This window comes from Silene latifolia, chromosome 8 (assembly GCF_048544455.1).
Source record: "Silene latifolia isolate original U9 population chromosome 8, ASM4854445v1, whole genome shotgun sequence".
NCBI classification, from domain to species: domain Eukaryota; kingdom Viridiplantae; phylum Streptophyta; class Magnoliopsida; order Caryophyllales; family Caryophyllaceae; genus Silene; species Silene latifolia.
Window position 1 is genome coordinate 108,133,447 of NC_133533.1, and position 72,089 is coordinate 108,205,535.

The following is a 72,089-nucleotide window of genomic DNA, read 5'->3' on the forward strand; positions in this document are numbered from 1 at the left end:
GGAGTTGAACATGAGACAGAGGAGGTGGATGGAGCTGATTGGGGATTATGACATGGATATTATATACCATGAAGGGAAAGCTAATGTGGTTGCAGATGCCTTGAGCAGGAAGAGTGTGCATTCTCTTTGCACAGCTATGTCTTTGATGAGGCTGAGAGATGAGTTGGGGATACACATGATACAGAAAGGGGATGCTATAGGGGATTTGACAGTGGAGCCAGACCTTTATGATGATATTCGCAGGAAATAGGTGTTGGATCCCAAGATTGAGGAGTAGAGAGTTGGAGTAGAGAAAGGGACAGTGTCTAGATTCTCTATTCATACAGATGGCAGTGTGAGATTCGATGGGAGATTGTGTGTTCCTAGTGATGAGGAGTTGAAGAAGATAATCATGACAGAGGCTCATTGCACACCATATTCGGTACATCCAGGCGGTGACAAGCTATATAAAGATTTGAAGAAGACTTTCTGGTGGCTTGGGATGAAGAAGGAAACAGCTGAGTTTGTGGCTCGTTGTTTGACATGTCAGAGAGTTAAAGGGGAGCAGCGACGACCACAAGGTAAGATTCAGTCTCTTGAGGTACCTAAGTGGAAATGGGAGTCCATTTCTATGGATTTTATAATGGGTTTGTCGAGGAGTCAACAGGGTAACACCATGATATGGGTTATAGTAGATCGTCTGACCAAGTCAGCTCACTTTGTGCCGATGAAAGATAATTAGACCAAGGCACAGTTAGCTTTGGCTTATAGGAAGCATGTGGTTCGTTTACATGGGGTGCCTAAGGATATAGTGTCCGATAGAGATGCGAGGTTCATATCACGGTTTTGGAAAGAGTTACAGGAGTTGATGAGAACTACCTTAAAGATGAGTACTGCATTTCATCCTGCGACAGATGGCCAGACATAGAGGACCATCAAGACTTTAGAGGACATGTTGCGAGCTTGTGTTATGGATTTTGGTGGTAGCTGAGAACAGAGGTTGGACTTAATTGAGTTTTCTTATAACAACATTTATCACACCAGTATAGGTATGACACCGTTTTGAGGCTTTATATAGGAGGAGATGTAGGAGTCCGATTTATTGGGATGATAGAGCTGAGGCAGTAGTTTTAGGGCCAGAGATGGTACAGGAGATGGTGGAACAGGTTAAGCTGATCAGACAAAAGATGAAAGCGGCCCAGGATCGATAGAAGAGTTATGCAGATTTACATCGTCGTGACATAGAGTTTCAGGTTGGGGACAAGGTTCTTTTGAAAGTGTCTCATATGCGTGGGGTCATGAGATTTGGGAAGAAAGGGAAGCTGAGCCAGAAGTTTATAGGACCATATGAGATTTTAAATCGTGTGGGTGAGGTTGCTTATCGGTTAGCTTTACCAGCTGCTTTGGATAGAGTGCATAATGTGTTTCATGTGTCTCAGTTGCGGAAGTATATGAGTGATCCTTCACATGTGCTAGATGTAGAAAACATCGAGTTGGATGAGTCCTTGTCTTATCTTGAGGTGCCGAAACAGATTCTTGATCGCAAGGTTAGGAAAACTAGACATAGGGAAACGGTCTTACTTAAGGTTCTTTGGTCTAACCATGAGGTTGAGGAGGCTACTTGGGAGGCGGAGGAGGCTATGAGGGAGCGGTATCCGTCTCTTTTTGATCAGGTATGTGTGGTTACGGGGACGTAACCATGTTTCTTTTAGGGGGGTAGGAGATGGTTGCATAGATGTAATACCTGCCCTTTTAGAGACCCATTGACCAGCTTTGACCGACCTTGGGAGCAGTGATGGTCCTTAGAAGTGCGTACCAGAGTTATCTTGTGTTGTGAGTTAGGGGTGGTACTCGATAGAGTAGAGGCTACTCGATCGAGTAGCTTGGATACTCGATCGAGTAGGGGCCACTCGATCGAGTAGGTGGGCCACTCGATCGAGTAGCGTCTTTTTCAAATGAGGGTTTATAATCGCGTTTTGTTAAATCCGCAAATCATTTCCGCCTCTTTCTCCTAAACCTAAATGTCGCCCTTTCCTCTTCCTTTCACCATATGTCCTCCATGGAAGCCCTTGAAGGTCCTTATGCCTTAGGAGTGCGTAGCTTGAGTCGGGTAGCGATCCTTTGCCAAGTTCTCCTCTTGTAGGTATGTCGTCATCATCATTTGTGTCTTGTGTTTTCAGTTAGGATTAGAACGGTAGTAATAGATGATTGTATTGTGTATATAGGTGTTGCTTGATTGCTGGTGTAATACTCCGTATTTATAAGTCTCTGGGTACTCTATCGAGTAGACCTTACTCTGTCGAGTAAGGGTGAGTTGCGTTTTAAAATAGTTTCTGACCTGTTGGGTACTCGATCGAGTAACTATGATACTCGATCGAGTAAGGGGTCACTCGATCGAGTACCTTAGCTACTCGATCGAGTAGCCGGTTTACGGGGAGTTATTTCTCGGGTTTTGTTAATTATGCGATTAAGGTATATAATCTTTTCCGTCATCATTCTAAACACTTTTCAAAACCTAAATTACTGTCAAGAGAGAAAGCAAAGTACGTTCATCACTTTAATCACATTGTTAGCAAATCCCGGAGTTTGGAAGGTCGGATTTCATCTTTTGTTATACCGTTGAGATCCTTGCGTCGAGGGTAAGATCTATGTACCGTTTTTACTGTTTTTCCTTTAAATTGGTTAAACCCTAATATGGGGATTTGGGGGTTTTGTGTAGATTGTGATTTGGTAGTGTCTATGTGTTTGTATGATAGGAGGAGGTTTTGTAGAAGAGGCTTTTTGATTCAGCTGTTGATACCGTCTGACTGTTGTGCTTTCCAGGTAGGATTTCCTACTCAGTATTAGTCCCATAATGGGATGATTGTTGATGTGTTGTGGTTGATTTAATAATATAGTAATTGTATTATGACGGTTTGTTGATTGTGATTGTTTGTCTCTGGTTCTCGAGGCGTGTCCTCGGCTGAGTGGGGTCACTTGCGGGAGTGGCTTCACGCCCTAGTTTCACCCTTCGTGGAACCCGCCACGGAAGGGGATGTGCACATTAATGGACAGGGTTATCGCTCATTATGAGGAGCGGGGATTTGGTGGGTACGGCTGCGGTCCCCCACTGGCAGGGCTGGTCCAGTGGACATCGGTGATTGAGATTGTTGGGATTGGTGTGGTTGTGTGTGTGTGACGGTTAAGGCATGCTTTATCTTATTGTTGATATATTGAGTTGTGTGATTAGTATGACCCGGTTGTTGTTTTGTAAAACTGCGGTGATCCATTCGGGGATGGTGAGCGATAATTGAGCGAGTTTTGAGTTGAGTCTTTGGGATAGTGGGATGTGCCACCGTCGACGATAGAAGTCTTCCGCCGTAGCTTTACTAGTTTTATGACATTTCGATTAATTCGATGAGACAGTTGGTTTTGAGAACATGTATCGTATTTTGGTATTTGGTTTCAGTTGTAACCTTTCACTAAACTCATATTATTTAAAGTTGTTTCGTTATTGTCTTATGAATATCATGCCTCGGGTAACCGAGATGGTAGCATCCTTATACCTGAGTGGTCCTGGTAAGGCACTTGGAGTATGGGGGTGTTATAAATGGTATCAGAGCGACGATCCTGAAACCTGTAACCAAAGAATCTAATGAACATAGGGAGTCAATTAAAATGAACCCGGGGTAAAGGTTGTAGGAGCTAATTCAAAGGCTTGGGAGACGTCCTAAAGTCGCGAACTTGCCCTACAATTTTGAACCGGTCACATGGGGGGTGTATGTCAAGGTCGTATGCGTTGTTTGATAGCTTGTGTGTGGATGTGATGAAGTATGTGTAATTGTTGGATGTTTGGAGTAGAAAGTTGAGAATGTGAAAGAAAGATTGATGAGATATATAGAACTGTGGTTGTAATGAGAAACATGATGGATGATTCATAATGTGACATAATAATAACATGTGAATAGAAATGTTGTGTTGTATACGTATATTTTGTTTGCATAGAGTTGTATGATAAGTTTATGTACTTGTCCACGATTGTTCATGTGTATATGTTGTAAGAAGTGTGTAGCTGTAATGGATGAATTAGTTGGAAGAGATTGTTCATGTGCGAAGCATGTTTATGTGGGTAATGGATTGTATAATGTTGCAATGTTAGTAACATGTGAATAGGGGATTTCATGTCGTATATTATGTTATTGTGTACGTAAAGTTATAAAATAAAAGCATGTGGGTAAATCGTGATTGACGAGTTACATAATCTATGTGTATGATGAATGTTGTTGATTGACTTTTGAAAATAGTAACATATGATTAGGAATACTGGTGTTATGAGTTTTGGATTGGTTTTGTTTACTTGGTTGTTGTTTAAGTTGTTTGGAAGTAAAAATCAAATAGTTATGTCGTCTGATTACAACAAAGTTGTCTTTAAACTGTTATAACTTGAGATGCATAAATGATTTTAATGTGATTCCAATTGAAGGTGATAGCTTGTTCTTTTACAATTCTAACGATAGGTCACACGCCCAAAACGACCAAGAAATGAGTGAGTTATGACTGTTTCTGAAAACTGGGACATCTTGAGAAATGCGTAGGTACTCGATCGAGTAGCCTTGGCACTCGATCGAGTAGGGGGGGACTCGATCGAGTACGTCAGTTACTCGATCGAGTGGCCCTGGTAATTTGTTTTACGTGCTTCCGATCTTCACCTACTCGATCGAGTAAGTCACTTACTCGATCGAGTGGCTCAGACTCGATCTAGTGACCCTGTTTTGGGTCATATGCTTATCTTTTGACTTCGTTGCATATTATGTTTAATTCAAAGATGTTATTTTACTTCTTTATGCATTGTTTTACATGTATGTTGGTCTTGATACGTAAGTTACCCAATCTTATGGTGAAGTGAGTGGCACCTGTGGTGAGTAGGAGGTCGATGGGAGGACATAAGTTATATGTGTTGTGATAGATAGTGGAAAAAGAAAAGGAAGATTGGTATGGTTGATTGAGACATAGAGCATGTTTTGTGAGATGAGATGAGCGATATGTTTGAATGTTGAGTAATGTAAAAGTAAATGAATGTGGGCAAGGGATGATGTGAGTTATGGAACGTGAGAATGAAAAGATTGAAATGAGGGACGCAATTGGTGGCAGCTTGAAATGTGTAAAGAATCATGGAGGGGGATGGTTAGGAGTCGTGTGGGTTAAGAATATACATAGTGAAAGTTCGTTTTAAAGGGGTTGAGAAGAGTGGTATATAGTGAACTTTGTGGAGACATGTCGCGAGGTGGATTTGTAGACAGTGAGTGAGTTTGGGGAGATTTGGTTTATTAAGAGGTGAAACCACACTGTGGGATTTCCTTGGGCAATTAACGGTATGAAAGGAATTTTGATTTTTAGAGATGTACAAAGGAGATGCAATTGTCAAACAGTAAACGTTGATTCTATAGATGGATTAGTGACAAGGGTGATTAATGGCATAATAAGAGAATATTTTATGGTAAGAAAGAGTGAGATGAAATCGATATGAAATAATGAGATGTGGGTGTTGGAGCAATGAGAAAGTAACCAGAACACTAAAGAGTTAGGTAGAAGGGATAAGGAGTTGAATGGTTAATTGATTTTGTCGAGTGTAAAAGAAAAGAATGAGGGGAGTAAAACTAGGAAAATGTTGACCGGAGTTATGTGACATAAAAGTAAGGAATCATCGAGATGTATGATACTATCAAGAGTAAGTAAGTTAATGATTATACAGAAGTTTCAGGACAACATGATTAATCATGAGTTTCGAGGAATTAAGGGAGTAAGAAGTTGGTAGAATATCTGCATGATATGAGATTTTGAGTAGAGAGTTAGATGATGACACAATTAAGGATAGTATTGGGAAGAATGTTGAGGTAGTGTTGTTGATGGATTTGATGTTCGTTATTTGGGATGCTAACCACAGATAGGAAAGAAATCGTGATGTTTAGAGATGAGTGTAAGAAGTTTGATGCCCGGACAGTGGTAGTGTTATGGTTTGTGACTAGTGGTTAAGACTGACGGTATATTAGAAAAGCAGCAAATCTAAAGAGGTTGATGTTGTAGGGACCAGATTGATAAGTACGGTTATGAAAGAGTATAAGATGTGGTTATAGGAGGCGGTTGTTAGTAGTTGAGTATTAATGGAGTGGCTACATTTGGCAGAGGGTGATGGATATGCGAATGGGAGAATATGTTATGAGATGTGTACGAGTTAAGCTCGGGTGAGAGGTAACTTTTAACTGGTGGTAACTTACGTGATCAGGATTGACTGGTTGGATGTGATTACGGGTCTGTGATATATAAATGTTTGTGTGAGGTTTTGACCTCACAAGACGTGGTATGGTGTGATTATCATTAAGTTGTTATTTGAATGTTCTGTAATGCATGTTGGGTACGCTAATTTAATTGAATGATATTCAAAAGGGTAATAATTTGATTGATCTGGCATGACTGGTTATACTTGTATGTATTCATTATATATGTTGATTCCGTGATGTGGTAAGGGGATGATATTCATGAGGTTATTATCTGTTTAATTCATATAATATATATATTGCTTTGTGATTTAGTAAAGTGGGTTTGAGTAAGTTTTTCTTGTCCGAGAAGTTATGTTGAGTCAGTGCTTATGGGATTGTGTAAATTATGATGACTATCGATGTGGTTGTGGTGCCTCGGGTGGTGATCCGGGCACGGTATTTAGTGTTGTGATGCGGGTATTTTTCGCACTGCGGTGTGGCTGTTGGTGGCGGTGTTGTGATGCCGTCACCGGTTGTGGTGGAGTAGGCGGGATGATTATGATTCGAGTTTCGAAAGTACATACCAGTCATACATAGATTGTTGTTTTGTTTGATGTTGCTTCTGTGAGTTTCGGTTTGTACGGATAGACGATTGTTTTGTTATCGATGTTTCTTACCAATTAAGTTTTGGAATGAGGGTAGAGTATGATATGAAAGAGAGTTGTACATGTTTTCGTTGTTGTCATGGTATAGTGACATTCTTGATGGGACACGGTTGTGAGAAGTTATTCTGATAATTTTGATCTTGCTTTAAGATGAGGCATCGGTAATCATAGTCATGGCAAGTGATTCGTAGAACATGTGTGGTAATGATCTGATATATGCAGGTGGTTCATAATCCTTTGTTGAGACAGTGAGTGTAGGGTGTTGAATAATAAGTGTCGTGTTAAGTTATGTATGAGTCTTGCGGTAATGAAAGAAAGGAATTTGAGGATCTAGTGTGAGTGTACGTAACAAGTGTGGATCGTGAGTTATGCTTTTGGCGATAAGCGTTTTATATAGTTTATATAGAGAGGTGTGTCATGTTGCGGTAATAGGGAACAAGTGAAGTTTTGGGTTAAACTAAGAATTTTGTGGTATAGGTTAGGTGGTGTGACGAGTGAAGTGAAGTATGAGAGTTGTTTAAGTAAGAGAGCCTTGGATATGTGCATGGCGAGTGTTTAGATTATAGGTGGTTATCTTTGACATGCGGTGGTGATGAGGATAATGAAAAGATATATCTAGGATTTAGTATTAGCGAGTTACGAGGACGTAACATTTATCTTAAGAGGAGTAGGATGCGATAAAAGAGATTTTGATGGGTGTGCATATGGTAATATATTTGGAAGTTTGAGTCTTGATGTCGAATAAAAGGTTGATTCGTGTTGTGGTTAATTTTGTTAAAGGTCATGACCGTGCTTGTAGTAGTTCGATGTTTAGGAGTGTGATAATATTTCACCAGTGTTGACAGTTGGATGATGATGTTTATGAGTGTTAGTAAACTTCGAGGACGAAGTTCCTTTTAAGGGTGGTAGAATGTAACATTCCGTTTGATGTCTATGAGTATCTTGATTTTGGATTTGATAGTGGATGATACTATGGAGCTAGCAGCGTTAGAGGATGGCAGTTGGTTATGTATGGAGTTGGTGTCGTGAGAGATATATATGTGGTGGATACGATATCGTGAGTCATGTTAAGGAAGTAAACATAGTTGGTGGAGTGGGTGTTAAAAGTTCATGTTTTATGTTTGGTCGAGTTCTTGAGTTCTTAGTTATGTTGTTGTGTCTTGGTCGAGTTAGCATGGTTGTTTCATGTATGGGTTGAACTTCGGAGACGAAGTTCTTTTTAAGGAGGGAAGACTGTAATACTCCGTATTTATAAGTCTCTGGGTACTCTATCAAGTAGGCCTTACTCTGTCGAGTAAGGGTGAGTTGCGTTTTAAAATAGTTTTTGACCTGTTGGGTACTCGATCGAGTAACTATGATACTCGATCGAGTAAGGGGTCACTCGATCGAGTACCTTAGCTACTCGATCGAGTAGCCGGTTTACGGGGAGTTATTTCTCGGGTTTTGTTAATTATGCGATTAAGGTATATAATCTTTTCCGTCATCATTCTAAACACTTTTCAAAACCTAAATTACTGTCAAGAGAGAAAGCAAAGTACGTTCATCACTTTAATCGCATTGTTAGCAAATCCCGTAGTTTGGAAGGTCGGATTTCATCTTTTGTTATACCGTTGAGATCCTTGCGTCGAGGGTAAGATCTATGTACCGTTTTTACTGTTTTTCCTTTAAATTGGTTAAACCCTAATATGGGGATTTGGGGGTTTTGTGTAGATTGTGATTTGGTAGTGTCTATGTGTTTGTATGATAGGAGGAGGTTTTGTAGAAGAGGCTTTTTGATTCAAATTTGTTGATACCGTCATTCGTTGTGCTTTCCAGGTAGGATTTCCTACTCAGTATTAGTCCCATAATGGGATGATTGTTGATGTGTTGTGGTTGATTGAATAATATAGTAATTGTATTATGTCGGTTTGTTGATTGTGATTGTTTGTCTCTGGTTCTCGAGGCGTGTCCTCGGCTGAGTGGGGTCACTTGCGGGAGTGGCTTCACGCCCTAGTTTCGCCCTTCGTGGAACCCGCAGCGGAAGGGGATGTGCACATTAATGGACAAGGTTATCGCTCATTATGAGGAGCGGGGATTTGGTGGGTACGGCTGCGGTCCCCCATCGCTGGCGAGGCTGGTCCAAAGTGGACGATCGGTGATTGAGATTGTTGGGATTGGTGTGGTTGTGTGTGTATGACGGTTAAGGTCGTCTTTTATCTTATTGTTGATATATTGAGTTGTGTGATTAGTACGACCCGGTTGTTGTTTTGTAAAACTGCGGTGATCCATTCGGGGATGGTGAGCGATAATTGAGCGAGTTTTGAGTTGAGTCTTGGGATAGGCGGATGTGCCACCGTCGACGATAGAAGTCTTCCGCCGTAGCTTTACTAGTTTTATGACATTTCGATTAATTCATGAGATGATTGGTTTTGAGAACATGTATCGTATTTTGGTATTTGGTTTCAGTTGTAACCTTTCACTAAACTCATATTATTTAAAGTTGTTTCGTTATTGTCTTATGAATATCATGCCTCGGGTAACCGAGATGGTAACATCCTTATACCTGAGTGGTCCTGGTAAGGCACTTGGAGTATGGGGGTGTTACAGCTGGATATTGCGTGTGTGGGCATGGAACGGTTGCAGTTGCTTAAAGGTAGGTTCGCCTACTCAGTTCCTGTGGATGGTCTAGTGTGTCGGTTGTTGAGTCGTGATTGTTGTGTTGTTGTAGTGTTTGTGTGGCAGCGTATATGCGGTAATTGGTTGGTGTATACAGTTTGTTGGTTGTTGTTGTATTGCAGCTGTGTGTGATTGTTTGTCTCTGGTTCTCGAGGTGCGTCCTCGGCTGAGTGGAGTCACTTGCGGGAGTGGCTTCGCGCCCTAGTTTCGCCCTCCGTGGAACCCACCACGGGAGGGGATGTGCACATTAATGGGACAGAGTTATCGCTCGGTATGATGAGCGGGGATTTGGTGGGTACGGCTGCGGTCCCCCACTGACAGGGTTGGTCCAGTGGACAGTCGGTGACGGAGATTGATTGGAGTGGGTGTGATTGTGTGTGACTGGTTGTGTTGTGTTGTGTTGATAATTGTTGTTGGTTCATGTTGAGTCTTGCCTCGGTTACTGACCTTGTGTGGTTATCTTGTTTGGTTATGTGTCTGCCGTGATACCTTATGGTGAGCAGTCAGTCTTAGCAGGTGCTGATGTGGTTGCTAGCTGGAGTCCTGGCGGGAATGAGTCGTGACGAGTTCTGGTAGAGATAGTGTGTAGTTGATGAGTTGTATCTTTATTTTGTTAGTTGGTTGTAACGTTTGTAAATGTAACCATAATTGTTCTTTTATCGACTTTTGATGATTACTTACCTCGGGCAACCGAGATGGTAACGCCCTTATATGCTAAGGAAGGTCTAGTTAAGGCTCCTCAGAATATGGGGGTGTTACAAAGTGGTATCAGAGCGACGATTTTGGAACCTGTAACAAATGAACCTAATGAACATAGTAAGTCTAATAAAATGAACCTGGTGTATATGTAATGGGAGCCCCAGTTGATGCTAGATCTTGGGTGAGTAGGCGCCCTCATTTCAAAATCTTGGCCCCATTGTACTTAAGCCAGTCACTGGGTATGGGAATGTGGAGTCCGTGAGTACGTGCTTAACGTGTATGTTGATTACGTTGGAACTATCTGTGGTCGAGTCTCTGTTGAAGTTGATATAGGCATGATAGTTACATCTGGTTCGTGTGTGGTGAAGGTTGGTAGGATTAGTGAGTATATGTGATGATAATGAGAAATGTAAAAGGTTTTATTTAATAGAAATGCGCGAAAAGTGTTGAAGTGTATGTTGTAGTATGAAAAGTGATCATGTTGGTGTTTGCTTCAAGTTGTTGGTAATGGTGATCCTATATGAGTTTATAAGTCCTACCGTAGCTATAATGATGATAGTTAAAGAAGTGTTGAGTTGTAATATGAGAAATAGCCAATGGTGATGCGTTATACAATGTTTAATGGCTGAAAATTTCCGCTTGCGTGGTGATTAATTTGTGTAGAATAATCTGTTTATGTTGAAACTGGAACATAATAATAATATACGTGGATGACAGGTGGAAATTTATTGTTAATTATATGTTGTAATTCACGTGAGCATAAGTTTGCTAGCAATGTGGTAAGGCGAGTTTAGACATGATATGGTGACGTAATTGTGTATATGAATGACTCAGTAGCAGGTAAACCGTGTTGTGTGCAGTTGTTGTAGCGTAATATGATATGAATCTTATCTGATGAGACGGTATGATATGTGGGAGTAGTAATGGTGATATAGAAGTGAGCACGATAACCAGTGACGAGTTCCGAACTTGGTTTGGAATCGACACGTGATATTGTTTTGCAGGAATCCTCAATTAATTTTGTATTTCTGACCGAGTACTCAACCTTATTTGACCGAGTGCGAGTGCTTACTAGACCGAGTAAACCTCACTCGATCTAGTTAGGAAGCTATGACGTCGGGATGTAGGAATTTTCTGCAGATACTCGACGAAATAGCACCTACTCGATCGAGTAGAGGGCACTCGATCGAGTACCCTAGGCACTCGATCGAGTAGGCTACAGTACAGTGGCCTTTACGGGTTTCATAAAACCCTTGTTTTTCCTCATTCTTCTCATTCTTTCTTCCTTATTCGAAACCCTAAGCTCTAAAATCTCTCAAAAGCTCTCATATTCTTGTGGTTGTGGTGACTAATTTGGGTGATTCTCTTTGTTTGATTTCGTCCTTTTACTTTCCATCTAATCAAGGTATGAATTTCTTCTCTATTTACATGTTTTTATCACTTTGAATCTATTGGAATGATAGAATAAACTGAAATTTCGATTCATATGGACGAAAAATTGCTTGTAATTGTTGTAATGTGATCCACATTCTTCCCTTTCATGATTGTTGATGTTAATTGCTCCAAAAATAGAATAGAAATTGCAAAATTGGGGACGAATTTTTCTAGGGTTTGCAAAATCAAAATTGATTTTGGTTGTTTTCTACATGTTGGATGATGAAATTGAGTACTATATGTTGCATATAACATGTTGGAAGTTGGATTTTGTGATTTTCACCTTAAAACTCCGTCTTAAAAGTGCCCCAAATTGAAATTCGTTTTCTATGACTGAGGTTTTGTGTTGAATATGAATGCATATACAAGAGTTAAACTTTTATTATAGTAATGGTGATGTTAATTGTTGATGAATGTGTCAAAATCATTACAGCTGTAGAGACCGTCTGATTAGTTTAATTGAGAGGTTTGCTCATAATGTTGAATGTTGGTGATGACATGTATTAAGTTGCCTTTCTATGAACATATATGAATGTTTCACATGTTATCAAGTATATATATATAGAGTAGCATTTGAGCCATGCCATGATAGCTGAATTGGTCGAGTAGATCATGTTTATCATGTTAAACTTTTCACAGCTATGGAGATCGTCTGAAATGCTATAAACTGAATTTATATATCAAATTGGGAATTTGTTGGTGAAAGTGTGTACCTAGATGATTATTCAATGTTCAATTTGTGTAAATTACATGTTTTAAGTGCCTATGCAAGTGTGTTTAAATGGTATGCTGAAACAGATGCCGAGACTAAACATAGGGACCCGTCAGAGTAAGAGGGGGAGGGCTTCACAGCCCAAAGTTGGGGAGGGTAGTGGACCCGTGGTACCAGCTGTACCGGAATACCCTTCAGTGGTCTTTGTGGACTTTAAACAGAGAGAGAGATTTGTGGTGTTGCAGAAACGCAAGATGAGACCCACCCGTTGTGTGGATACCACACTTCTTGATGACTTGGGAATTGAGACGGATGTCCGTCATATCTTTGAGACCCTGGGGTTTATGGGGTTGTATCGGTTGAGGAAGCATTCTTATCCTTTTCTGACTTTGGAGTTTATGAGCTCGTTTAATTACGAGCCAGCTGCACAAACTGTTGAGTTCCGTCTTATGAACACGAGTTTCATGTTGACCATGGACCTCTTTGCTTCTCACCTTGGGTTGGCCAAGCCTCCCAAGGATTCCATTAGTGAGATTCCATCTGAGTGCGGTGTCTGTCGCCTTATGCCTTGTCTTTCCGGAAAATCAGCTCCCACCTCCAGCAACATGTTGATTAATGATGTTCAACATGTTACTTTGAGGATCTTCCTTCGTTCTATCTCGAACCTTCTTTATGAGAGACCGGACGATATGAGTAAGCTGAACAATCATGAACTGTTGCTTTTGATGTCTTATCTTAACCCGGAGCGGACCGAGAGGGTGGTCTTCAATGCTCCTGCCATGGTCTGTGCTAGCCTTGCCTTGATGGCTACTTCTACCACTCGGTACTTGAGTTGTGGTGCTATCGCCACTCGGCTAGCTGAAAAGCTAGCCTCCTTTGAGGCTTCTTCTGAGTACGTTCCTCTATCCACACCGGTGCCTACCATTGACAGAGACTACTACCTCGACCTGAAATGGTTGAGAACTTTAGCTGATGGTAGCCTTGCTTGCAGGGTGTGGGGTATGAGCTGGATGAGGATCCCGGCTCCTGAGCATCTCCCACCGACAGAGCCGTTAGACCCAGTGGTGATAGCTGTTGACTCCGATGAGGAGGAGGAGGAGGATGATGCACCTCGGCAGTTGCAGACATACCTCATTGATGACACGATTCTTCAGGTGATGCCCGAGCCGAAGAAGGGGGAGAACGTGGCAGCAGTGGAGGACAGACCCAGGTTGGGGAGAGGACCTCGTCGTGTGAGGGAGAGGACAGCTGAGATCAGATCACGACCAGCAGCACCAGAGCAGCACCCTTTTCCTTGTTACCCCTACCTCGACACCCCAGAGACGCGTTCGAACTACTTGGCAGAGAGAGTGTCATCTACTTTGACACTCCGGAACATGCATGAGATGACGTATGCTCAGGGGATTGGGACCGAGGGACCACACCCAGTGTGGTGGAGCGGAGTTGGAGACTACAGTGGGGTTTTCCACTCTTACGGGGTGGACCAGACGACATGGGGGACACCACAGTCCTTTACTTTTGCTGGCTTGACCCCATGGTATGTGAGTCCTGGAGCTGGGGCAGGGGTTGATGCGGGTATTGGGTCATCGGGAGCAGGCACCTCGGGAGGAAATGGTGGTGGAGATGAGATGATGGATGAGCAGCAGCAGCAGGAGTGATACTCCTTTTCTTTCTCTTTGTTCATGATGGATGATGTTGGATGATAGTAGTCGTTTTTAGTTGGTACTTTTATTTTGGTTTGTATGGATGGCCATAAGGCCGGATTTGCTTAGTTTGAACTTGTTTGCAGGATTTTGGGGGTCGGGTTGTCATCCCGACTCGCGCTTATGCGACGTTTTATATATATATATATGGTGTGATGACGGGAATTTCTAAGATTTTGACCTGTGGCTACTCGACAGAGTACCCCATACTCGGTCGAGTAGCTGCAGGTGTGATAGGAATAGGGTATTCTGATCTCAGGGCTACTCGATCGAGTAGCCAAGATACTCGATCGAGTAGCGGGCACTCGATTGAGTACCCTATATACTCGATCGAGTAGCACTGTTACGGGAACTTTTCGTTAAATAAAATTGTTTAGTGGTTATATAATTACATGTTTTGGTGTTTAACATGGTTATTGATGATTAGTAACATGTTTGAACCGTTAATTTCATATGTTGGAAGTCGTGTTTGGATTTTGTATGCGTATTCATAATGAATAGTGGAGTAGTAGTTGGTTCTTATTGCATTCATTTTACATCCGTAATGTCTACTAATTATATTTCACCGGAGTTGTGTCCTTCCATATACAAATACATATGGTATATACATGCATTCTTGACGGTGGCTAGTTATTCGAATATGGTTGCATATGTTTTTATGGTTTAGTGGTTGTAAGATTAATGAGTAATGTCAATAATGAATAATATGGGTTGGATATGTGTCAAGATGTAAGTAGTATGTAACATGTGTAGTAATTCGGTGGTGAACTTCGGGGACGAAGTTCCCTTTTAGAGGGGAAGAGTAATGTCGCGAAATAAAAAGGCCGATATTGCAATTATTTTGTTGTTTGTTTATAATGTTTTCTATTACTTTGGTTACATTTCTTGTATGAAATTATAATTTTTTGCACTTGTTCGTTGAGTAATTTGTGTGTTGAAGTAAAAGTTGATAGTGTGCTTTAAAAGACGGCCATAAAGAGAAAGTTATGATGTCATGTGTTGGAATAGAATCGTATCGTTGGATAACATAGTTGTGTTAATGTGATGTATTTCGTGTTGATGGTTGTTGCTAGTGAAAGTGTAATCTCGTAATGTGTTGGGTAATCGTTGGTTGTGCCGGTTTGTGTTGTGAGGTTGGTATTTCATGTGGTAGCTTGTAGAGGTCGATCTATATGGAGCGTTAGACAGTTGATGATGATGACACGGGGGGGGGGGGGGGGGGATGGTGTTTTCGAGAATAGTGACCTATGTCAGAGGAGTTATGATGCCGCTTTGTTTCGGTATCGTGTGTTATGGTTAGGTGAGTTGAACTTCGGGGACGAAGTTCTTTTTAAGGGGGGAAGACTGTAATACCCGCCCTTTTTAGAGACCCGTTGACCAGCTTTGACCGACCTTGGGAGCAGTGATGGTCCTTAGAAGTGCGTACCAGAGTTATCTTGTGTTGTGAGTTAGGGGTGGTACTCGATAGAGTAGAGGCTACTCGATCGAGTAGCTTGGATACTCGATCGAGTAGAGGCCACTCGATCGAGTAGGTGGGCCACTCGATCGAGTAGCGTCTTTTCAGCGAGGGTTTATAATCGCGTTTTATTAAATCCGCAAATCATTTCCGCCTCTTTCTCCTAAACCTAAATGTCGCCCTTTCCTCTTCCTTTCAACATATGTCCTCCATGGAAGCCCTTGAAGGTCCTTATGCCTTAGGAGTGCGTAGCTTGAGTCGGGTAGCGATCCTTTGCCAAGTTCTCCTCTTGTAGGTATGTCGTCATCATCATCTGTGTCTTGTGTTTTCAGTTAGGATTAGAACGGTAGTAATAGAAGATTGTATTGTGTATATAGGTGTTGCTTGATTGCTGGATATTGCGTGTGTGGGCATGGAACGGTTGCAGTTGCTTAAAGGTAGGTTCGCCTACTCAGTTCTTGTGGATGGTCTAGTGTGTCGGTTGTTGAGTCGTGATTGTTGTGTTGTTGTAGTGTTTGTGTGGCAGCGTATATGCGGTAATTGGTTGGTGTATACAGTTTGTTGGTTGTTGTTGTATTGCAGTTGTCTGTGATTGTTTGTCTCTGGTTCTCGAGGTGCGTCCTCGGCTGAGTGGAGTCACTTGCGGGAGTGGCTTCACGCCCTAGTTTCGCCCTCCGTGAAACCCGCAACGGGAGGGGATGTGCACATTAATGAGACAAGGTTATCGCTCGGTATGATGAGCGGGGATTTAATAGGTACGGCTGCGGTCCCCCACTGGCAGGGCTGGTCCAGTGGACAGTCGGTGACGGAGATTGATTGGAGTGGGTGTGATTGTGTGTGCCTGGTTGTGCTGTGTTGTGTTGATAATTGTTGTTGGTTCATGTTGAGTCTTACCTCGGTTACTGACCTTGTGTGGTTGTCTTGTTTGGTTATGTGTCTGCCGTGATCCCTTATGGTGAGCAGTCAGTCTTAGCAGGTGCTAATGTGGTTGCTAGTTGGAGTCCTGGCGGGAATGAGTCGTGACGAGTTCTGGTAGAGATAGTGTGTAGTTGATGAGTTGTATCTTTATTTTGTTAGTTGGTTGTAACGTTTGTAAATGTAACCATAATTGTTCTTTTATCGACTTTTGATGATTACTTACCTCGGGCAACCGAGATGGTAACGCTCTTATATGCTAAGGAATACATAGTTAAGGCTCCTCAGAATATGGGGGTGTTACAATAGAGTTTTTGCAAGTTTTTACATGTTTGATGTTGGTTTTAGTACAATTAGTAGTTGTCTTGAGTCGGGTTGAGTGTTGTTTTGGAGATTTGTTTTGAGTTTTGTTTTAAGTTTTGGGTATGTTGTTGTGTCGGAGTGGTGTTAGTGTGTTTTGTTTTTGTTTTTGAGTTGAACTTCGGGGACGAAGTTCTTTTTAAGGAGGGAAGACTGTAATACTACGGTTTTATGTGTCTATGGGTACTCTATCGAGTGGGGCTTACTCTGTCGAGTAAATAGCTTGTCACGCAAAATAGTAGACTGCCTGTAGGGTACTCGATTGAGTAAGTTGGGGACTCGATCGAGTAAGGGCCACTCGATCGAGTAAGTGTGTTTTATGGGTGTTTTGGACGGGTTTTGTTAATAATGCGGGATTAGTATATAAAGCCTCCGTCACTTTTCTTAATCTCTTTTATCATTCTAAAAACCCTTTGGAGAAGAAAAGAAGTTACGTAAGTTGTGTTCTTCGCATTATTAGCAAATTCCCAAGGCTAGGAGTGTCGGATCATCTCGTTCTTTACGCCGTTGTGATCGTTGTGTTGAGGGTAAGCTTTTTATATAATTTTTATAATGTTTCGTTGAGTTTGGTTAAACCCTAATTGGGTAATATTGGGGGTTTTGGGTGATTTATGTGGTTGTGGTAGTAATTGTATGCATGTATGTTATAGGAGGAGGTTTCGTTGAGGAGAGATTCTGAATAGTTGCTAAGACCGTCTGTGGTGTTTGCGTTCCAGGTAGGGTTCCCCTACTCAGTATTGATTACATAAGTGTTGTTGGTAATTATTGTTGTTGATTGTATATCGTATTGGCATTGGATTCTGATTTGGTGATTGTTGGTAGTGTAATGTGATTATCGTTGTATAACTGTCTGTGATCTTCGGGGTGCGTCCCTGGCTGAGTGGAGTCACTTGCGGGAGTGGCTTCACGCCCTTGATTCGCCTTCTGTGGAACCCGCCAGAGAAGGGATGTGCACATTAATGAACATGGGTTTGTCGCTCGATGGACATTAATGAACGGGGCTTAGGTGGGAACGGTTGCGGTCCCCTACTTGCGGCGAGGAGTACTTGTTGCGATGGGTACTCTGGCAGGGCTACACACTTCAGTGTGTAGTCAGATATGTGGAGATAGGGTGAAGTTGTGGAGTTTGAGATGTGTTGATTGAGTTGTTTATGTTGTGGTTTCATTGAAGCTGTTGATTTTGTGTAATTAGTACTGACCCGTTTAAATGTTTTAAAAACCGTGGTGATCCATTCGGGGGGTGGTGAGCAGTTATTGAGCAGGTATGAGACGATGCGCATGGGATAGTTGGGATGAGTCATCACGTTGCAGTTTTAGAAGTCTTCCGCTGTGTCGAACATTTTGTAGTTGTTTAATAGTTAACAGTTTTGAGAACCTTTGTATTTCCTTTTTAACAGTTTTGGAGTTTGGCCCGTATCACTTAAAGTTTATTACTATTTAAGTACGTTTCCTTATTGTCATTTGATTATCATTGCCTCAGGTAACCGAGATGGTAGCACTTTCATGCCTTAAGTGGTCCTGGTAAGGTACTTGGAGTATGGGGGTGTTACACATCTAGCATGATCAGGTTCACTGAGCTACCTCCGTCTACTAATATTCTCCTTACGTTGGCAGTCCCAACTTACATGGAGATCACCAGGCCATCATGATGTACGTCAGGGATGCCCACCGGAGCATAATCACTGAATGTGATAGGTGGTATGATGCCAGGCTTGCAGGGCGATTTAGTTTGAGGAGTCTTGGTTATCTTTTTCGCAGCTGAACTGGTCAGGCCAAAGATCTTTGATCCGCCATTTATGAATTTTACTTCATAGAGTGGAGGTGGTGGAGGGAGATTGCGTTCGTGCTTTTGCTCCGGATTGACTTTGCCACGATCTTCATTCCTGCCTCTTGTTTTGATCAGGTCTTTGAGGTATCTTCTTTTAAAAGGTAGGACACTTATTTCCTGAGAGTAAATCAATCCTCCGTTGTATGCCCTATATCCATGTGAAATTCACACCACTTGGTATGGTCCTTCCCTGGATTAGGGTTATCTGACTTTCTAAGCCACCTGACCACTGGTCCCATGTTATCTAGTCACTGGATCAAGCCTGCAATGTGAACATAGAAGTTATGTTCAGAGATAGATGGATGAAATTTAGCCTTACCTTGTTGTTCTTGTGCTAGGTTGACTTCTGACTGATCAAGTCTGTTATATGGACCACTCCTGTAGTTATTGCCCCTGCTGGCGCTTCTCCTGTTTGGCTTATCGTAGTCTTTTGCATTGCAGGGTGCTCCGAACTTGTAACTCTTGTCTTCCTCTAGCCTGATATAGGCAAACGTATTTGCCTGGACGTCTCTGGAGGAATGACAGGGATACATTGTCAGCTCAGTATAGAGATCATTATTAGGCAGTAATCCCTGCCTGAATGCTTCCACTGCTGTTCCAACGTCACACCTGGTAATTAATACTTTCTCCTTGTTAAATATGGCAAGGAAGACTCTGAGGGTCTCATCTGATTTCTGGGTAATCCTGTACAGGTCACTGGAACGTTTCTCCAACTCCTGCTACTTGCGAACTGCTGATTGAATGTGTTGATCAGGTCAGCAAAGGATTTGATACTTCCATTTGGCAGGTTGATATACCATTGCAGTGCAGGACCGGTTAGGGTTATTCCGAATCCTTTGCACATGCAAACCTGCCTAAACTCGCTGGGAATAGATGCAATCAACATTTTTTGCTTATAGAAGGCCACATGGGTTTGTGGATCTGAGGTCCCATCATAAGTCCTCATGGATGGAATCACAAATTTCTTAGAGAGATCCACTTTAGCTATCTCATCTATAAAAGGCGAGTCAGGATAGCTTTCAGAGGCAGCTTCCTCCATGCTGGCAGGGACTCCATGTATTTTTTTCGAATTTTTCATTGAGCTTCTTGATTTCCTGGACTATTGCCAGCATGACAACTGCTCATGTTTCATTAGCTTTATCATCTTTAGGGGTATCTTCATCAATGTTGATCACATTTTTGGCACCACTTGTATTCCCAAAACTTGAGAAATCAAAGTGCTTAATAATTGTTGAGAATTGAGTTCTTGGCTGGATTTTGGAGCTTGATCCCTTAGATTTCTCTAACTTTTGTTTTAAGGCCGACTCAGATTCTTTTAATTGCAAGATTCAGCCTCTGATTCTGCTACTTTTTGTAATGCATCAGTCAATTATTCTTCTATGGTTGGTTGAGCCATTTTTTGCTAGTTTCTTTGTTTTTTGGATTTTTGTGTGAAAGGAAAAAAATATTAATGAGCTAGATGCCCCACGGTGCGCGCCAATTGTTTTGAGTGGATTCTGCGCAAGGCTGAATCAGGTCAGGGTAGAGTTTGTTGCAGGGTTAACTAGCTCGTTTACCTTGTCTAAGGCCGCATGGCAGGATATAACGTAGGAAAAATAAAGTAAATGTGATAAACAAGTAAAACAACAGATTTTGTACGTGGAAAACCCTTTAATTGGGAAAAAACCACGGGCACCAAGCAGAAGATATTTCACTATGTATTTGGAGAGTAATAATTCAAATGTGAACAATATAGAGTATTTTATCTAAGTATTGTAGTTATATTGCATGTAAGGTTGTAGAATGTGTCTAGAAATGATCTTTGATGCTTCTTATATAGTAGTCTTGTCCAAGCTGCATAATATCTCCTCTTTATAACGTAATATTCCTTCTTAATGACGCTATTGATTGCTCCTTAATTGCTCTTAATCACCCGGATAAATACTTGGCCTTTATGATAGAATCTTCTCCTTAGTTGCTCCATAATTGATATAATAATCCATAGTTATTCTCCATATTTATCCTTGACTTAGTCAAATAATATCTTCTTATTTGATCGTTGCTCTCTCCTGCCTGGTGCCAACCTTGAGCTACCCTGACGTTTTTGTCTTGATCGTCAGGCCAGGGTAGAAATGTATCCTGAACATAGCGTGGAAATATCATGCCCAACATGCATTCACTTATGTTTAAGAGAACTTCATAATGGCATATTAATAAAAAATGCAGGCTGATTTTAAATTTGAAATGGGAGGAATTAAGTTCTTATCTCCTGGTGCTTATCAGTATTTAAGTGATATTGATCCAAAACATTGGTCTATGCATGCATTCACTTACACTGCAAAATCAAACATGTTGACAAACAACATGTGTGAATTTTTTAATCCTGTTTGAGAGAGGTTAGAGATAAACCTATTCTCACCCATATGGAATGGATGAGAAGGTATGTAATGAAAAGAAGCTGTGAGAAAAAGAGTGGAGTGGAGAAAAACTGAAGTTAATGGCATTTGACAAATGATTGCATTAATTAAATAAGACATGCCAACTAAGCTATATAACATTAACAAGAAGACAAATATTATCAGACCTCGTACGATTACTTTCCAGTTGAAGGCGCCTTTGTCATTCATCAATCTCCCTCTTATTTCATCATCTCTACATAGTTTTGTCCTCAATTGATTTATTTCTTTCCTCTAAAAGTTGCCTAATGATGTCCCTCTGCCAACTTATTTCCTCAATGTCATACCATATGAACCACCTACAACCTCGCCTCCCAGTTACATGGTCGTAGTTCTTACAAGCTAGAAACCGTCTTCCGGGATTTTGAGGTGTCCAAGCTTTTTTCAATGCAAGAGGCTCGCCACAATGACAATAAGATGGATATGATGTTTGAGATCGAGAGTTGCTAAAAGACATAATATCTACAAAGCAAACAACAACAATTGCACAATCAATTTGGGCAAAACTTAGCAAAATTATGGTTCATAAATTTTAGTGCCAACAATAGTAAGCAAGATGGATGAGTGAAAATTTGAGTACCAAAAACAATACATGAATTGATTAGCAATACTAGTTATAAAAGACAACATTTGCAACTCACATTTGAGTACCAACTACATGAATTGATGAGCAATACTTACCAACATAAATACAACAATGGAGAGAAGTATGATGAGGAGGTTAATTTTATTTGGGTGGTGACTTGAAATTAAATAGACAAGACATTGAACTAGAAGGGTAGAATTGAAAGTACAAGACATATGGCGGAAATGGTATTTACACCGTAGAATTTAAAAATTAGTCGTTTTCAGGTGAGATGGGAGTGATATGTACATAATCAAGTTTTAAAAGAGAGTTTTCTAAAAAAATGTATAAAAGAGAGTTATTTGTAAAAAATGGGTTATAAAATGGAGTTATTTATAATTTACTCTTGTTCTTAATTGTTTGCAAAATCGTTTTAATTTTTAAAGTCTTCAATTGTTTTCGAAATAGCTGTAAAATATCCTTATATCAGTTCGTTGCACTGTGACATAAAGAGTTTGTTCCATGATTCTCGTGTTTAGGTCTTAATTGTAATCTTCATGTTCTTAAGTAGTGAACCACTGAGATTCTGACTCTGTAAACCTGTGAGATATAACTTATGAACTCTTGAAGCAGAGTATAAGTAGAAGTTTGAGTTGCAACCGACTTGGTTGGCGAGTTATTTTCGTTATAAGGGTTTAGTAGTTTGAGTAAATTTCTAAACAAGCAGTAAAAGAACAGTTGAGCGTAGGCATCGGAGTAGAGGTTAAACCAATTTTTAAACATCGTCTTGTTTGTTTATTTACTTTTACAATTCATTTACCTAGCTTTGCTTATTTAGTGTTAATCTCGCTTTCAGTTCTGTGTCACAGTCAATCATACTGTGACATAGATATGGTGTACCACTTGTGAACTTACAATCCATTAAGTTTCTCAAGTTTTGTAGTTAAGAGTTCTTTCTTGCGTTATCAAATAACCAAGCTAAGTAGAAAATTTTAAAAGATACACCTAATTCATCCCCCCCCCCCCCCCTTTTAGGTGTTAATCGTTCTTAACTCTTCACTTACAAGCGAGTTTTTCATCTGTGGTATGATAAACACATGTACAAAGTAATCGTGACTACACAACAGAGACAGATCGGCGAATTTCGCGAGTAACAAAACTAGTTAAATGAATTATTAGTCAAAAAGAAAAATTGCATTTTTTGCGACTTATAATTATGTACAATTAGCAAATACATTTTGTGCAATTTAAATTTGATTACAAAAGTTCCCAAGCTTTGCCTCCTCTCATATTGAATTTCTTGAGTCTTCCAAAGAACATGACTATGATGAGAACTATCTTTCCTTGATCACTCCATCTCCCAACAAAACCATACCATTTATCTACACATGTTGCATCATGTTTCAATTGTCTAGCACAACTATAGCCTGTTGAGAAGCCAACATTTCCATATGCACTGCAATTAAAATTATTTAAACATTTAATTCATTAGATTATCTTCATTTTATTTTGATAAACTAACATGATGTAATTTCCATTGAATTGACCTAGCCCAGTTCATGAGGAATACACGAACTAACCTGGCATGGCCTTGGCTCATTGGCTGGTTCGTGTTTTCCACATGAACCAGCCTGGACCAATTCGTGTAAATCGAATGGGCTTGGCGTTTTTAATGTGCTCGTCTCATCGAGATAAGCGATTTGATTTTTTTTTTATCAAAATTAAACAGTCGAGCACAAAGTTATGGTCGTTCAAAGTATTTTGTTCTTAATTGTCATTTTTTATTCCTGATTTATATTATTAATTATCGTCGTTATTACTAATTATCGTTTAATCATATTCATATATACAAAAATTAACGTTATCTAAAAACGCAAATAAAACAAAGGTCAAAACGGGAAATTTTATAAAAAAGTAGGAATGTAACGAATAAAATTAGGGGCGTGATATATTAATACTCATAAAATAGCATGCAAGCATGCATAATTTAAATAAGTACTCACCTAATGACTTCAATAACAATGTTCAAGACATTGAAATTGAGAGGATCATTCTTGATCTTTTCCCTCTCAGTAATGCAAATGATGATAATGAAGATGGTGAGATAAGAGAGTTGAGAAAATATAACATTTTCCAAATTAATTTTATTTTTCCTTTTGTTTTCCTCTTTATTGCATAGATTTTGTGAGTGTTGATCTTCTTCCTCTTCTTTTGTTGGAAGGAAAGATGTATAAGGTGGAAGATACCTATGAATCATCCAAATTAAATAATAACATTTTCATTAGCAATCTAGAAATTGTGACATGCTTTCAATTAAATTCAAGTCATGCTACGTGGCCACGAGTCGGGTTAGGGTCGAGTCTGGCCGGGTTCACCCAACTCAACCCTGAATCGGTCCTTCGAGGCAGGGCGGACTCGGTCGGGTCAAGGGGAGGCCGACCCGAAATCGGCCCTTGGGCAGGTCAAGGGTGGGCAAGATCACAGGTTTAGTGTAATTTTATTTTTTTGTTTTTAACGGGTTAACGGCGGCCCAAGTCCATTTTCTTCGACCCTGAACCAGCCCATACAGTTCACGGGTTATACCAGTTTAGGGCCCTAGGAAATGCAGACTCAAAGAGCGGGTCAAGCCGGGTCGACCCATGCAAGTGGCCAGCTCTAGGTAATAGTTAAAATGATTGGTTAGTACAAAGACAGTCTAATATAAAGGGAGAGGATTCAAACATAGCGCGACTATATATATGCTCTCCACAATAACTATTTTATCCAAGTCCAATCCCGACAAGTCAATGCCAGAATATTGACTAAAACTGGCTTGAATTACTTGTTTATTTGGCAATTCTGAAAAGTAAATAAATTATAAAAGCAAATTTTTATTTTAGATGGGCTATTTTTCGTCTGAAATAAGACGGATTAAATGTAGCTATTTTACGATAAAATGTTAATGTTTTCTGATAAAATGTTACCATTATTTCCAGGGTAAAAAGTGACAACTTTAGTTATAGCCTTTTGCGCAAAAGTAGGAAATTAGCCTCTGAACTTAATCTAATCGTCACTTTCCCAAATATCGGGAAGTGGTAATTGACCCCCATACGTGCAATTGTGAAATTAACCCATGTAACTTTCAATTAAAATAATTTGGCCCCATAACTTATATAATAAGTAAGCGCGAAAGTGGTAATTAAGGCCCTTACTTTGTTCAATTGTGAAATTAGGCCCCATAAGTTTCATTTGGAGCAATCAATCCCCTTAATTTTCACCAAAAGTGAAATTGAACCCCATTTTTAAAATTTTCACAAGAATTTTAATTAAAAATATTTTATACTCCGTATTAGTATTAAACAATTTATTAAATACTAAAAATTACTCTCTCCTATTCCGAATAACTCTCACCATCAAAGGGTGACACGGGAATAATTAATGGTGTTTGAATTAAATAAGCTAAACTATTGTGGTAGGGTGAGGTAGTTGGGGAGAGGAATGTATTGTGTGGGGTATTATTGTGTGGTGAGGTGAGGTGAGGTGATTAAAATAAGTATTGTTGTGAGATGAGTGATTAAAATAAGATAAAGTGTGGTGTTGTGGGGTATTGTTGTGGGTGAAGTGATTAAAATAAGTATATAACTTTACTACTCCGTAAAAAAAGGAAATTGGGAGAGTATTGTAAATAGATGAATAAGAAAAGGGGAAGAGTTATTTAGAATATGAAGGAGTACTAATTGCAACTTTACGAATTTCTACATCCTCTCTACTACTAAGAGAATAAAAACTCTTAGTAGTTTTCCCGCCTAAGAAAATAACTCTTAAAACTATCCATGGAAACAATATTACATTTATATTTTACCTCTTTTACAAGAAACAATTATTATCCCTAAATTATACAATCTTTCCCATAAATGTTATCCTTCATCAGTTACACTATAAATTACACAAATCTCTTTTTTTGTATTATCCTTCATCAGTTAGACTCTAAATATGATTTTCTAAATAAGGTAACAAATTTTTACGTATTTTTTTTATTAAAAATAAAAAATATAAATATAAAATATTAGTTAATTATTTGTAAATTGGCTTTTTAAATACGTAGTATGCTGTTTTTACCTATTTTCGTTATAAGGTAATACGTATTTTAATTAGATCTTACATCACCTAAACTTATTTTAATGTCATATTATGTAACAATATAACATTATAGTGTTATTTTTTAACAGTAAAACAAAAATAGTTTGAGACAAAAATAACTCAACTTAAAAGTGCCTTTTGATGGTAGTAAACTTTCGTTTTCTACCTCTTACTAAGATTATATTTAGTACTCTGCACATTATAATATTAAAGTGCAAGTATAATTAATTTTATGGAATTAATTTAATGAGAAAGTTTCTTTATAAAATAAATCTAAAAAATATCGTGCTGTAGCACGGGAAACTATACTAGTAATTTATTAATCATTGAAGAATACTTTTACATACATATTTAGTAAATTGTTTATAATTTATATATTATTCATACATATATAATGAATTGTCTATATACTATAACATTAAAAAAAACAATTCTCAATATTTAATATTAAATATAAAAGTTTTAAAATTATAAAATAGAATATTTTATATTTGATAAATTGTATTTAAAGTGATTTTAATGTAAGAATTTGGTGAAAATTAAGAAAATGAGGTTAAATTTCACTTTTGGTGAAACTTAAAGGGCTTGATTGCTTCAAATGAAACTTATGAGGCCTAATTTCACAATTAAACAAAGTTAAAGCGATTAATTACCACTTTCGCGAATAAGTAAGGGGTTTAATTTCACAATTAGGCAAACTAATGGGGCTCAACTACCACTTTCGCGTAACATTTTGTCATTAATTAGTTACATTCTGTTAAAAAATGGTAACATTTAATCCGTCTTATTTCAGACCGCCTGAAGCAAGATTTATTGATTAAGGATTTGGACAAAGGGAGTATACAATGCTACAATTATGGGACGATGACAACGTGGGAAGGTTTTTGCTCAAAAAACATGGGAAAGTTATGGAGGAAAGCGTAATTCATGGATTATATAATCAGTTGTATATGTTCTACGGTATAGAATTTGAACTTTGTTATAAAGTATCCGAGGTTTATGTTAAATAATATGAGCTTTATTAGAAAGTATTAAGCTCATTCAATTACACATTAAAAACATGAACTTTAAATTAGCTCAGAAAGAATATATATAAGCTCGGATTCTTATACCTTAGTTGTACAATGCTTATGGTACAACTGAATGTATAACCCTATTTGTGAAGAACGTGACTTTCAATAATAATCGACATATTATATTCTTCAATCTGAGATTATGGATATCCTATTTTATGACTTTACTAATTAAGTTAGTTGACATTTACATTAGTTGAAATTTTGTAGGAGGAACATAGGCAGTCCAAATAAAAAGGGTTGGAAATTCAAACTGAGATGTCTATATATGTCCAAAATAACTTCTTTATCAAATGCTCTGTTTGGCACGATATTTTAGGTAGCTTATTTGACCAAAATTTCAGCTACCTGATTTTTTTTGCAAGTGTTTGGCAAATAACTTATTTGGTCAAATAAGGTACCTGAAATGAAATGCTACCTCTTTGAGAAATCAGGTACCTGAAATGACTTATTTTCCATTTTATACCTCTTTATTCTATAATATTAAATAATTTTCATATCCTTTTACGTCATTTTACCAAAATCATTCCTTTTTCAAATTTAGTTTGTCAAACACATTTTTATATAATCGATTCTTATCACCTCCTAATTTTCAAATTACCTTATCGATTACCTTTTCAGTTTTTCAATTACCTTTTCGGTTTTAATTACTTTTTTCGGTTTATTCAATTTTTTTTAGTTAGTTTTGTCAAACAGAGCCAAAGTCTTATTTCAACAATTCAATGCTATAATATTGCTCTAGAAAATAAATAAATAAAAGGTAATTATTTTGTAGATTCTCTTGAATTTGAAGTGAATTTTGTTTCTTAAATAGGGTTTAAACCCAAACTATTTACAAAAATGAGACTCAATTGAAACTATGTCAGTGGATCTTATGAGAGACCGTCTCCCACTAATTTAATAGAAGACATAATAGAGAAAAAAGAAATTCAGTGACTCCCTCACCCCATTATGTGCTATGCAAGATGGATTCACGTCATCAAAGTATCAATTATTTTTAGGGTTAATTGATAGGAATAATCCCAACTATGTCTGTCCTGCTCAAAATAATCCCAACTTTTTAATAACACAGAATAATCCAAACTATGTCATCATTTAACTTTTATTACTACCAGTCTCTTAATAACCCATTGTCACCGGTAAACTTCTTTATTTCTTGGTTATAATATTTCTTTTTATAATTTTCTTCCTCTTCCATTTGTTTACTGTTCCTCTCCTCTTCTTCCCTTTCTTGATTGTTCTTATTTCTTCTTCCTCCATTTCAATTTGTCCAGATTTACTCTTCTTTTCTTCCTCCAAAATTCTATAGGTTGTCCTGTTCATTCTTAAATTTCTGATTTACTTATTAGATCTTAATTTTCTGATTTGATTCTTCATCATAATTTAATACTTCTAAAACAGCGAATACCCAGATCAAAAAATCGTCAAATTATAGTTAAGGTTAAAACTTTATGGTGAAATCATGGTAAAGATCAAATCGTTATTTATGAAACTATGGCAAAGATTGAAACTTTATGGTAAAAATTATATTCCGTATTATATGTATACATGATTGAAGATTTTAACATGAATTTATGAGGAAATTAAATAGAAGTTTGACTTTTGATTAACTTACTGAAGAAAATGAGAGTTGCAGCAGCACCGAGGAAATCAAAAAATGGTGCCGTCCTTTGAAGACAGAAGACAAGGTTTCTGGGTTTGATTGGATATGGAGATTAAGGAAGGTGTAGAGACACGGAGAGATGAGGAAAGGTTTGATAAATTTTTAAGATTGTGAGGTGTTTAGAAGAGGTAACCTGTTCAACAGGTTGCCCTTCCACCAAAGCAATTGAAGTTAAATGATGGCAAAGTTTGGTTTATTCTGGGATATTTAAAAGTTGGGATTATTTTAAGCAAGACGTGCATAGTTGGGATTATTCCCATCAATTAACCCTTATTTTTATATAATAAGAAAGGAGCGTTGCATGCTGTCCCACATAGCGACTCCGCTAAAACTTTGATGATGTACATTTTTTTCTTAAATGATAATAGTGCAACTGAATAAAAAATTTTAGCATTATTATTTTATTTTATTTCTTTTATTATGATAATTATGGGACGATGACAACATGGGAAGGTTTTTGCTCAAATAACATGGGAAGGTTATGGAGGAACGCCGCTTTCAATAATAATCGACATATTATATTCTTCAATCAATAATCAATAATTGATGTATTACGATAATATTCTACTATGAAATTTCTATGTAATATAGTTTCGTTCAATTATGATTATGTTAAAATAAGATGTCGTACTCCGTACTTGAACATGTTTACTTCTTTCTACTATCGCATGTTCGTCTCAAGTATATTACTCCTACCGTCCCGGTCATTTGTTGTCCTTTGGTTTTGGTACAAAGACCAAGGAAAGAGAAATGTGTCAATTACTAAATGACAAGTGGAACAAATTGAGTGTCAATAATCAAATTGCTTATTAAGTTCATTCTTAAAATAAAAAGGACAACAACTCACTGAGACACTCAAATATGAAAAAGGACAACAACAAATGGCCGGGACAAGGGAGTATTACACTTTCTCCACAAATAGATCGATGAAGCTTATTCACTAAACTAAGGTGCTGTTTGGCCAAGCTTAAAAAGTGCTTTTGCAATTGAAAAAGTAGTAGCTTGGCCAAACATGGTAAATTAGAGGGTTTTAAAAATGCTTTTGAAAAGCCAAAAACTGATTATTCACCCCCAAAAGGAGAAGTAGATAATTACTACTTCTACTTCTACTTTTCACATAAAGAACCAAATAAGCAAACAAAAGTTGTATTAAAGTAGTTAGGCCAAACATATAAATTTTGTGAGAAACCACTTTTACAAAAGTATGGCCAAACAACTAAAACTTTTCCGAAAAGTAACTTATGAATACACTCCTTTTAAAAAGGAAAAACCATTTTCCATAATCAAGGCCAAACAGCACCTAAATAGAGTGAAGCTTGATAATCTTATTTACTAGAGTAATATATATAAAATCCGGTTTATGTTAGTAGTTATTTGTATACACTTTTTAATTTCCTCCTGTAAAAAATAAAATGTCAAAAAATTATTTAGAAAGAAGCGAATAATATTATTATAGAGTATGAAATAATTCATGTAATAAACATTTAGAATTTAGTACTTCGTATATAATTGGCGATTTACGTCGATATATTAAATTCTTCATACGACAACTAAGAATCATCATAACAATTTACGGCTCTCAAATAAAGTCACCACTATTTCATCACCTCACATGTCCTACTTAGGTCATACTATTCCATTAATTAAATTTCTAATTCTACAACATTATCTTATATTTTAGTTTTGTTTAAAGAGATATACAATCGAATTTAGGTCATAAATATTATATTAAGATTCGAATAATTTAATTATTTTAAATCATTAGTAATTTCAATTCATAGTTATTGCAATATACTCATTTATTTACATTTAACTAATTACTGCTACTAAAAGAAATGTGATGGACATCAGACTTTTTTACTATTAGACACATCAGATTTTAGACTGATATTAAGTATCTAAAAAAGAACATAAAAAATAAACAAATGAATGAGATAGTGTGAGTAAATAATTTGATGACGAGTATGAAAGACAGAATTGAAGTAAGAGAGGAGAACTAACATCATTACGACGAATACAACCAACATAGCCGAGGCAACTGTCGAGATATCGACAATACTTTCACCCGTATGCCTTGAATTAATACATTGGAACAATATTCCCACAATCTTTTGGTAAACATTAAGATCATTCAATCCTTGCAAGTTCCAATCCAAGGAGCTAAACAATATAAATTGTACCAACACGAAACCCAAAACCGTCATAACTAATAGTTTAGCGTGCTTGCTAGGAAGCCAGTGAAGAAACCCAATCTCCTTTGTATTTCTTAAAAGATATTCAGTCTCACTCTTTTTCACGAATTTGCCTAGTACCCATATCGATAATCTAAGGAAGGACGGAAACAATGTGTTCCCTAGGAGGATTTGAGGGATTAACATCAACAATAGACCGGAATTTTGTCGAAAAACTATCATGTTTTCATTTGTAGGGATAAATCCACAACTTGCAAATGTTGAAACTATTGTAAATATTGAAAATGTAAATGTTTTTAGCCCTTTTTTCTCTAGGACATTTTTTGCATTATTTGACATAAAATTAAAATATACTAAAACCATAGAAATGCCTAACACATGAACTACTAACAAATAGGCTAAAACCATAAAACCCAAAACCTTAATTGACTTAGATTTTAAGAGAAAATCAATTTCCGATTTCGGTTTTTCTAATGCAATAATATTATTTGTACTTTGTGTACGTGAGATATTGCCTAATTCAATTTGATCAAAATTAAAACCTTCTATAGGTAAAGGAAGACTAGCGACGGAATTAACCCGACTTCTTGCTTTATGAGGGGTATACTTAAGCTTGGAGGACATAAAATGAAGGCCAACCATAGAAGTGAATACCTCCCCTCCTATAAACATCAAGATTGTCAAAATTACAAGTTGGGCATTTGAGAATACCTCCATTTCGATAGTCGACATACTCGAAACTGTTGTGGCTGACACTGAAGTGAAGAAGAGATCTAGGGCCTTAGGCCTGGTGGGGTAACTCCTTGGTTTAATCGCTCCTAAGACTAAAAACCCGATGGACGATACGAAGGTGAAGTAACTTACCTCAATCCAAAAATGGCTAAGGCCCTGTTCTTTCTGGCTTTTTAGAGCCGAATCAATCGAATCGAATCAATGAGTGAATCAATCAATCGAAATCGAATCGAATCCAATGGAATGAAATCCAATCAATCAATCGAATCAATGGAGCCGATCAATCGAATCAATAAGCCCATAGAATAAGCCGAATCGAATCGAATAATAATAAAGTCAATTGAAATTTGAATCGAATCGAAATAATCATATTAATAATAATAATAATAATAATAATAATAATAATAATAATAATAATAATATTTAATATTATTGTTATTATCAACTATAATAATAATAATAATAATAATAATAATAATAATAATAATAATAATAATAATAATAATAATAATAATATTCATAGTATAATACTATTTATACTAAAATTAATATTTTTAAGAAAAAAATTATAATATTATACTCCCTCTGTCCCGGTAATTTGTTGTCCTATTCCATTTTGGGGTGTCTCATTCAATTATTGTCCTTTCTATTTTAAGAATGAACTTGATGAACAATTTGATCATTCACACTCAATTTGGTCCGCTTGTCATTTTATAATTGGTCACTCCTCTTTCCTTGGTCTTTGTGCCAAAACCAAAGGATAACAATTGACCGGGATAGAGGGAGGAGTATATGAATAATCATAAATTATAATAATGAAAAAATAGTAATTTTTTACTAATAATATTCCTAATAACAATAATAAATAATAATGTCAATATTAATAATGATATTAGTAAAAATAATTGTTTCGAATAAAAACACTCAAGTAAGCGTTGCTCGAATCCGGGTCGGGTCAACGCGCTCCTCTCGAACGATGGCACCTCGAACCTATGCTTGCTCTCTCCGATGGATCTTTCACGTGTAACAAATAGGGCCTCGAGGGTTCGCAATAGGTCCTTCTCTCGATGCCTTACGATCTTGTTGGATAGTTGGGACCTTGCTTGAAGCTAAGGTTTTCGTGCCCTCTCATAGTAGCTCGAATAGTCTTACTTCTAGAGAGAGGAAGTTGTTGGTGAGAAGTATTTTACCATTGATGGGTGAATAATGAGGTATTTATAGATTTCTATGTGTACCTCAAATGATGGCTGGCAAGCATAGTTACCATATTCGCTATGAATACGCCTTATCGATTCGCGATTCGCTTATAGAAAATGTGTTATATGTATTTTCAGTAATCAGTTGATAGAATTCGCTTTTAACAATTCGTGATTCGTAGAGTATCAAGCGAATCCGTAACCATGTTGGCAAGCATGTTGACTTGTATTACCCCGTATTGGCTACTAGGTCAAGTCGGTTGGGCGTGCCCCATCAATAATATTAATAATAAATGTTATTAATTTTAATAATAATAATAATACCAATAATTATAACAACAACAACAATACTACTACTAATAATAATAATAATAACAACAATAATAATAAATAATATTATTATTAACATTATTATTCATTTTAACAACAACAACAACAATATTATTCATTTTAATAATAATATTCATAATAATAATAATAATAAATAAATTATTAATAACATTATTATTAACACTATTATTAAATATAATAATAATAATAATAATAATAATAATAATAATAATAATAATAATAATAAAGAATAATATTAAAAAAATAGTATTATTGATAACAAAATTAATAATAACTATTAAATTTAAGATGAGTAAAAAATTTGAAATGAGTTTGAACTTAATGGAGCTAAAGTTTAATCAATCAATCGAATGGAGCTGAAATTTGAAATAATCAATCGAATGGAGTGAATCAATCGAATCGAATCAATGGAGCTGAAATTTGAATCAATCGAATTAATCAATCAATCGAATCGAATAATCGAATCAATAGGTGAAAATAAGCCAGAAAGAACAGGGCCTAAGTTGGTAGACGAAAAAATCATATATTTTTGTACAAAACAAGTACAATATTTTAATTAGAAATATTATTGCTACATAAAGGTAGCCGTAAAAATGTTGAAATTTCTCCTTGGTCACGTAGAAACTCAACATTTTAAATGGTAAAAAAAAAATTTACGTTATTTATAAGCTTAGTTAAATTTAAGTTTTGTACAACTATAACTCTTCCAATTACAAAAATGTTTTGGAATTACACTATTTATAAGAAACAACTTAAGTACTTGTCAATTTAATTTGCCATGTACTGTTTAAATATATTGATGATTATTTATTATTATCTAAGAAAAAAGTTATTATTATTATTGATTAATGATTGAGAGATTCATCTGAATCGAGAAGAAAAAAGAAAAGCCATCAAACTATCCTTAGGCAGTTTCATTTAAATTTCATGTGGGTGGCTTAATTTGACTTTATTTAGTTCTTTCAGACTTAATTTTAGGTCATTTTACTTCAGTTCGGCTCTATTCAGTCCAGCTTCATTCAATTCAGTTTAATTCAGCTCATATCTTTATAAATTAAAGGGTCAATTAATTTTTACAGCCTTATAAATACGAGTTTTCAAAAATTACTACCTTATAAAAAAAACTGCTAAAATTACTACCTTACTAAGTATTAGTGCGCACAAATTGCTACCAATTCCCTTTTTCGGTCACTTAAAAAAGAATATTCCGTCAATATTTGAACTTTCCTTCCAAAACATAATAATTCTGACCAAATTACCCCTCTCATTATTTCTATTTCTATTACCCATCTCTCTCCTTTCTTATTCTTACTTTACTCATCTTCTTCATTGCTTGTTTATTTTCTTCCACCATACTCCCAATTTTTAGTTGCACAAAAAAGAGGAATTAATAGCAAGAAATTAGGGAGACATACTTTGTCGGCAAATTATAGAAGAAATTCAGCCCTCAATTTGATTATTTGGTGGAGATGGAGAAATTAGAAAGAGGAGTCCGTGGGATAAAAGAGGAGAGATAATGTTTAAGTGAAGAGGAGTGTGTTTATTGATTATGGGAAGAGAACAATCTACTTAATTGAATGGGTATTTTAAATAGTTAACATAAAAACACACCGAAAAAAGGGAATTGGTAGCAATTTGTATGCACTAATGGTTAGTAAGGTAGTAATTTTAGGAGTTTTTTTTATAAGGTAGTAATTTTTGAAAACTGGTATTTATAAGGTTGTAAAAATTAATTGATCCTAAATTAAATCTTATTTCAATTCACTTTAGTTCAGTTAAGCTCCATTAAATTCAGTTCAATTTCTCTCTTTTTAGTCAAAAAGGGCTTAAATTGGAGCCGATGACTCGAGGAAACTGACACCTAAAAAATACGGAGTACTTCATATGTGAAAAATGAAACTCAACTACAAAAAGTTAATGATTCATGCATAATCTGATACATGCACTATTTTCAGCCATTACGGCGAGTCTTTGTAATCGTCATATATTGTAAAACGAGATAGATTCTGATACTTGTACTGCTACTCGGCTAGTTAAATTGATGATGATATGAATAACGGTTTTAAGTAAGAATTTGTGTATAAATATAAATTGTTGTATAGAAGTACGGAGTACTTCGTATGTATATTGATTGGTGGCTAATAGTATTGAAGTATTGAGTATCCTAGTACAAGTGACACCTGTGAAAAGCCGCATTCACGTACACAAGTCACAGAATTGACATTCTTATTAGAATATTCATCTAGATTGTATGATTAATTAGCTCTTAAAACCTTAATTAGTGCTTAGATCATAAGTATATAAAAAGTTATACATCAATAATACCATAATGTATGTTCTTTGACTATTCTAAACATAAATAATACCGCCACTACATAAATTTGATACAATATCAAGTAATCATGTATTTCTGTCCAATAAAAATCGAATTAAACTCGCCTTGTACGCGCTTACCCCTCTTAACCAATTATATTTCACATTTTTTTATATAACGGTCTTACTTAAATGCTAGCTCAATTAGAATAAGCCTAAACTAGTACAGTATACAAAATGAACTTTCAATTTTATTCTGATAACTCCGATTTTTCATTTTGAAAACTAACCTTTAAATTATTCGGTCATCATCTTTACGTGTCAGTTAAAATAAAATTTATTTATTTACTTATCAAGTCTGTATTATTATAAAACTGTCTTATAAAAGAAGTAGAATTTATCTACCACACTTATTGATCGGAAAATTCACGTGGTACCCTCGAACTTTGTCATTTTGCTCATGGTATCCAACTTTTTAAGTTTGTGTACATTATACCCTCTATGTTTGAATTTTATGCACAACATATCCTTTTTGTCACTTTAAAAAAACTCAATTGTGCATAATTCCTAGATCGAAATTCAGAATCGGCTAATTTTTTTTCGTTAAATGATTATCTCGTCATAATCTACAATTTTGAGAAAAAAAATTGCCGACTGACATTTTATAGGGTTTTTTTTAACGAAAATCTCAAATCAAACATATCTTGGATCTTAAATTTCCGAATGACCATTTTCGTTTTATCAATTTATAGATCTCGAAGAGTTAATCAATTTGAAAAAAAAAATTAGTCAATTCCGATTTATGATCTATAATTTATGCTCAATTGAAAATTTTAAAAACCATAAATAGGGCATGTTGCGCTTGAAAATCAAATTTCAAAGATATCATGTACACAAACTTAAAAAGTAGGGTACCTGTGAATTAGATAGTGCTTCCAAGGGAAGCACAGCAGCTGATAGACTCATGACAGCCAAACGCAGAGAATGCAGAGACGACAAAAGAGCAACTCAGCAGATTGAGAAGACCACAAAAGGTTCTAGATCAGTCTAGAAGTTTCTGGATCAGTCTAGGTAGTTCCATAGGTTGTTAGAAATCTGTTAGAGTGCTTCCGCAAATCAAGGAAGGTTGTTAGGAATTAGTTAGAAGATATTTTGTAAATAGTAGAGTGAAGAATTCTGTATAAATAGGTTGTAGTCAGGTTCATTTGATTAAGTTAATACAAATCTCAATTCTAATTTTGTCCTTCTCTTACAACAAACTTTCATCAATCATTTACTTCAATCTTCATCTCTAACAATGGAGCTTCAAGCTCATTTTAATGGCGTCCACACTTTTAACATGGTATCAGAGCAGGTTTTTACCTGACTCTGCATACACATCATACTTCTGCATTTTAATTCTTCACTTAAACTTTCAATTTCATCTTCTTTCAATTTTAATTTCTTTTACAAATTCTAAAAATCACAAAATCTTCCTTTTATATTCAATAATTACATTTGAAATACACAAAAATGGCGACATCAGTAACTGATAGCAATGGCGATACTGTTGATCTGAGCAATCCATATGATAATCCACTTTTCTTGCCGAATTCTGATTACTCAGGATTGAAGCTTACTGGAACGCTCTTCAATGGTAGAAATTTTCGTCATTGGAAGAAAAGCATGCTCTTAGCTTTAGCAACGAAGAACAAAGACGGCTTTCTCACCGGATTGACATCAATGCCAGCAATTACCTCTTCTAAATACAGTCTTTGGTGGAGATGTGATTCTATGGTGCGTTGCTGGCTCGTCAATTCAATGGACCCTGAGTTCAGAGAAAGCTTCATGTCATGTAAGACTGTAAAACAGCTTTGGGATGAAGTTTCTGAGAGATATGGAGAAACTAATGGTCCACTTCTTTTTCAACTCAAGAAAGATTTGAGGAATATCACGCAAGAAAACAGTTCTGTTGCAGAATATTTTTGCAGGCTCAAGAAATATTGGGACGAGATTGAAGAAATTGAGGATTTCCCTGACTGTACATGTGGAGTTCTCGCAAAATGCACCTGCAACTTCATGAAGAAAGTTCTAGAGTTAGCCTCCAGAGAGAAAGTTCTAACTTTTCTGATGGGGTTAAGTGATTCTTATGATACTTTGAAGTCTCAAATTTTGTCCATGGAGCCTATGCCACCTATCAACAAGGCGTATTCTATTGTGCAGCAGATAGAGTCTCAGAAGAAGGTTTCCAGTATCATGAATTCTGTTCATGACACCAGTGCTTTATACAGTCATAAGCCAGGAGGCCGCTATGCACAACAAGGAGGGCATCCAAATCAGCAGAATGCAGCTAAAAAGCCTAAAAGTCAGAGGTGGTGCACTGCCTGTAATAAGTCTGGTCACACCAGAGACACTTGCTTTGTCTTGCATCCTGAGCAAAAGGCAAAGTATCTTGCACGATTTTCTGGTAATGCTCACGTTGACAGTGATGATGAAGAACATCCTCTATGTTCTTTCCCTCCACAGCTTGAATCACAGAATCTTCAAGCCAGTTCTTCTCATTCAGAGCACAAGGAGCATCCTATAGCCACTTCTGATCTTGCTCAATCTGTTTTTCAGCAGGTCATGCAGATGATACAGGCTCAGCAAGGTGCACAACAAGGTGCAAGTTCCAGTGCATCAGAACCTGTCAATGCTTCCATAAATTTCGCAGGTACAGCACTAGTTACCAATGCTATTGCTTGTACTTGCATTATTAATACTTCTGAATGGATAGTAGACTCTGGTGCTAGTGATCACATGACAGCACACAAATCCTATTTTACTTCTTTGAGGCGTCTTCTTAAACCTATTATTGTTGGTCTTCCTGATGGTTCAACCAAATTGGTTCATTATATTGGAGATATCAAGTTGAATACTTCTATTATCTTGCAAGATGTGTTGTTTGTTCCTGACTTTAAGCATAATTTGCTTTCAGTTGGGAAGTTATTATCTACCTCACGCTTGCTAATCCATTTCTATGTGGACCGTTGCATTATTCAGGACCCTGCTTCTAAGAGAACTGTTGCGGTTGGTCAAAAGGATGCTGGCCTCTATAAGTTGCAGTCTGGTCACCTGCATCCTGATCATACTGCTGTCAATTCTTCTCAATCTTTTCAGTCTGTTCCTTGTAAAACTTACGCAAATAAAACTTGTGCTAAGCTTGATTTGTATCATGCACGTTTAGGGCATACTTCTCTTGCTAAGATGCAACACATTAAGGATGTCAATTGTACTGGTTTACAGAATTATCAATGTGAAACTTGCATTCTTGCAAAAATGCATGTCTTACCTTTTCCTCGAAGTTCTTCACGTGCTTTAAGTTCTTTTGATTTAATACATGTTGATTTGTGGGGATCTTATAAGACACCTACACTTACAGGAGCTCACTATTTTTTAACAATTGTTGATGATCATTCTCGTACTACTTGGACTTTCTTACTCAAGTTCAAAACTGAAGTTGCTACTATTCTTACAAATTTCTTGAATCAAGTTTTTACACAATTTGGCAAAATGGTGAAGGTTATTAGGAGCGACAATGGGACTGAAATTTTTCAGGAGACTTGTTCTCAATTATTTTTATCCAGAGGTATCATTCATCAGAGAAGTGCTCCTTACACCCCTCAACAAAATGGGCGGGTTGAAAGGAAGCATCGTCATCTTATTGAGACTTCTCGAGCTTTGATGTTATTTGCTGGTTTTCCTAAGAAATTTTGGGGGGAATGTCTTTTAGCTGCAACTCACATTATCAACAAGTTGCCTTCTGTCATTCTCAATTGGAAAACTCCCTTCGAAATTCTTTTAGGCAAGCCTCCTGTCTATGATGACTTAAAGGTACTGGGATGTTTATGATATGCTTTAAACACTTCTCCTCATAAAGATAAGTTTGCTGCAAAGGGTATTAAGTGTTTGTTCATTGGCTATCCCTTTGGACAGAAAGCTTACAAAGTTTATGATTTAGCAACTCATCGTATATTTGTCAGCAGAAATGTTATTTTTCATGAACATATTCTTCCTTTCAAGCATTCCTCTCCAACAATTCAAGATTCTTTTTTATTTCCTGAAGATCCTTCTATTGGACTCGATGATTCTTCTTCTCCTATCACTCCATTCTCCAGGCGTCTCTCTTCTACTTCTATTCCTGATTCAGGTTCATCAATCCCTGCAGCCACGCCTAATTCTATCAGTGATGGTACTGTTCAGCACACGCCTAATTCTATCAGTGATAGTACTGTTCAGCATTCTGAACCATCTGCTATTTCCGATCCAGCTGTTTCTTCCATAACCGGTGATATTCCTACCAGAAAATCTATCAGGGTTAGGCATATACCTGCAAATCTGCGGGATTATGTCTGTCCTACTATTTCTCCTTCTGCAAATGACTGCACCTCTACTTCTTTTAATGTTTTTAACACTGCCACTTACCCTGAGCACTACCACGCCTCTCTTAATTCTGTACTCAACACTGTTGAGCCTTCTACATACGCCCAAGCACGTTCTGATCCCAAGTGGATAGCAGCTATGGACAAAGAGTTACAGGCACTTGAAAGCAATGGCACTTGGGAACTCATTATACTACCCTCAGGTTTTAAACCAATTGGTTCCAAATGGGTCTTCAAAATTAAGTTTCATCCTGATGGCTCTGTGGAACGGTACAAAGCACGATTAGTGGTCAAGGGTTTCACACAGATTGAAGGCAAAGATTATAAATCTACTTTTTCTCCCGTTGCCAAGTTCAGCACTGTTCGCATTCTTCTTTCAGTAGCAACTTCTCGACAATGGCCTATTCATCAACTTGATATCAACAACGCCTTTCTCCATGGATATCTAGAAGAAGAGATTTATATGCATCCTCCTGCTGGCTATTCTAGAGCAAAACCAGGTGAATTTTGCAAACTTAAGCGCTCTCTTTATGGCTTAAAACAAGCATCACGCCAATGGAATATTGAATTGACCAAGCTATTACTTTCTGAAGGTTTTATTCGTTCCAAAAATGATTACTCCCTTTTTACCAAAGAAGTAAGCACTTCCATTATTGTTGTTCTGGCATATGTGAATGATTTACTTATCACGGGAAATGATCCTATCCTCATTCAACATCTTAAAGATTCTTTAGACAATGCATTCACTATCAAGGACCTTGGTCTCATTCGTTACTTCTTGGGTCTTGAAATAGTTAGATCTTCTCAAGGGTTATTGGTCAATCAACGCAAGTATGTTTTAGATATTATTAAAGACTCTTGCATGGAAGATTGTCATCTTGCATTATTTCCTCTTCCTCGCGGCTTAAGGCTTTCTACTGATGAAGGGGAAGTGCTCACAGAACCAGAAATTTATCGCAGACTTGTTGGTAAATTGCTTTATCTCAATTTAACAAGACCTGATCTTTTTTATTACGTACAACATTTAAGTCAATTTTTAAGTACTCCTCGCCGTCCTCATTTGCTAGCTGCTCTTCACGTTGTTCGATATTTGAAGGGCACTCTTGATGCAGCTTTGTTTTATCCTTCTGACAATGATCTTACATTACGTGCTTATTGTGATGCGGATTGGGGCACATGTCAGTATAGCTGTAGATCCCTCACAGGTCATTGTGTCTTCTTGGGAAATTCCTTGGTTTCCTGGAAAACCAAGAAACAAAAGACCGTTTCTAAATCATCTGCTGAAAGTGAGTATCGTGCCATGTCTTACACTGCTGGAGAATTAGTTTGGTTACATTCACTTTTAGCTGATTTCAAGGTTTCCTCCTCTTTACCTATACAACTCAATTGTGATAATAAAGCGGCCCAACACATTGCAGCCAACCCCGTATTCCATGAACGAACCAAGCACTTGAATATCGATTGTCATTTTGTTCGTGAACGAATACAGGATGGGTTTATTTCTACTGCTCATGTATCTTCTAGTATGCAATTGGCCGATCTTATGACCAAACCTCTTGGGCAGCAACATCATTTCTTCCACTGTTCCAAGTTGGGTCTGCATTTCGTTCCTCTCAATAGCACCTCCAACTTGAAAAGGGGGGGGGGGGGGGTGAATTAGATAGTGCTTCCAAGGGAAGCACATCAGCTGATAGACTCATGACAGCCAAACGCAAAGAATGCAGAGACGACAAAAGAGCAACTTAGCAGATTGAGAAGACCACAAAAGGTTCTAGATCAGTCTAGAAGTTTCTGGATCAGTCTAGGTAGTTCCATAGGTTGTTAGAAATCTGTTAGAGTGCTTCCGCAAATCAAGGAAGGTTGTTAGGAATTAGTTAGAAGATATTTTGTAAATAGTAGAGTGAAGAATTCTGTATAAATAGGTTGTAGTCAGGTTCATTTGATTAAGTTAATACAAATCACAATTCTAATTTTGTCCTTCTCTTACAACAAACTTTCATCAATCATTTACTTCAATCTTCATCTCTAACAATGGAGCTTCAAGCTCATTTTAATGGCGTCCACACTTTTAACAGTACCACGTGAAAAATGGCAAAGTTTGAGGGCACCACGTGAATTTTCCGCTTATTGATTACTACTACTCGTGTCTGTATGACCTACAAATTCATAAATACTCATATACGAAATCATTATTATTGTTTAAAATTTACGGAGAATTTCAAATAATGATAACTATCTTATCTTTATTAATTCAGAAGACAATACTCAATCCAGGGCGTGTCACGTCATTAATTCAGCTTTTTTTTTTGAAATACATGTTATGGTGGGACCCTTTAGTTTGCAATGTATTTATTTCTTGAGAATTCCGGCTATACAAACACGCGACAAATTCCGTCTTTGAACAAATACTATGAAATAATTTTATACATTTCGAATAAATGAAATTAATGGCCTATAAGCGGAATGAATTACAAATCGGAATAAATGAAACTAATTACAAATAAATGAATTACATAATTTTTTTACAAAAATTAAATAATAATAAAATTACATAATTACGAGAAGGAATTACAACTAATTACGGGATTGAATTACATATAATGCGAATAAATTACATGCATAATTTTTAAAAACTAGATAGTACGATATATTTTTTTAAGAAAAAATATCCTTTGTTATTTTCTCTTAAACCATTGCATGTGAACACGTATTTGTAACAAGTTTAAACATTAATTATGTAGATCGCTGATTTAGACCAACTAGATAAGTACAATAGAAATGCAAAAAAACAAAAAAAAAAAAAAATCCAAAAACATTAATACCGGCCCAAATACATACCCGTGCAATTTTGCACGGGTTTAAAACTAGTATTAATCAAATAATGTAACCTATAGTGCAACCGTCTTAAACAAACCAATAATTAACAAGAAAATTAGTGCCCTCCGATGCCGTCAATCATTGATCATTATTAAATATTAGTATCTCAAATTCTCAATCAAGGTTTTCAATTAATTGAGTAATAATTAATTTATTAAACAGATGAACTGAAGGCAGACACCTGTATACGAGAAAGAAGCAACTTTAATTAGCAGGTTGGACGGATCTTATCTAAATAGCAGGAGAATTTATGGAGATTATATGTGTATTTGGCCTAGCTTGTAAAAGTATTTTTGGGCTCAAAAATAATTTTTGGCGAAACACATTATATTTTAAAAGTTCAAATAAAAAAATTTTAAAAGCTAAAAATCCATATTTTTGCTCATAGAAATAAAAGCAGCAATTTGTTGTTTCTGCTTTTGAAAAACACCTTTGAAAAATTAAGCTTGATAAACAAAAATTCATTTTTGAAAATCGAGGTCAAACATACTCTATATTAAACAGGGCCGGTCCTAAACATATTGAGGCCCTAGGCAAAATTATAAAAGGCGGCCCCGATTTTGTAAAAATACTAGTACTAACAAAATTCAATAAACGAAACAACATACGCAACTTATTACTTGGTAAGATGCAAAACCACTGGACAGTTCTCTTATTCTGCTTTTTATATGTAGTAAATTTTATTTGACAAAAGGCTTCAAGCTATAGCCTATATAACGGACTTCTAATTCCGTTCTCATAGGCCCCTTCTAGACTTGGGCCCTTGTCACTTGACCCAACAAACACCCCTATGGGCCGACCCTGATATTGTAGGAAATATGATCGATGAGATTTCCATTGATAATGACAGAGTATATATACACCTAATTAATCAAACTAATTGCCTAATTACAAGGGATATACTGTAGACTAAATATAATACAAAAGGTAACATATAAATCTAAATATAACCGAATAAGATACAAATCGTAAATGATTTGTTTCTATATTCTAACACACCCCCGCAGTCTTATCGGGAGGAGCACGAACGTTAAGACTGTCTCGAATATCATTGAACAAAATCGAAGGCAGCCCTTTAGTGAAGATGTCAGCCAGCTGATGGCGAGATGGCACGTGATGAACCCGAACATCACCTTTAGCAACCTTTTCCCGAACGAAGTGAATATCAAGTTCAATATGTTTAGTGCGTTGATGTTGCACCGGATTGCCCGCAAGATAAATGGCACTAACATTATCACAATACACAAGCGTCGCTTTGGACAAGGGACGATGAAGTTCAAGCAAAAGATTACGTAACCAACAAGATTCGGACACCACATTGGCAACCCCTCGGTATTCAGCCTCGGCGCTGGAACGAGACAGAGTGGGTTGTCGTTTGGATGCCCACGAGACCAAATTATCTCCAAGAAACACGGCATACCCGCTTGTAGAGCGACGCGTGTCCGGGCAGCCGGCCCAATCCGCATCTGTATACGATGTTAGAGAAAATTTTGGTGACTCATTTAACCATAACCCACGCTCATGAGTACCTTTAACATAGCGAAGGATTCGCTTAAGGGCGCTCATATGCACCTCCATTGGGTTGTGCATGAATAAGCACACTTGTTGAACGGCATATGATAAATCCGGTCTAGTGAGCGTGAGATACTGAAGAGCCCCTGTGAGGCGACGGTACAGGGACGGGTCGCTGCACAGTGGGCTAGCGTTGGAACTAAGCTTCGGCTTAGTGTCCACCGGGGTTGAGCAAGGCTTACATGACGACATACCTGCGCGATCGATTATTTCGAGAGCGTACTTTGACTGAGATAGAAATAACCCGCCATTAGTGTGTGTCACAGCTATACCCAAAAAATAACTCAAAGGACCCAAGTCCTTCATCGCAAATTCAGCCCCAAGACGAGCCATAATCGAACGTCGTAAATTATCTGAGGAAGCGGTAAGAATCATGTCATCAACATAAAGGAGAAGATAAGCTAGATCGTTACCATTTTTGTAGATAAACAACGAATGATCACATTTGCTATGAATGAATCCCATGCTCTCAATGTAGTCGGCAAACCTTTGGTACCAAGCACGAGGAGCTTGCTTGAGCCCGTATAAAGACTTGCGAAGTAAACACACATGTGAAGGAAAACGTTTGTCCCTGTAGCCAACTGGTTGATGCATGTAAACTGTTTCATTCAAGTTACCGTGCAAGAACGCATTTTTCACATCCAATTGATGAATGGACCACTTATTAGCAAGAGCCAAGCTGAGGACAACACGGATAGAGGCCGGTTTAACCACCGGACTAAAAGTCTCACCGCAATCGACACCAACCTCTTGAGTTTTACCATCACCTACAAGACGAGCTTTATGCCTTTCAAACGAACCGTTAGCATTATACTTATGACGAAAAATCCACATACAACGAATAACATTCACATTAGGCGGACGAGGTACTAATTCCCACGTCCCATTGCTAATTAGAGCATTAAATTCGTCATCCATGGCCAGTTTCCAATTAACGTCATTAAGGGCGGACACGGGGTTACGAGGTAACGGTGAGATAGCAACCGAGGTATTGAGATCAAATATAGGCTTGGGTTTCACTAGTAGAAAAAGTCTCATTGACATCGGTTATTTTACCATATTTACATCGCTTTTGTTGCGATGTTTCTGGGGGCGACGTATTTAGTATTTTTACCTAAACATCGGTTTCAGAACCGATGTAAATAGTATAAAATTAACATCGATTATGGGTAAAAACCGATGTATTTTTAATGATATTTACATCGGTTATCAGCTAAAACCGATGTTAATAGCATCTAAATTACATCGGTTTTGGCCAAAATCGATGTAAATATCATTTTATTTACATCAGTTATAACTAAAACCGATGTATTTAAACGCAATTAACATCAGTTTTAAAATTGATGTAAATATTTCTTTTATTTATTCTAGCAATACGGATTCAACAATTTACCACAATTAAATGCCGCATAAATTACGTAAAGTTTACATTCTCACACTATTAACGACCTGCAAAATCAATTAATATACAAACAATAATCAAGCAACTCATGGCTTCCAACAATTCAAACATAACCACCTATTATACCAAAAAAATATCATATGTATTACATTGTCGTCCATTCATAAAAGTAGTTTAAAACACTACAAGCTCCAACGACGCAAAATGTTAAATGTTTTCAATTGCAACTTCTAGGAATCTAAATCATACATTAGACGTTCTTTACCCAATAAAGCGTCCAAACCTCTCGAACCTCGTTCATTTGTTCTGTTGTCATTTGTTATTTTTGTCATTTTGTACCTGAAACACACTACAAAAAAGATGCAAGATTAGGAAAAGGTAGGCACTTAAAAAAAATATGAACAATATCTATACATAAAAATTCAAATGACGTTATTACATAATACTACACTTCGAGAGAATAGAGCGGGATAAATTTTCTATGTCGTCCTCCGATGATGTGTAGTGTACGGTAATTTCATACATCCACTTCATAACATAATAACCACACTCATAACTCAACTCTCTTGTTGTTGCGGACACTATATTTATACAAAATTAAGAGTTAAGTAAATACTCTAACCTCATAGAATCTAAGATAAGTCAAGAGCAGCCTAACTTTGACGAATCTAAATATCAGACCAAATGAAGTTTCAAATTTCACAAAATAAATACTGCAAAAAACAATAACAATATTTACATTAAACACCACCCAAAAAAACAAAGTATAAACAGTTTTCTCCCAGTCACCAAAAACAAAAGATAAGATGCTCAACTAAGTGAATGACCAACCCGTTGTCTGGCATTTAAATTTACTCCTAAGATTTATCTGTTGACGGGGGATTGGGGAAAGGCTCCAAATATAGAAGCCCCGACCTACCCTACCATTTGCCTGAGCTCCTTACGTAATGTTGCTTCTAGATGAGATTGATAAGGTTTTAATGTCAACTAAGCATTAAAACATTTTGGTTGTTGGTGCGACTTAAAATACGAAATGCATATGAAACTAAACAAATTAAACCCACCTTATTGCTCATGTCGCAGAGCTTACAAAGGGACATCAATTTCAGTTGTGTGTGCTTCCTCTCGATTTCGATCAACTCATTTGCTTTGATGCGGCTCTCCCGGTTTGCTCTGCAGACTTCCAAATAACCTATCATCATTTACGTCAACCGAAATTCTTAAGAAGAGTAGGCGGTGTTTAATTGATGGTCACAACATCACCGAGATTCAACAATCAATATTACACGCTTTGTCATAACATTCGATCAAACATCAGTGTATGTGTTTATAGTTTAAATTAGTTATTTCTCCACAACTGGTTCAAGAGCTACTGTTAATGTCGGATAGAAATGGTATGGCGTGTAATCAGAAACTAATCGAAAATGCAAGTGTTTGCCTCATGTTATATCTCTGAAAATCTTTCAACAAGCTCAGGAAATGAACTTTTCGGTCGGGACTCAGAACACCGTATTGAAAGTTTGAAATACACGGAGAAGCATGAACCTTGATTAGAAACCCGCCATTAAAGCATATAATACAACAAAATCAGTCAAAATCACAATCAAGGAAATGACACGGAAACGCAGATATGCGAATCAATTCAACATGGTACAATCATACTATCTAATATGGCATAGCTACATTTCGACCCAGTTACTGATTTATCATCTCCGCCACTTTCGTATCTCGATCAACAATATCTATGTACCAGATCAAGGATCAAGACAATTCAGCAAATTTCATTTTATATGATGAAGTGATTCGACTCACAAGACCGTCTCATTTCAGTTTGTGTCTTAAAGAAGAGTTTTACAAATTTCACAATTCAGCAAATTTCTCAAAACTTACTGTCCTTTCTTCTTCATCTTCATGTTGCTTCAGCCGTTGTCTTTGGAAAAGGTTGTTCCTCTAATTCATTTATCTCGGCAACAAGCATTGTGTTTCAATTTAAAAAAAAAATCAATCCCTTGGAAACAGACATACAGATGAGGGACACTTATACCTGATCAAAGCAGTGTACTTATCTGAGCTCCTCTCAAAGCAACGCTTCTCTATTTAACTCCTCGTCAAGGTCTTTCTGAAGACGGTCTATATCTGCATCACCAACAACTTCAAATCTTGCAGTTTTTATTTTGAGCTTGCACTCATCAAATTTTTTTTTTTCTGAAATATTAACTCTTATATTAAAATGAACATGAAGTAGCCCTATAAGTGGCTATAACGCTAGTTAAGTAATTATAAAACTGTTTCATCAGCTCTAACCCCATATTGTGTCCGTCTCATTACAGGCAGACACTATCGATAGTGTCCCTCTCATAAATTAAAGTGGGTAGTGCAAGTGGGTATCCATTTCCCACCCACGTGCAATAACCACTTTAATTTGTGAGAGGGACACTATCCGTCGATAAAGTGTCCGTCTATAATGAGAATTTGCGCCCCACATTACTCTTCTCCTGTTAAAATCATAAAAGTAGACCAATTCTAGCACACCACTCCATGTCCACTCTATGTTTGACAGTCCACAACATCATAATAGCTTGTTGCACATTCTGTTCATTAGCCTAGACAGCCTCATATCCCTTCATTAGTTCCCCATTTTCTACCGTGACTTACGCACTCATAACTAACATTTCGAAACATCATCACAATGGCCTACTGTCCCCGTAGATGTGAACTAAACTAATTTAATACAGTAGTTCATATATTCATTTCGCTCAAACCACGAATATAGTACTCCTAAGTCCTAACAAGTTCCAAACAAATCACAAATCTCCTACTACTTCACAGCAAAGTTGAAATTCATTTAATTGTCAATCAAAACTCTAGGACAAATAAGAAATTCATTTAATTGTCAATCAAAATGTTATCACTTGTCACTTGAGATCATTACAACACATATCTAAACCAATAATTTTCCTGCACATGCACCATTCCATGACAATATGATATTCAATTGCGTAATAGATCTCAAAATCGTCCAGCGTCTAAAACGTATTGCGTCTAACGCAGGAATACAAGTGCAAGAATCGTACCTTTAAAACAGGAATCGTACCTTAATAAATAGGAGGTAGGGCGAAGTTGAAGGAATCGAGCAAGCAACGTTGGAGACGCCTGCAATCGGGGCTTCGTCATTGGAGAAGTTTCACCGTTGAAGGTGTGGTGGCCGGCAATAGGCGACTCTGAGTGGGCGACGACGAGTAGGCGACTTTGGTGGGCGATATTTGATAATTAATGGTGACTGGTGCGGATGGACGACGATAAGCGACTGTATGTGGCGGTGGAGGTTTGTGAGAATTATGTAAAGGATCAACTGAAGAGTCCTCGATCGGTTTATTTTTTATTTATTTTGGTTATTAGGGTAAGCTACGTGGTTGATAGTTGTGAACTTGTGAACAGTGTAATTTTGTTACATCGGTTTACAAATTAGTAATTAACCGATATATTTTTATATCATCTTTAAAATTTAACATCGGTTTTGCTGAAATGATGCAACTTTAAAAAAATTACATCGGTTTTATAACAACCGATGTTAACAAATGATGTAAATAATAAAAAATAAAATAATAAACATCGTTTGTTTTTAAAAACGATGTTAATAACTAAACTTAGACCGTTTACATCGTTTTTATTAAGAAGTGATGTTATATTGGCGATGTCAATGTCACTTTTTCTACTAGTGTTTGTAAATACCATGGTCACCGCGTGTCACGGCTTTGGAGACGGGAGGAGGATTCTGGTTGGCATGGGTTAATTGTGGTTGGGTCATAGAGGTAGTGGCTGGTTCGTTGTTGGTAGGGGCTGTCACGGTAGGCGAGATAACAGGGGAGTTGGGTGGTGTAGGGGAGGCCGTGAGGGGAGAGGGACTGTCGAGAGGGGTGTCGACAGTGAGGTCCGGACTGGTGTTGGCTGGGGAAGTGGTCATTTGGTCAAGGACAAAAGGTGAGAGTACGTCATCAAGAAAGCGATAGTCATTGGAGTCACTGGATGTAATTTTGTTGAACGGGAATTGAGTTTCATCAAAAATAACATGGCGACTTATAATTATTTTCCTTTGCTTAATGTCGTAACATTTGTATCCTCGGTGATGATCCGGATACCCAAGAAAGACACACGGGGTGGACCGGGCTTGTAATTTGTGTCGTGTGGTAGACGGGACAAGCGGAAAGCACAAGCATCCAAAAATACGTAGAGAAGTATATGAAGGGTGTTTATGGTAAAGCATGTACGTGGGACTAGCAAAGTGAATTTGTTTGTTTGGTAGTATATTTAACAAATATGTGGTCATACTAAGAGCGTGATGCCAATACGTTGGTGGAACCGAAGCATGAAGGAGAAGTGTGCGAATCACATTGTTTATAGATCGAATTTTACGCTCAGCCTTACCATTTTGTGGAGATGTATAGGGACACGAGAATCGGAACGACGTACCATGCGCGGTACACGTTTCCCAAAGCGGCTGATTGTCGAATTCTTTTCCATTGTCACATTGTAAATTCTTAATTTCTCTCTCGAAGTGGGTTCGGATATGTTGACGAAATTTTAAATAAATTGAATGGACTTGAGATTTGTGGGCTAACGGAAATGTCCAAATAAAATTAGTGAAATCATCAACAAACACCAAGTAGTAACGATGACCCGATGAGCTAAGAACGGGAGAGGTCCATAAATCACAGTGGACGATATCAAAGGGCATAAGTGTCTTAGTAATAGATTGCATAAATGGCAGTTTCACTGCTTTACCAATAGAACAAGAAGGACAAACAAATTGTTTCGAAATTCCGGTACAAGAAATTAAATGATTTATTCGTAGCGAATTAAAAATGGGTGTTCCTGGATGTCCTAACCGGGCGTGCCATACAGACGGTGTAAGTGCAATAAACGACGACGCTTGGTGGGATGGAAACGGTGATGACACGACTGGATATAGGTCTCCTTGACTATCACATCTCATGAGACGCCTCCCCGTCTTGTAATCCTTCACAGAAAAACCAAGTGGGTCAAATTCTACGGTGACGGAATTGTCTTTCGTAAATTTTCTAACTGATACTAGGTTTTTGACAAGTTGAGGGACATGTAGGACGTTTTTAAGGGTAAACGAATGTTGTTTATTGTGTAGTTTAGAATTCCCGAATCCGTTAATCGGTATAGTCTGGCCATTTCCAACGAGAATACCATGATTAATGCTAGAATTAACAAGAGAAGTGAGAGTACCTGCATCCGACGTCATATGAGATGTTGCTCCCGTATCCATGAACCAGCGTGGGTCATGGGGATTAATGCCGAGGGTTAACATCGCAGCTTCAATGTCAGTCGGAGTAGGCGTATTTTCCACCGTATAAGCCTGCTGTCGAGGCTGGTATGCCGGTCTTGCTGTTCCAGGTGGACGAGTCCACGGAGCAGTGGGATATGGACATGGAGGGTAGGTCCAAGGCAAAGGAGGCCAGGGCCAGCCGCCATATCCTATTCCTTGCCATGGTGCTGCCGGAACAGTAGACGGAGTGGGAGCAGCAGTAACACCGCCGCCAGAACCACCCGTGTTGGAATTACGCGTGTTACTACCATTACCTTTTCCTTGCTTGCCTTTCTTTTTGTTATTCCCATTATTCTTAGCCTTCCCTTGAGAATTCGCCGGCGGTGGACCTAAGATGGATGTCCCATCACCGGCGGATTTCGCAAACATCGCCTGGGATGCCGTTGTGGCGGCGCTTTTCGCGAAACTGGCTTCTTCAAGGGCTAGCATCGAACGAGCATTATAAAATTGAGGCAGAGGATTCGCTTGCCGGATGATTGTACCGACCCCGTTATAAGCCTCCGTTAACCCGGAAACCAATTGAAGAACAAGGCAATTGTTTGAAACCGGTGCCCCGACGTTTTTCAATTGGTCAGCGAGAGTTTTAAGACGTTGGCAGTAAGCGGCGACGGTAGGAAATTCCGACATAGAGGTATGAGAAAACTCTTGATCCAGAGTTACGGCACGCGAATTTTGATTGTCGAGAAAGATATCTCGTAACCTATTCCAACATTCCATTACAGTGGACTCCGCCTCTACAATGGTCTCGAGAAGGTCAGTAGTGACCGTTGCATAGATCCATTGAAGGACCGTAGCATCAAGAACATCCCACATCTCTTTGTCTTCTGCCGTTTCCGGTGCTTTGGAACCACCAGTTTTGGGCGGAATGATATGATGGAGCACTCGATTCGATTTAGCATGATTCGTAAAGAGTGCTACCCAAAGAGGATATTGGTCGTTATCCATCCCGAGAACGACGGTAACGCTGTTCCTGATATTTGTAACGGCTAGAGCCGGGTGAAAGGTGTTGGATTTCTTATTGGCCATGACGATGGTGACGTGAGGTCGGCGAAAGAAGTCGAGGCTGTTAAGAAATCGAGAAGAAGAAGAGGAGAAGGAGCGGAAGCGAAGGATCAATTAAAACCTAATAGAAACTGATACCATGTAGGAAATATGATCGATGAGATTTCCATTGATAATGACAGAGTATATATACACCTAATTAATCAAACTAATTGCCTAATTACAAGGGATATACTGTAGACTAAATATAATACAAAAGGTAACATATAAATCTAAATATAACCGAATAAGATACAAATCGTAAATGATTTGTTTCTATATTCTAACAGATATTAAAATCAGATTAAATATAGGTTTATTCATATACTAGTAGTGTAAAACAAATACTCTGTATTAAAGAATCACAGTCACTACTTTTTTCTTAGATGCGCATACCTTCGCAAGACCCGTATGGCCGTATACATGAATAACATGATAGACTTACAAACCTGCATAGTCGCATACTAAGTAGTTGTCATTTTTATGATGGTAACAAGCTAAGATTTACATTGTACATTTGTACTCCGTAGTCGTGTACGGAGTACAAATTTTAAAGAAGCTATCACCTGTCTGTAAGTTTTATAGTCTAAAATTAACATGTTCTAATCTCATAATGAACATGTATAAACTGAATGCGGAAGCGATAAAAGAGATCGATTACTTACCTCCAGCCATTGCTTGAAATATTTGATCCGTCTTAATAAATAACCCAATTCCTTATGCCCCAAATCTGATTTGGCTTCCAAACCCTCAGCCTCACAATTTAGATGATGTATTTTCTTAATGAGGTAGACTTGGTGAACCTTAATCAGAATAAATATGTTCCCTTATATAGACTCTTGCCATCAAAGAATCAACTGAAAAGTTTCCTAAATTGTGAGTGGTAACTTATGGGACACAATAGTGGAAACAAAATCCTAGGTAAATTTCACCATACAATGGACCATCTTAATTTCCATAAAATAACTTAATTAAATATTAATATAATACTTATTTGATTTATGGAAATATCTTACATTCTCCCACTTGGTCCATTTAACAAGAGACACAACATATGGATCATGGCGACGAATTCTCTTAGAGCAAGAATTAATCTTCCATGTATCACAATATATTAAGTCACTCACACCACACACATTTAACTTAATGAGTAAACCCCATGTTTATTCGAGGTTCAAACAAAATGATATTTCTCAACATAACTTTAATAAATATGCGCATATAAATCCAAAAGAGAAAATATCCAACTTAATAAAAGTTTCTTACAAAAACTTAATGAATGTACTACATAATGGAACCAAGTCCAATTCTCACTACATGATCCTTGAAAGTCTTAATTGGCATGCCTTTAGTCAAGGGATCTGCAATCATCAATTCTGTGCTAATGTGTTCAATGATCACTTTCTTTTCCTGAACACGCTCCTTTATGGCTAGATACTTTATGTCGATGTGTTTACTTCGACTTTCACTTTTATTATTCTTAGCCATAAACACAGCACCTGAATTATCACAATACATTCTTAGCGGCCTACAAATAGAGTCAATAACTCTAAGCCCAGATATGAAACTTTTCAACCAAACACCATGTGAGGTAGCCTCAAAACAAGATACGAACTCAGCCTATATAGTAGAAGTAGCCGTCAAGGTTTGTTTCACACTCCTCCATGACACAGCTCCATCAGCTAGCATAAACACATATCCTGATGTGGATTTATGTGAATCTATGCAACCAGCGTAGTCGGAGTCGGAGTAACCTACTTCAAGATTCTCAGTCCGTCTAAACATAAGCATGTAATCCTTAGTACCTTGAAGGTATCTCAACACTTTCTTTGCAGCCTTCCAGTGATCAAGACCTGGGTTATTCTGATATCTTCCTAACACTCCAACCGCATATGCAATGTCGGGTCTAGTACAGACCTGAGCATACATAATGCTACCAACAGTTGAAGCATATGGAATATTATTCATTTGTTCTCTTTCAATGTCATTCCTAGGGCACTGGTCCAAGCAGAACGGTCACCTTTCACAATTGGTACTACACTTGGTGAACAATCTTCCATCCTGAATCTTTCAAGTACTTTATTGATATAGGCCTCTTAAGACAACCCCACTACTACAAATTTAGGCAACTACAACGCCCCTTTAACAACGATTATTCACGAAAATCACAATAGACGTTGTAGAATGTATGGCGCGAATTTTACTAAAATCAATTACAACGGGTATAGTTATAAAAACCGTTGTTATTATTTTTAACAACGGGTCACACATGCGGAACCGTTGTTAATAATTTGGCGCAAAATTGGCGCAAAGTTAGTGAAAAGTAATCACAACGGTTACTTTTGAAACCCGTTGTTAAAACTTATTTAACAACGGGTGTTTTGTACAACTGTTGTTAAAACATATTTCACAACGGTTGTTGTTTAATAACCGTTGTCAATACCTTCCATACTATAAACCACACAAACAAGTCTGCTGCGGCACAAAACACAACCCTTAATACACAAACACAAACACAGCAGACAAACAAACACAAAACACATACACACTCTCTTTCTCTATTTCTCTCTTTCTCATCGTCGCTTTATCTTCTCGCCGTCATTGTGATTTCATCGTCTATTACGTTCGTATTTATCGTAAATCTCGCCGTCACATCACATCGTCATTATTTTTTCTTTTTCTATTTATTTCTTTTGCATATATGTGTTTTTATCGACCATTATGTTATTTGTTTAAGTATTGTTCGCATAATTAGTTACTAAAACAATGAAGAAGCAAGATGAAGAAGTAAGATAAACATAATTAATATATATATATATATATATATTTATAAATACATAAATTAAAAAAAAAAATTACATATGTAAAAATGCAATTCTTATATTTTCATGGAGGATCTTATTGTGCTCTATCGTATCCATCCTCTCCTCCTTGGCTATTTGGAGGTTCCGTTCAGCAGCTTGCTATATCGTCATATAGCCGCAAATCGCTGCTGCTTTGCTCCGTCAAGCCATCTTCTTTGGCGTGCTTCAGTGCGGATCGAGCTTCCGCAAGGTAGCTCCTGAAACTTTCCTCAATATGGAGGAACCGGCGGATGAAGTTGTTGTTGTTCTCGATCATGGTAAGAGTCTTTAGGATGAAATCATTCATTTTCTTAGAGTTTTTTGAGTTTGATTTGAAAGATTAAGTAGAGTTTGTTTTAACAGTTAGAGTTTGGAGATGAATATATGAGATAATGGAAATGTTAGTTGAGATATGCAATGTATTTATACTAAGCAATGTGTGGGTTGAGTTAATTGCTTTTTAATTAATATATATGTTAGGAAGTTGTGCCATAATCATCATCATCTCTCTCAATAATGCTGCTTCAAATCCTATTACTAACCCTTCTCATTCCATATTATCCGTTCATATGTACAGTGAATGTCAGTAATAATGCATGCATTGGAATTCTAACAGGCCGTAATTATGCATGCATCTAGTAATATTTAATTTATTTATTTTTTATTTTTTAAGAACAAACAACAACGGTTATTTTAAAACAACCCGTTGTCTTTAGTTATAACAACGGTTTTGTATATTACAACCCGTTGTTATAACTTTCCCCCCAAAATTGAGTCACACTTTCCACAACGGGTTTTTATACATAAAACCGTGGTTAATATTTTTAACAACGGTTTCCTTAAGTAAACCAACCGTTGTTAAAACCTTCTACAACGGACGCTTTAACAACGTCCGCTTTTTTATATAACAACGGTTTTTGACCGTTGTTATAGCCTGTATCTGTAGTAGTGCCCCAAAATGCCCCGAGATCTATCTCTATGGATCTTAATGCCAATGACATAAGATGCCTCACCCATATCCTTCATATCAAAATTACTTGAAAGGAATTATTTCACCTCATGTAGCAACCCTTTATCATTGGTTGCTAGCAAAATATCATCCACATACAACACTAGAAAACAAACTTTACTCCCACTGACCTTAAGATATATACATTGATCCATTATATTTTCTTCGAAACCGAATGAAAAAATAACTTCATGGAATTTCTTATACCATTGGCGGGAAGCTTGTTTTAAACCGTATATGAATTTATTTAGCTTACAAACCAAATGCTCACCATTTTTAGAGAAGAATCCTTCAGGTTGTTTCATATAAACCTCTTCCTCTAAATCACCATTGAGAAATGCTGTTTTCACATCCATCTGATGTAACTCGTAATCAAATGAGCTACTAATGCCATGACAATTCGAAAAGAATCTTTCTTTGATACAGGAGAAAAAGTCTCTATGTAGTCAATTCCTTCCCTTTGAGTGAATCATTTAGCAACGAGTCTTGCCTTATGTCTCTCGATGTTGCCAAGTGAATCTCTTTTAGTCTTATAGACCCACTTGCACCCAATAGGTTTTACACCATCAGGCAATACAACGAGATCCCAAACTCCATTAGATGCCATAGAATTCATCTCGTCATTCATAGCATTCATCCATAAGTTTGAATCTGTAGAACTTACGGCTTGTGAAAATGACATAGGATCATTATCAGCTCTAACATTATAATCCAATTCTTGTAGATATACTTCATAATCATCAGGAATAGCCGATCTCCTTTCACGAATAGATCTACTTAATGGAAGTTGTTCACCTTCATGGTGAACCTCTTCCTCATTATGATCTACCATATTTTGATCGACATTTTGTGGAATTTCTATCACTGGTTGTGTAACACTCGATTGAACTTGAGGAGTGTGAATGGCAACCAATCTGTCACTTGAATCAGAGGGTGGAACTTCATGATGATCCCTCTCCAGGACAATGTCCTGAATTAGGTCACTCCCACTGATCAAGTCATTCTCAAGAAATTTAGCCTTTCTTGATTCCACAATCCTTGTACTATGAGATGGACAATAAAACCTATAACCCTTAGACTTTTCGGCATATCCAATGAAATACCCACTAATAGTCCTTGGATCAAGTTTCTTTTCTTGTGGATTATACACTCTCACCTCCAAAGGACAATCCCCAAATGCGTATATGTCTCAAACTCGGTTTTCATCCTTTAAATAACTCAAAAGGTGTCTTAGACACAGCCTTGGAAGGAACCCGATTTAATATATACGCTGCCGTCTTAAGAGCATCAACCCACAAAAATGAAATAAGTTTAACATTACTTCTCATACAACGCACCATCTCAATTAATGTCCTATTTCTTCTTTCTGCTACACCATTCTGATCTGGAGAACCAGGCATAGTGTATTGGGCAACAATCCCATGCTCTTGAAGAAATTTAGCAAATGGACCAGGTGCTTGTCCGTTCTCAGTGTATCTACCATAATATTCACCACCTCTATCAGATCTCACAATCTTAATGCGCTTACCGCATAGGTTCTCTACTTCAGCCTTAAACAATTTAAAGGCATCAAAAGCTTCATCCTTAGAATGAAGTAAGTAAAGATACATATAACGTGAGTAAATTAATCATCAATAAAAGTGATAAAATATTTTGGATCATTAGCGTTTATGTCCGGACAACAAATATCCGTATGTATGATTTCTAATAGGCTAGAACTTCTCTTTGCACCTTTCTTAGACATGTTAGTTTGCTTACCCTTAATGCAACTAACACAAGTATCAAAATCAGTAAAGTCTAAAGTATCAAGTACTCCATCCTTTACTAATCTTTTTACCCTCTCAATGGAGATATGTCCCAATCTCCGGTGCCACAAAATAGAGGAATTCTCATTCATAATACAACGTTTTAAACCAGCATTGACATGCATAGAATTATGAGTAATATTATTTTGCAGTTCAAGACGGTATAAATTATCAGACAAAATAGCATAACCAATAATTTCAGAATTTCTGAGAATACTGAATCCAGAGTCTGAAAAATCAAAGGTAAAACCCAAAGGCACAAGTCTTGATACTGAAATCAAATTTCTAGAGAAATTCGGAACATAAAATGTCTTTTCCAAATGCAAAACAAAACCACTACTTAATATTAAGTTGCATGTCCCAATGGCCTCCACATGTGAACTAATCTGGTTTCCTGAATAGATTGAAAGTTCACTGCCCACTGGTTTCCTTAGGTTTGTCATACCCTGCAAGGTATTCGAAACATGGATTGTAGTTCCAGAATCAATCCACCATGTATTATGATTAACATTAACCATATTAGATTCATAACAAACAAACGCATGAAAATTACCTTTCTTCTTTAGCCAAGCCTTAAACTTAATGCAGTCTATCTTCATGTGTCCCTTCTTTTTACGAAAGAAACACGTAGACTCCTTCTTAATGGTGACTCAACTGAAATCTTTCCCTTTCCCTTATCTTTAGTGTGATCCTTTTGCCTCTTTGAAGAAGAAGTAACAGTAAGGTTCACCTTTTCACCTTCCTCCATCAACAATCTGCCCTCCTCTTGAACACACATGGCCATAAGTTCATTAATTGACCATTTATCCTTATGTGTGTTGTAAGAGATCTTAGAAGGAACATATTTTGGAGGAAGAGTGCATAAAATGAAGTGCACAAGGAAAGAGTCAGACATGGTAACTTCCAAAATCTTAAGTTGGGCTGCAATATCCCTCATGCGCATGATATAATCACGCACACCTTTAGTCTCGGTGAGCCTCAAAGATGAAAATTGCATTATTAAGGTACTAGCAAGAGCTTTATCAGAAGTTGCAAACTGTTCATCGATGGCCTTAATTAGATCTTTAACTTTAGTATGCTGATTGACAGAACCACGAATACTAGCACACACACTACTACAAATCCAGGCAACTACAACGCCCCTTTAACAACGATTATTCACGAAAATCACAATAGACGTTGTAGAATGTATGGCGCGAATTTTACTAAAATCAATTACAACGGGTATGGTTATAAAAACCGTTGTTATTCGTTTTAACAACGGGTCACACATGAACAACCGTTGTTAATAATTTGGCGCAAAATTGGCGCAAAGTTAGTGAAAAGTAATCACAACGGTTATTTTTGAAACCCGTTGTTAAAACTTATTTAACAACGGGTTTTTTTACAACCGTTGTTAAAACATATTTCACAACGGTTGTTGTTTAATAACCGTTGTCAATACCTTCCATACTCTAAACCACACAAACACAAGTCTCATTGCACCACAAAACACAAACCTTAATACATGCACAAACACAAACCCAAAGAACGAACAAACACAAACACAAAACACACACTTTTTCATCGTCTCTTTCTCTCTTTCTCATCGTCGCTTTATCTTCTCGCCGTCACTGTTGATTTCATCGTCTCTTTACGTACGTTCTGTAATTATCAGGTTTGTTTCATCGTCATTATTTTATTTTTCTAATTATTTCAGTTCCATGTATGTGTTTTTATCGACCATTAGGTTCCGTTCAAAGATCTCTAATTATTTCATTTCCATCTTCTTTGGTGTCCTTCAATACGGATCGAGCATAGTAAGAGTCTTAAGGATGATATCATTCATTTTGTTGGAGTTTGGAGTTTGTTTTGAAAGATTAAGCTAAGGAGAGGGTTAATTTATTTGGAGTTTGTTTTAGCAGTTAGGGTTTGGAGAATATATTGAGATAATGGAAATGCATGTTAGTTGAGATAATGCAATGTATTTATACTAAGCAATGTGTGGGTTGAGTTGTTTTTTAATTAATATATATGTTAGGAAGTTCTGCCATAATCAAGCATCATCATATCTCTCAATACTTTGCTTCAAATCTTATTGACAAGAATGGCGAGAATAATCTGGATCTTGATGATGACTGATCTATGGAGTTGAAAAAATGGAAGCAAATCAAACAAGCATAACTCAACACTTTCAAAATGATCATTTCATTTAATTTTAAACCAAATACATTACAAAGAATTATCGAAATCAAAAGATGTATAATAAGCCTTAACAACCCCTGGTTAAGCGTAAAAAGCGCTTCTCAACCTGCCACCAATCACGCCACTCTGGTATACCGCTAACTTCCGGGTCATTGACTTCATATTTAGCAATAACAGATTGAATATATGCAAGGACACGACTTGCATGTGGAGATAAGGTTGGAAGAGTACAACTCAACATATCTCTCGGTCAGACCAAGTTGCGAGTAACAGTAACGAGGGTATGAAGATGATGATGATGATGAGGCTTTGTTGACAAGTCGGATCGCTTCACGCCTCTTAATCCAATAATTCCGTTGATGTTCAAGGGATGCTTTGATTAATGGGTGTTGATCGGCGGGAAGCCCGGCGAGAACCTTCCCATCATCTTCAATCGTTTGTGTAAGCCATTCTTCGTTGTTGATAAAATTAGGGTTCATTGCCATGTTGTTTCAATTAATGAATGTTAGATACTAAAGGATGCTTTAATATTTATAGCTAGTCACATTTATAAGTTTTTTCAAAACCATTGGTAATTAATTTAAGGGATATTCTGGCTGCATTCGAATTCTAACGGGCCGTAATTATACATGCATCTAGTAATATTTAATTTAATTTTTTTTTTATTTTTTAAGAACAAACAACAACGGTTATTTACAAACAACCCGTTGTCTTTAGTTATAACAACGGTTTTGTATATTACAACCCGTTGTTATAACTTTCCCCCCAAAATTGAGTCACACTTTCCACAACGGGTTTTTATACTTAAAACCGTTGTTAATAGTTTTAACAACGGGTTCCTTAAGAAAATCAACCGTTGTTAAAACCTTTTACAACGGACGCTTTAACAACGTCCGCTTTTTTATATAACAACGGTTTTTGACCGTTGTTATAGCCTGTATCTGTAGTAGTGACATTCTGGTCTTTATGAACATAATGGAGAGACGACTAGATTTCTCCCACTTTTCATAAAGATCAATTGCTTCTTTAGTGCTTTCTTTAGTTACTTTAGGTGGTTCGTCTTTCCGAATAGCATAAACAATATCTAACCATCCCAACTGCAGTAGCATTATCTCTTTCCAGACCTTATAGTTATCACCATTCAATTCAGGAATGTCATAATTGATATCAGTAGAACTCCCAGGTAAAATTGCTACAAATATAATAAATAACATGCTTATTACTAAAGTTGAGACTTTAAACTTAATCATGCTTTACCAATGTAAATCATGCTCAAAATATGAATCTAGAGACATAAAACTTGCATGTGGGCTGAAGTTTTACTCAATTAGATACATAAAAATTTAACTGTATGACAATACTATCAAATCATATACATCTCTTAACTCATGCGGGTAGATTAAGAAACAAGATTCAATATATCATCCTGATTAGTCATACATATACATACAACAAGATTCCTGTGGGTAAGTCTCATTATATTACATACGACTAATCACAAATAATGTCTAGCTTTCACATGTGATTCCAAAATAAAATTCCAATCAATTAGAGATGCTGTGGCTATTCTCTAACTAATAAAATTTTGAACCACTCGACATTTAACCTTTAATCTATATACTAATAACTTAATGTATATAGGGTACTGAGTATATGCAAACAAAAATTCTTAATGAAATATAGGCAGAAGTATTTTTGCATATTCGTGGGATAATTATACCACAACTTTCAACCTTTTGTCATATCATAAATTCATAATCAAGTCGTGTACATATATTTTCACTAGCACCAATGTTAGAGCATGTCTAAGTAATTTTGTTATTACATGTAGTTGATACATACATACACACATGATAACAAAACGCCTCCTCCACCATCGTGACAATCGACAAAGAAATTAATGAATAAAGTAATCATTATCTAAGAGGCGAACTACTACCATGCTAAATCGGAATTTAAGACTATGATCGAGAATCAGGCGCTCATTAAATATAACCCAAATTTGGTTCATGCGGTAATAAAATTTCTCACCCATAGTAAAAAGTTCACAAAATACGAATATGAATGATTTAATAAGACGGTGAGAACTTTAATTAAGCAAGGCAGAGGCGACTACTCGCTCTGATACCAATTGTAAGTTTTATAGTCTAAAATTAACATGTTCTAATCTCATAATGAACATGTATAAACTGAATACGGAAGCGATAAAAGAGATCGATTACTTACCTCCAGCCATTGCTTGAAATATTTGATCCGTCTTAATAAATAACCCAATTCCTTATGCCCCAAATCTGACTTGGCTTCCAAACCCTCAGCCTCACAATTTAGATGTTGTATGAGGTAGACTTGGTGAACCTTAATCAGAATAAATATGTTCCCCTTATATAGACTCTTGCCATCAAAGAGTCAACTGAACAGTTTCCTAAATTGTGAGTGGTAACTTATGGGAGACAATAGTGGAAACAAAATCCTAGGTAAATTCCACCATACAATGAACCATCTTAATTTCCATAAAATAACTTAATTAAATATTAATATAATACTTATTTGATTTATGGAAATATCTTACAGGTCTTATTTTGTCTAAATCGGACTTTAACAAACAATTTGTGTAAAAATGTTACTCTTTATCTTATTTATATTATTTGCGATTTTATTAGGTAAATGCCCTGAACTTGATTAGTTAAACAAAGGAGTACTATAAAGAAACATGTTATTGTGGTCGGATAATTGTAAGGTATCATATGGCGGATATAATGGGTTGGATGTTGGATGTTGGATGTTGGATGTTGGAAGTAACATGGAGACTTAAAACATACGGGACTAATAATAATTTCAGCTCAATAATTTCCCTATTTTAGAAAACAAATAGGAGAAAAAGAATAATTTAGGTTGTTTTTTTTTTTTTTTTGATTAGGTAAGAAAACTAGGTTGATCCTCTAGGGTAGGACCAACCTATCTCATCCTTTCGAATGAGGGAGGTAAGTTGAAGCCACCGGCTATCAAACCACCTCGAAAGAGTTGGACATGAATGTCCAACTGAAGCCATGAAGTCAGCAACCTTGTTGGCTTCACGAAAGCAATGTTTAATTATCACTTCCTCGAAAAAAAGAAGGTCTAATTTCACATCCTTGATAATACTAGAAATTTCCCACGGAATTTGCCAAGTACCTCGAATCGAGTTAATAACACATAAGTTATCACCCTCCACAATTAACTTTGAGATTCCTAAGTATTTAGCTGCTAAAATACCTTCTTTTAAAGCAAGTGCTTCCGCAACAAGGATACTATTGGATCCGCACTTTTTTGCGGTTGGTTGATTGAGCAATCATATGGATTATCTGCGATAACGTCTCTTATTATATGTCTAAGGGTCGGAAATTTGGAGTTCCAGAACTCAGAAGAATAAACTGACTTGTATTAGCGTAGTGTGATTGTATTCCTTTCCTTCTATTTTTGCTCCTTTCGCCTTTGGCGGTCGTATAATATCAACTTTCACCAGCTACATACGCACCCAATCTCAGCACAAGCTTTCCCACCTTATGATTATAGATCCTATCTAGGCAAACAAGTCAGAATATCTATGCTACTGCATAAGACTTCTGAAACTCGGGTTAACCGGGATCAGGCTAATCATGAAACTCAGGTTAACCAACATCTGTCTGTATCATAATACATGACCAGAAATCGGTATTTCTAGTCTGACTTGTCATGAACCGAAAATAAACGTACAACACATAAGAAATGTCTATTTCCAATAGTTTCACTGAATTTTTCCTGAAAAAAAGAAAACAGATGATAAAGGGCACCTGTACTGTAACTACACAAACTTTGTTGTATACACAAATTTACCACTACAGACTTTACAGCATCAAACCCTACAAATAGTCAAAGTACTGTGGAAACTATCTACCCTTCCAAGAAAACAATAGACATACAACATAAGCCCAAGAACATCAAATGCAACAAGCCAGTGTAGTAGTTTCTTTGTCGTCGAGATTTTGGCCGGTGAATTTCATGTTCTGTAGCTGTCTGGTGCAACGCGCTTGTTTCGTATTGTCTTTTTAGTCATCAAGATGTTGGCTCTTCCATTTCTACAAAGCAAAAGAACATTAGCGATATGAAAACGTGTTAGCTTGACATAGTATTATGCTTCTCCTCGATTCCTCCCCCACACAGAAAACAGTAATTCCTTTGTGAGACGGTCTCACGCGGTACGACTGTCCAACAACTACTCTTTTCTTTATAGCAATAAATAAATAATTTTTACATAGAAAAAGACCATCTCACAGTGTAAGCCCGTCTTATTCTAGAATTTGTGCACAGAAAATGTCAAATTTTTTTACTTCAGTATCCTTGGTTTCAAGCGATTTTCCATTTTTGAGACAGGAAGCGTAATAAAAACAAAATTTCAGCAAAGTCACGAGTGTATATAAGAAATTTGTAGTACTGTCTACAAGACTTTGCTCTTTACGTATTTTAAAATGTCCCCTCCTCCGTATTTGGAGAAAAGGGGTATAAAAAGTGGAATTGGGAACAGTTTTTCTTTTAAATCTATGTTAAAATCACCTTAATAAATTATTTAATGTTAATATGCTAACAAAAGTCGCTAATTTAGCTACCGTAATGAGAAATTGTTCAGAGCATAGGCCACTAAAGTGGGAATTAGTTAAATCTCATGACATCATAGAAGAAAGAACCAGGCAGATAAAAGAAATGTTAGAAAGATAAAAACCTCCAAACAGCTGTTCAAAGCGAGCCACGATATGCTTCCCATAAGTGTACTTCTTCAAGGCATTGAGATGCTCCCTTATACGTCCAAGCAGCAGCTCTCGTTGACTCTCGGCACACTTCTCAAGGATTTTCTGGACCACATAATTAGCGTACTGGTCCTTCATCATTACCTGGACACACGTAACCCACCAATTGTTTTTCAGTTACCGGATAAGTGTCCCACTCTATAGATAACTGGATACTCACCAACCTAGATCTTGCGAAAAACTTCATAGCATTCAAAGTAATGCGTTTGTAGTTATAAAGGGAAAAATCACGCTGGATACAACTTACCATTCAATTTGATGCAGCTAAGGTCTCATTTTTTGGCTTTGTATAATGGACTCAGATACTAAATCAAAACGACCCACGTTAGCTTCTCTTTCATCAAGGAGCAGATGGTTATTAACTAGAAACAGCCACTCAGACAGTAGTGGAGAAAAGGTGCTATACATCTAACTAGACCCGGCAAACTGACACCAACTGAAATAACTTAACTTACCACGTAACTCAAAATGACTAATTTGAAATCATAATGTAGATATCTAAAAAGGAAAAACCTTTTTAGACATGAACAGATTGACCCGACCCAAAGGTCCCAAACATGTAATGTGGGAGTCCTCTTGGGACTCTGGGCAGATGATGACTTGTGAAACAAATCCAAATTATCCGTTCAGGACTTCAGCACACAGTGCAATATCATTCTCTGGTTACCTTCAAAAATGAAAGCAGCAGACTAGCAGAGCACCTGTACTGTCACGGTGCTATGGGATGTACTTACCAATAAATTATCACTTCCCTCAACTTCTCCAACCACTTCAGCAATTAAGAGTTCCCTTGAAGGCGCATCACCATATTCCAGGCATTTTTCAACTACATTTGATGCAAATTTATGCTGGCTCATCTTTACAACTTGCCCGCATAAGTTTTTTATTATTTGGGTCCTCTCCTCAGGCTTCCCTCTCTCGAGTACATGCTGTAAGAAGACAAATTAAGTGATACATGGTAAATAGTTTTTCTCGAAAATCATGTAATAGTGTTGGCGCCCATATGAAGTATCAAACAGAACATATAAGATACTGTAGAAGATTTGAACATCAAAAAATAATTACACCAGAAACCTGATGGAGCAAAGGAACAGTCACATGATTACAACATCTGTGGCCAATACATCATAGACTCAAATTTTCGGCCGAACAAAATAGGATATTAGGATCACATCACCTTGAGCTTAAAGTTTCCACATACATCTAAACCCATATACGAAGCTTTATATTATTTTTAGTACATTTGTTATTAAGGGGGGAGGGTCAGAGTGTCGGAGGTAGTACTTTACTAACAGGAGAAAGTAGAACAAACTACATAGTACATACATACAGTGGTTTTATCTTATTCTCTGAAGTCTGAACTTAAATCCCAACTATTTTCCTATGCAGATAGTCTGTAGTCTGTACTCCATCTGAAGTTTGACTCAAATTTGTTCTTCCAAGACTTCAGGAGTCTAACTCTATTTGGAAATCAATTATGACAGCCTCATCTAACTGAGATTTCCCGCCTTAATCACAGTGAAATTGGAATACTGCCATAATGGTGACATACAGGGGTGGATGAAAGTAATAGCATTCGAGATCCCATGAAACCAGACAGCTAAATTTTTGCATTTTGCTTTTTGTACTAAAAAGTAAAAACAATAACTGTTATGAAAATTTTGTATATTAGTATACTTCAAATGTTTAAAAAAGACCAAACAAAATAAAATAAAAGATAAAAAAATTTCTGAATCTGCCACTGACTAGATTGGGGACTCAGGTACAAGAAAATCCAAGGAAGTACCTGGGTAACATAATTGCCATACTGATCTTGCGCGAGGGTACAAACAGACTCCAATATCTCGTCCACTATAAACTGACTTTGCAACTCATCTGTACAATGCTCCAGAACCCTCTATCATCAAAACATGTTGTCAATAAAAATAACAAGTGGCTGAGATAACAAGGTTCCAATAACAGGGAATAGTTCGTCCACCTGTATAACGCGGCAACCATAAGGGTGCATTGAGAGGCTGGCAACTTGGCCACGGAAAGCAGAAATAATGAAACCAATTCTTTCGGATGGAACACATTCGATACACTTTTGAATTACATGGTTGCCATTTTGATCACGGACACACCTCATGACATGTCCATCCAGCTCACGGACAAGCTCAATCTTCTGATCAATTTCAATGACATCAAGTGCCTGGAACATATATGCAAGCAATATCAAGCTATGATCTCTACAAAAAATTGTCCATAAAGTAATCTTTAGCAAGATTATCAAGATCACATGACTTATTAGGAAGTTCATTAATCCTTCGTCAGATTCCTGATTCAAAAGTACTTCCTCATATTCACAAATAATTCCATCCTCAACAATGAACAGAGTCAAGAAAATTAGGTGAAGTGAAAGTAGGGCACTTGTACAAAAAGTGAACGCGAAAAATGAACTAAACCAACAATGCAACAAAAAATCCCCGGTGAAACTAGCTTTTAAGAGAAGAGGATGCACCTAAAGAGAGAAAATAAAATGCAAAAAGTACTTAATTAACAGCCGCTCAATCTTCGAAGCTCAAAGTTCATATTGTTATTATTATCAATAAAGTAATACTCACAGCAAGTATAAGGGTGTGTTTGGATAGCAAAAGTGGAGGGAAAGGGAGGGGGAAGGAGGGAAGAGAAAGGGAGGGGAGGGAAGAGGAGAGGAAATGGTATGTGGGTGTTTGGATACAATTTCCTTTCAAATCTTGCCTATTGTGGAGAGATTTTGATTTGCCTTGGAGGAGGGAAAATGGATCCCTCTAAATCTCTCCCCCTCCATTTCCCTCCACCCTTATTTGCTACCCAAACAAGGGATTTTAAATCCCCTACTCTCCCTCCCTTTCTTTTCCCTTCAAATCCCTCCATCCAAACACACCCTAAAAGATGTCCGAAGAGAAGACTGAGAGATCTAGTAGTGTCACATTGTTCAAAATGTAGCAAACCTATCCTCTATGATGACAAAACACACATCAATCTGTGTTTCAATCCTATTAGTCTGTAACGAATTAATAAAACTCTTAAGCATCGAACAGCAGGTTCCAGACGTCAAGTGACCCTTAATCAGCAAACATAAGCCAGTGCCATAGAGCAACCATAAAATAACTCTAAAAGGAGATCCGAAAAATACTCGAGTTCTTGCATAGGTGAAATGACTGAAATCCAATTAAAATAGAAACAAAAATGAAAATGGAACTGGAATTTATCCTTGATTATCTTGAGTATAATTTATCCTTGCAAAGAAGTGTAGAAGCAGTAACACATGATTATACACACATAAAATTGTAAAAGTGTATACTGGAAAGCAATTACCTTTTGAATGACACGACAGCCATACATCTGAAGGCTCAATGGTAGAATTTCACCAGCAAGTGCCTTAGCTAGATCCCGCCGTTGGTCGGATGTCCCGTACTCAAAAAACTGCAATGTGCAAAAGGTAAAGTTTCGATATTAAGCAGAAGTCCTTAATTAAAAACAATAATTCACTCCACATTTTCACAAGGAAATGGAATTTGTTGCTGATTTAATGCCACCTTCTGAATAACGTAGTTCCCAAAAACATCAGTCATCAATTTGCAAGCGTGCGGGACAACTTCTTGAAACACAGAAGTCTTATCTTCAGCACTACAATTTTCCAGTTTTTGTTGAATAAATCGACTCCCATGTTGATCAACGCTGAAAAAAATATCCAACATAACTATCATGCAAACTTGAAGCACGTGAAATTAATATGACATTATCCAAGCATTGGCTCCTGCTTGTGATGGGGTAAAGGCGGTGGGATGTTCGCAACCTTACCCCTATGCTAGTAGCATAAAAAAGCTGTTTTCCAGATGACCCATGATGAAAATACCTCGTAAAATGAATCTACACTCTCCTACCTCACGTTTACAAAAAAACTAGAGAGTTTAGTGAGTCCTTTTGTTTATCCCATCAGATCCCAAAACCAAAGATAGCAAATATTTGGCCCATTGGAAAAGGGGACCTAACCTGAGGCCCGAGTTCAACTACATGAGCAGTGATATCAATAAAGTACCTACCTGAATTCAACTACATGACCGGTGATATCAGACAGCTCAAACCTCCGGCCTTTACCAGACTTAAGTTCTTCAAGGAAAGAGTAAGGCTTTTGAAAATTTATATTATCAGCCCCTCTCTGACCATGCCAACCAGCATAAAAACCAGAACTTCTACCAGAGTTAGGTGAACTAACGTCACTTCTTCCCCCGGGAAAATTGTTCACACCAATAGGAGATCCAGGGAAAACAGGACTCGCAAGAGCTGAGTTTGGCACGGGCATGTAGAAACCCATGCTTAGCGAGTTTCCAGAATAATCAGTACCCACAATTCCACCCCTTCTTTGACCAGCCATTTGTACGCCAACTCCTTGATGTTGAGCTCTATGGTCAGGAGCAACAGAAGCAAACTCAGGTCTAACTTGCGCCTCAAAAACACCTCCCAAGGCTGAAGGATCAAGTTGACCGGGAACATTGTATAAATCACCAAATGACTGGTGAAATTGCAAACGAGGGTCCATAAACGGTGGCGAATATCCAAGTTGTCCATAAAATTTGTTTAAATGTTGCGCATCAAATCCTTGTGTACTGCTTCCAAAAGACCCAGGAACTTGAGTATTAACATCAACTGCTAAAGGGGGAGTCGTATGTGGCGGATATCCAGCCAAAAATGAAGGAAGAATACTTGGATTATAGGGGTATCCACCTAAACTATACTGAGAAGGATAAATAACTCCAGGTGGCTGAGTACTAGTGTAATATGGACTAGTTGAGTGCATATACGTAGCTGCCGCAGTAGCATGTTGTGGAGGAGTAAAACCCGACGGATGAATTAATGGATGGACTTCAGTTGAAGGGAACCTTCCACCATGGAAATATTGATTTGCGACGGCATAGGCGTCATTTGCGCCATAAGAAGCTATTTGAGGAACTGAACCTTGAAACTGAAAGTTGCCACTTTGGAAGTTATGCTGCCTTTCTCCTCGGCCTCCGTGATCTTCCGAATTTGGTGGGCAAGATACTTTTAGGGCTTTAAACCTGGATTGTAAGGTAGCGACATTTGGAACACCACTAACTGGAGTCATGTTTTCTGAAGCTTTACCCGTGATATCTTCAGTTTGTATGGATGGCAATGACTTTTGTCTAGATTCAAATGATGATGCAGCGGTATCATCTGATATACTTGGTAAATCTTGTTGCAAGGAAGGATTATCAGCATCTCGATTATTTGATCCATCACCTACTGATACATGATGCAAGGCATTTGGTTTATCATTTGCAAGTGACGACATACATGCAAGTTCATCCTGAAGATTAATACGTTCGGTAAACATTAGTTCAGTGTTTCAAATACACAATGTTATTCTAATGCTATAAAGCAGAAACAGAAAGTAAGTGTTGGATGGTTTCAACAAACAAGTGGTCTGAACATCGACCAGGCATTCAAATTTTTGGAGTGGTAATTAGAGAGAGAAGTAATCACCTACACTATTAACGAGAACATTTGCAAGTTGCAACAAAGAAAAGTGGTCATTAATAAATAACACGTAGCAAACAAGTTGTGTGTTTTGTTATCAATTCAAGTACAAAAAAAAGGGAATACGAAAAACGCTTGGAAATAGAGACGAATGTAAACCCTCTCAATTTAACTAAGAAGCAAACTTAAAGGAAGAACAAATCATATGAAGTAACTGTATCTCAAAACAGTAAATACTACTGAAGTCTAAACTCTAAATAAAGGAATACACCTTTCTGAGATAAGAAAGATTAGATTGGTCATTCGATAACAATCCTGGCCACACAGTAGGTTTCCTGTCTTTCACAAGCCCGGAAGAGTTCTTCAGCGACCTATCATCTTCAGATTCCTCCTTGTGTGTTGGAGAAAACGCCTTATCGCTGCTGCTCCAATTACAGGCTAATCTAAATTGGTTGCCAGCAATATCGAGTGCTAAATCATGATCAAGGGATAAGTGAGATACCAATTGCTCTTGAGGCCTTTTCGACACAAGCCGTAACTTAAATTTGTCAAATTTATTTTAAGAACTGAGTTCCGCATTAGATTTTCAAAGGTTTTGAGAGAGCCTTTCATATTTGGAGGTGAACTTCCACCGTGGTTAGGAAAAATACCCCTTTCCCCACGATACCCGTGACTCCGTGAGGCTGTGACCATTCACAAGTAATGCCTTCTCATCCACAGCCATATTACCAATTGAAGAAAAAGTTGCAGGCTCCCTTGTGAGGAGCCACTTTCCACGTGCCTTGAGCTTTCTAAAATGACACTATGTTGCCATTCACTGAAAGGGATGCTTAATGCCTTCTAAGATTACCAATAACTGAATATATGTATCTACCGCAGAACAAATAGTTCTTATACGTAAACGACCGAGTAGCAACTATTGACTTTGCTTCACATCACATGATGATCCAAAAGCAAGGCTATTCAATTACAGTAATAATGTTCGAAGTTTGGTCGGCTGATCCTCAAACCGAATCGGAATCATCAGGTAGTGGAACTGAGGAGTGAGGAATGGAGTTTGTTGGCGACATAGGTCAGACAGACTACTTCATTTTTTAGCCAAATTTTGTGAGCCTAATACAAACCCTTTCCATAAATGCACTGCACCGTGCAGCACCATGTAGAACCACACAACTAAAAGGTTGAGGAAACTCGTTGCTAGTAAAGCCAGGTAAGCATACCCTTCACTCTAAGTCTCTAACCATTGACAGTAAATTAAAGACACTCTATGCTCTGAAACAACGTTCATTTAGCACTTTAAATGCAGTAACCACGCTCCTGCTTCCTAGATGACTTCCATTATGCGCCCACCAAGTTCATGAACTCATTATTTTTTAAAGAACCCTAACCTCACATTCTTCCTAGTCATTGAAACCAAATTACTCATTATATCACTTGGATTACCTAAGCCAGTCTAGCCTCCATCTTAGTTTAAAAAAGCACGCCTGAGGCGCAGTGAGGCGCCAACCAGATCGCGTGAGACTGCCTGAGGCGCATGGAATAAAAAGGCGCACCTAAGGCGCATGAGGCACACCCAAGGCGCAACTAGTGACGCGCACCAGAAGCGCACCAAGGGGCACTCGAGGCACATTAGTATGCAATTCCATTTTTTTTTTTTTCCAAATTCTTTTATTTTACCCTTCTTTTCTCCCCCTTATCCTTAATTTTCACTTTTAAATACATGTTAGCCCTCTGTAAAACAAACAAAAAAAAGAAAAAAAAAGTACTATTCCCACAGAAAATTTGATTGTGAAATATGGATCTTCGTTTGAATGTCAAAAAGGCGTGCGCCTTGCACCTCAGCCACTTGGTATCCCATCACCTCAGTGCGCCTCGCGCCTTCTCAAGCCTTCTCAAACTAAGGCCTACATAACCTAGTAAGTAGTAACCCACAATCACCCAAGTGGAAATTCCACAACAGCTTACGACTAATGTGTCGGCTC

General features: G+C 37.3%; 3 protein-coding genes across 3 annotated transcripts in view; all 3 read right to left on the reverse strand.

Annotated features, from left to right (window-relative positions):
* Positions 1–22,805: 22,805 nt before the first annotated feature.
* Positions 22,806–31,384, reverse strand: LOC141595836 (cation transporter HKT1;3-like). The gene is made up of 3 exons (XM_074415793.1): positions 30,499–31,384; positions 23,646–23,888; positions 22,806–23,098 (listed from the first exon to the last, which is right to left on the reverse strand). The coding sequence occupies exons 1-3, from the start codon at positions 31,359–31,361 to the stop codon at positions 22,900–22,902; spliced, it is 1,305 nt and encodes a 434-aa protein (XP_074271894.1). The 5' UTR covers positions 31,362–31,384; the 3' UTR covers positions 22,806–22,899.
* A 26,933-nt stretch (positions 31,385–58,317) lies between these two features.
* On the reverse strand, positions 58,318–62,003 carry LOC141595696 (uncharacterized). Its single transcript, XM_074415662.1, has 4 exons — positions 61,994–62,003; positions 60,814–60,959; positions 58,477–58,661; positions 58,318–58,348 (listed from the first exon to the last, which is right to left on the reverse strand). The coding sequence occupies exons 1-4, from the start codon at positions 62,001–62,003 to the stop codon at positions 58,318–58,320; spliced, it is 372 nt and encodes a 123-aa protein (XP_074271763.1).
* Positions 62,004–63,512: 1,509 nt separating this feature from the next.
* The window catches only part of LOC141597244 (pumilio homolog 5-like), a 9,588-nt gene continuing 1,011 nt past the window's right edge, over positions 63,513–72,089 (reverse strand). Inside the window, exons 2-9 of the mRNA XM_074417622.1 lie at positions 68,655–69,937; positions 68,148–68,289; positions 67,927–68,034; positions 66,566–66,778; positions 66,374–66,484; positions 65,322–65,516; positions 64,503–64,671; positions 63,513–63,861 (exon numbers count right to left, since the gene is read on the reverse strand). Coding sequence (XP_074273723.1) covers positions 63,839–63,861; positions 64,503–64,671; positions 65,322–65,516; positions 66,374–66,484; positions 66,566–66,778; positions 67,927–68,034; positions 68,148–68,289; positions 68,655–69,922 — 2,229 coding nt within the window. The 5' untranslated portion in view covers positions 69,923–69,937 and the 3' untranslated portion in view covers positions 63,513–63,838. The remainder of the gene's footprint in view (positions 63,862–64,502; positions 64,672–65,321; positions 65,517–66,373; positions 66,485–66,565; positions 66,779–67,926; positions 68,035–68,147; positions 68,290–68,654; positions 69,938–72,089) is intronic.

What these genes read in the sequence shown, in the direction of transcription:
- LOC141595836 (XM_074415793.1), bottom strand. Translation starts at nt 31,361, where the DNA reads ATGTTTATAGGAGGGGAGGTATTCACTTCTATGGTTGGCCTTCATTTT. An exon ending in GTTGTATTCGTCGTAATGAT is followed by an intron (nt 23,889 to 30,498) that starts GTTAGTTCTCCT and finishes GATGATTCATAG; the next exon opens with GTATCTTCCACCTTATACAT. An exon ending in ATTGTTATTGAAGTCATTAG is followed by an intron (nt 23,099 to 23,645) that starts GTGAGTACTTAT and finishes TTTTAATTGCAG; the next exon opens with TGCATATGGAAATGTTGGCT.
- LOC141595696 (XM_074415662.1), bottom strand. An exon ending in GGAAAGACGAACCACCTAAA is followed by an intron (nt 58,662 to 60,813) that starts GTAACTAAAGAA and finishes TCTGTCAATCAG; the next exon opens with CATACTAAAGTTAAAGATCT. An exon ending in AAGATTTTGGAAGTTACCAT is followed by an intron (nt 58,349 to 58,476) that starts GTCTGACTCTTT and finishes TGTGTGTTCAAG; the next exon opens with AGGAGGGCAGATTGTTGATG.